Genomic DNA, 72089 nt, shown 5'->3' with positions numbered 1-72089 from the left:
AGAAACTTTTAAGTGACTAATGGAAGAGTAGCATTTATAGTTTGGATACACTGGACAAAGGTTTTATTTGTGTCCCACCAATAATGGAGTGGGGACAGCACAAGATTTCATCATACTACTCAGAATGGGGTACTATCTAAAATTTATGAATTGTTTATTTCTATAATTTTTCTTTTGGTATTTTTAGACCATGATTGACTGCAGATAACTGAAACCACCAAAATCAAAGATCAGGGTCAGAGGGAACTACTATATCTTTTAGTCTGTGGCTTGTTTTTCTCTTTGGTTATTGTGTAATTTTCCATACACAGTTTTTTCCAGGGGGTCATCAGGATCATCCTCAGGCTTGATGATTTACCAGAAGCAGGATATAGTCAAATATAACATCCATTTTCTTTATGTCACTGTGCTTATTTTGTTTCCTCATCTTTTTCTTTCTTTTCTTTTTTCGGTGGGAAGGGTATTGGGATCGAAGACAGAGCATTGTGCATGCCAAGCCTGTGCTCTACAACTGAGCTATACTCCCCAATTCTTTTTTTCATCTCCTTTAAGGAATTCTTCCTTACCATGGTGTCATCAAGATATTTTACTAATTCCATTCTCCTATAAAACTTACGTAGTTTTATTTTCATATTTAGGTCTCTGAGCCTCTTGGATTTTATTTTTGTCTATGGCATGATGTACAGATCTCAGTTTTTCTGGATGATTAATCATTTTTCTCAAACTATTAAATATTCCATTTTTCCACAAATTTATAATGCCAACTCATTCATATGCCATGTCACTATATTTATGTGTCTGTTTCTAGGCTATTTCATTCCATTTTTCTCTCTATAACTTTATTGTGCATCTTAATATTTGGTGGAGAAGAGTCCTTTCCTATTCCTTTTTCTCAAAAGTATATTCCTTGGCCTTAATTTTCCATATAAATTTTGGTCATTAAATTATTGTTATTATTTATTTAATTATTGGTGCATTATAATTATACATAATAGAAGGGTTTATTATGTCATATTTGTGCATGCCTTTAATATAATTTGCTCAGTCTCCCTCTTCCCTCCTCAGTACCTTCCCTTTCCCTCTCTTCCTCCCTCTGACTGATCTACTTGTTCTTCTCCACATGAATTTTAAGGTCGCTTTACTGTAAACATTAAGGTCCATAAGAAACATTGAGATTTGATTAGAACTGCATTTTATTTATAGATTAGAGACAGAAATGGCATCTTTACAAAAATTAATATGCTTCATCTCTCCTTTAACTAGGTATTTTACTGTCTTTGAAAAAAGTTTTATAAGTTTATTTATAAGGGTCTTTTGTTAGATATATTTCTGTGCGCCTGTTGCTCTCATAGATTTTTTTAAAAATTACATTTTGTTTTTGCTTGTGAATCGTGTATGGGAATGCTTGATTCTGGCTTATCATTTTAAGATCTATCCACTTTGGGGCTGGGAAGATAGCTCAGTAGGTAGAGTGCTTGCCTTGCAAGCACAAGGCCCTGGGTTCAATCCCCAGCACCGCAAAAAAAAAAAAAAAAAAAAAAAAAAAAAAAGATCTATCCACTTTGCTGACTTAAGTCCATTTATTTGCTTATAGATTTTTCCGGGGCTTTGTATGAATAAACTTTATATAAAACATACTTAGAAGTACATGAATCTTAACAGTACACATCAACAAATTATCAAAAAGTGTTTTTGTTTTGTTAATGTAATTTGAATCTTTTTTCTTCTTTTAGTCCTCATACCTCCAGAATTTTATGTCCTTTTATATAAAATAGAATTTTTGCTGAAACAATTTTACTTGAGCATTTCAGAGGCCCATACTCTAATTAACTGTGTTGGTGTGTAAATACTTTTGAACTCATCAAATTAAGAAAATTACATTTATTTGGAAATTCCAACAGAAGTTAATAATGATTTCAGTTAATTGACCACAGTTCAGGATTTGGTCTTCAGCATTTGGGGAAGGCTGATATGAAACTTGGCAACGAACAAATACTAATTACTTTACTGAGTCTCACATTGATATAGGTATATAGAGAAAAATTTATGCATCTTACGTTGTTGTATTATTCCAAGTGAGTAGGACACTCAAGTCTACCCTGGACACATCATTTCCAATATTGGGGCGTGTAGGAATTCAAACAAAGAAAATAAGTTGTTTCTTACTGTAGGAATGGAATCAACGCAAAGTAAGGTAAGAAGTCTCAAAAATAGAATCTTCAGCATTGAAAAGTACATTTATATTCTCTACCCTCTCTTCACACACCAAGCAGCTTGAGAGGTAGCAAGGTACAGGGGGAAAATATTGGCCTTTTTAGCCACTTGCTAGGGATTTGAACCCAGCTCTTTGCATATCAGCTTTGGGCAAGTTACTTTTCAGAATTTTATTTTCTCACTGGTGAGGTAGAAATCTTCACTATCACTTTCTTCTAAATCATTGTATAGTAAATGCAGCAGAATAGCAGATTTGCATTTATGAACATTTATGGGTAAAGAAGAAAGAGCCAATGGTCATGCCTAATTTGCCAGAATAAATTTTAGTATTAATCTGGTCCCAAATATAGTGATGGCAGTTACAACTTTATCATCATATATATTCATTTCCTATTGCTGCTGTAATAAGTTATGGCAAACATAGAGTGGTAGAACTGCATGAATTTATTATCTTACGGTTCTGACAGTCAACAGTTATAAAATCAAGGTGTTGTCAGGGCAGCAATCCCTATAGGGAGATGTAAGGAAGAATCTGTTTTTGCTTTTTCCCTGTTTCCAGAGACTGCCAGTGTTTCTTGGCTCATGCCTCCTTTCTCCATCCTCAGGTCTAACCGCACATTATCTTCAACTTCTCTAACTTGGATCTTCTGCTTTCATTATCATGTCTTTTTTTAGACTTTGCCCCCCTGCCTCCTTCTTATAAAGATCCATGTAATTATGTTAAATCCACCAGGATAATCCAGTATAATCTCCACATTTTGAGATCCTTAGCCCTATCACATCTGCAAAATCCCATTTACCTTGTAAGGTAACATACTCACAGGGATTAAGATTTGGATATTTTGGGAGGATCATTATTCTGTCAGCCACTCCAGGTTAATGAATTAGAATTACACATCTTTTGTGAGTTATTTTCATTGAACAAGGTATGCATTTCCAAAGTCATGAGGGTCTCAAAAAATGGCTTTGCTTGAATAGTACTGATACCACCGGTTATCAGTGATGAGTTCTGTTTCCTCAAATGTTGAATTTTGAACATTAGTGAAGCAGCCAAGGCAAGCATAGAAAGCAAGTTTTCAAAAATAGTAACACAGACTTCTCCTGGCCAGAAGGGGCCATACATAGCTGGTGTCCTGGTATTTCCCAGAAGTCAGAGCATCTTGCCCCTTTTATATATTTTAGGTTTTCCTTGTTCTCCTGCCCTCATCCCCCTTATCTAACTCCTTCCTGCGAATGTGACTGGGCCTAGGAGATGTAGGTGGGATGGCCAAAGGTGAGAAGCTGGTGGGTTGGAAGGACCAAGGTGGGCAGGAAGGGAGCAGCAGCCCAAGGGGCATTAATTAGAAGCTCCCTGTCTGCTCAGAGGGTCCTTCATTAACAACCTTCTGGGAGCGGCAGTATAGGCAGATAATGTTGGTGATCAAAGAGCTTTGGAGGCATTAATATTCCAATCTCCCAGGATGATCTCTAACTTCCAGGACCCAAACTTGCCTCTGTTTTTAAGATCCAACCTGATTACCCATCTACACTGACCCACCTGTCTTTAATTCTTGCTTCAGTACTTCCGAGGAAAATTTGTATTAACAGAGAGTAGAATTAGTTGGTAACATTAATAAATATTCACAAGTTTCCATATTGCAAAGAAAAAGAAGATTGACATTCTTGTTAAAATTCTCAATTTAACACATTTTAAATTCAGATTATTTGAAATGAGTTTGAGGCAAAATGCTTTCCACCTCTCCACGGCTTCAGGGGAGTGGGTAGGCACCATCATCTCTTTCTGAGTTTCCTTTTGTTAATTTTGAAGATTTGCATTTGTAAAGCTAGGCTTTGGAATTCATTAGCTAGTTTTAAAGAAAAAAGAAAAAACAGGTCTGGAGCCCAGTTATGTATTTACAGAAATGAGAAAGGACTGAAAAGGATTTTATTTATTGCTGATGAAATTCTATATTTTTGCCTTGTAAAATACTTTTAAAGATTCAGTGTGATCGTTTTTGGAAAGACCTGGCCCCTCCTTGGTGAAAGAGTGGTTTGAATCTCTTATCTGTACTTATCTCAATTCTGTACTTTGCTCCCTTTTGTCTTTTCATGGTAAACTCTGATAATTTCCTCTGATCTGTCTTTAAATATTCACATATTCTCCTCTTAATGTAGTGATTAAAGTTATCCCTTGAGTTTTTAATTTGGAGTACTCTTATTTTTTTCTCTAAAAGTTCGATTAGGTCCAATTATGGTCCATCATTTATTATAGATTCCTATTGCTTGGATATCCCTTCTAGTCATTTATTTATTCGTAGTGAACATAGTTGTTTTGTAATTTGTATTTGGTAACCCCAGTGTTTGAAGTACTTGTATGGACGTTTTTTATTGTCAACTGACCCTGCTCATTTACTTTACCAAATTGAAGGCTCCAGGTATCCAGGGCAAGTCAGGTGATCCAAATCTGAGTTGCAGAACTGACCTGCTTCCCATTCCCCCCTCTCCCTTAGGGAGTAGCTCTTTGAGGTCCCAGATTATAGGGAGAATCTGTCTCCTGTTTCTTTTCCTCTGTGTAGCTATAGTCACTGTCTCCTTTGCTTCTCAAGGAAGCTAAAGTGAATGTTAAAATTTTGGAATGGGCAAATACCCTTAAGGACAAAAATTGCTTCTCTGAACCTCTTTAGGTTTTCTGTTTCCCAGGAATGTTACCCTAGTCTTTCCATCTCCTGTCATTGCATTGTTTGAAAGTAGATGTTACTCTTCTTTCATCAAGATTTATTTTAGTTGTTTTTAGTCTGAAGATTTGTCTAAATAACCTGTCAGGCAACTGTTAGAACTAGGAAATTTTCTTTTTCTTTTTCTTTCTCTTTCTTTCTTTTTTATTTTTATTTTTTTATTTTTATTTTTTTCATACCAGGGATTGAACCCAGAGGTCTTAACCACTGAACCACATCCCCAGCCCATTTTTAAATTTTATTTAGAGACAGAGTCTCGCTGAGTTGCTTATGGCCTCACTTCAGTTGCTGAGACTGGCTTTGAACGCCTGATCTTCCTGTCTCCACCTCCCGAGCTGCTGGGATTCCAGGCATTCACCACTGTATCGGTTAGGACTAGGAAAATTTCTTATAACTCCTTTTTACATTTTCTTTGAGGTTAGTTTTAGGTTCAGAATTTCTCAATACCTCTTAGGTTTTATTTTCTTTATTTTATAAAGGAAGCATCCCATGTTCAGAAAAGTGAAGATACTTGCCCAAGGTCACATAGGAAGTAAGTGATAATTTTGGGAATTGAACCTAACTTTGTCTATCCCTTAAAACCTACATGCCTAGCAAGTTTAATATACTTTGTAATATTTTTTGTTCCTGGTTTCTGGAACTTCTCTCTTTTAGGAAGCAAGTAAATGACTTATTGTACTTTTCTTCCTTGCTTTTTATCTCTTAAGGTCAAAATCTTCTCCCTAGCTCTTGAGAATACTCAATTTCTATGCTTCTTTCACAAGGTTCCTATCCTATTTCTAACCCATCCTGATAAGTAAGACCCCCTTCTTCCACTCTTCCTGGACCTTTTAGAACTGAATCTGGGGACATTGAGTACTCTAGCTCTAACCACAGAAGTTTATTTCCATTTCAGCTACAGGATTTTCTACCTTAAAAGACCAGAATAAATTCCCAGCTGAATTTGGAAAGCACTAAATACAAAGGGCCCAGAAAGCAGTTATCTTAGGAGAGAGAAAGAGGGAGAATGACACAGATAGGGGTCAGAGAAAAAACTTAGTTATATAGTGTTGGGATAGTTTAGTAAATTGGAGTACTCTATTTTTTCTCTACAAGCTTGATTATGTGCAATTATGGTCCAGTATTTATTATAACTTCCTATTGCTTGGATATATCTTCTAGTAATTTATTTATTCGCAGTGAATGTAGGCACCTTGACAATAGTGACAAATACAGGAAGTTTGGAGAGACACAAGCACTTGAGCTGTATCTCAGATCACCTATTCAGTAACTGTAAAATATTTGGTAACTCAGTTCACTTCTCTGACCATGAACTTCTTCATCTATCACACTGAAATAATACCAGGTAGGTTCAATTGTGGTCTCAAAAGGCATTAATTTCCCAACTAATTTTCTTTCTATTTCACCTTGCCAGTCTTTAAAATTTTTTTTTTGTCAGTGGACCTTTATTTTATTTCTATGTGATGCTGAGGATTGAGCCCAGTGCCTCACACATGCTAGCAAGTGTTCCACTACTGAGCCACCACCCCAGCCCTTGTCAGCCTTTTATCATCAAGTAAGATTTAGATATCTGTTCGTTTATGTTTAACTGTTTGTTTCTGTATATCTTTGTCTTTTAATATATTTTATGTTTTAAAAGCACAGACCTGCTCCTTGTGAAGAATACAACAAAATTTTATAAGGCAAGAAATAAAAATTATCTATAATTTCATTACTCAGAGATAAATACTATTAAATAATTATTATGTTTCCTTCTGGTATATACAGTTTTGTATAGTTTACTGGGGCTGTGATCAGAAAGTTCCATAGACTGTGTGGCTTAAACAACAGAAATTTATTTTCTCACATTTCTTGAAACTAAAAGCTGAAGAAAGAGGTGGTAGCAGGATCGATTTCTTCTCTCACTTCTCTCTTTGGCATGTGGCTGCTCATTTTCTCCTCCTGGTGTCTTTACATGGTCTTCCTTGGAGATATGTGTCTTAAAATCCGCTTTTTTTTTTCAGTACTGGGGATCGAACTCAGTGCGAGGCAAGCACTCTACCAACTGAGCTATCTCCCCAGCCCTAAAATCCTCTTCTTATAAGGACACCAGGCATATTGGATTAGATCCCACTCAAATGATGTGATTTTAATTTAATTACCTCTTTAAAGGTCCTGTCTCCAAATACAGTCACTTTCTGAGGTGCTGGGAAATAAAGGGACACAATTTAGCTCATAACGCTGCTTTCTTCTCTAAAAATTATCTTGTGAGAATTCTCCCTTGCCAGTAACAATTCTTTGACAATTTTTCTGGCTACCCGATATCCCCTCATATATGTCCACAATTTACTTAACCACTTCCATGTTTTTGGACATTTTGGGTATTTCCATTTTTTTCTCTAATATAAATACTTCATTGTAGATTTTTTTTCAATTTCTACATTTTGTTTGTTCTTTTTAGTTACACATGTCAGTAAACATATACTGTCATATACATGACAGTTGACATATCGTACATACATGGAGTATAACTTCCCATTTGTATGGTTGTACATGATTCCATTAAGTTTTGTATGTGAATCTATATTTGCATATCTGACTGTTTTCTTGTGTAGATTGTTTGAAGAGAAAGTAATGGGTCAAATGATGTCACAATTCTAATTTTACAGTAATTACATGCTATAATTTTCCAGAAAGTTTGTGCTAATTTTCATTCATGATAGGAAAGCAAAAATTCAGGCACTCAAGTAAACTGCTGGTATGAGAAAGAAAAAATATTCTCATGGTTTCCATTTACATTCAGTTATGATTACTGTTATAGTTTCGATGTGAGGTGCCCCCCAGGAGCTCATGTCTGAGACAATGCAAGAGCATTCAGAGGTGAAATGATTGGGTTGTGAGAGTCTTAACCCAGTAAATGAATTAATCCCCTGATAGGGATTAACTGAGAGGTAACTGAAGATGGGTACGGTTGACTGAAAGAGGTGGGTCACTGGGGGAATACCTTTGGGTTATATATTTGTTAAGTTGAACTTAGTCTCTTTCTGCTTTTTGATCATCATGTGAGCTACTCCCCTCTGCCACACTCTTCTGCCTCACCTTGAGCCCCAAGTAATGGAGCCAAATTTCTATGAACTGAGACCTCTGAAACTGAGCCCACAAACTTTTTCTTCTCAAAATTGTTCTTGTTAGGTCTTTTAGTCACATAAGTGAAAAAGCTCACTAAAACAACTAGTATGGTGGAATATTTTATATAAAGTCATGCACAATGTAATGATGGTTCAGTCAATGACAGAACATGTATGCAGTGGTGGTCCCATAAGATTATATTGCCTAGAGACATTGCCATTTAGTTTGTGTAAGTACACTTTGTGATAGTCACACAACGAGTTGGCTAATGGCATTTCTCAAAACATGTCCTTATCATTAAGTAGTAAATGATTTATTATCTGGTTATATTTCTTTGTGAATTGATTTACTCATGCTCTTTGTTCATGTAGGTGAATCCATCATTTTAGATGATAGGATTATGATTCAGAGTGGGATTTAGTCCAAAGACAGAAATTTCAGAAAAAGCCAACTTCCAAAGTTTATTATGCATCAAGAATCCAAGGCCAATTGGTCTGATATTCTACTGTGGAGAAAGCTTAGCATATGGTGACATGTGAAGAAATAGGTAAAGGAAGAACTGTAATAAAGCTTGGCAGAGAAGGGGCTAACACTTTTGTAGTCAATGGAAATACACTGAAGGTATGATACTACCACTTAAAAGGATTATGCTGCTAAAAACGAAAGGTTATGAGTGCCTTGACTGAGACAAGGCTGAACTTTGTATCTATTTACATGTAGAAGTGTCCTAGGAGAAAGATCTTAGTGACATGATTCACATGACCTTAACTCTTATGGAGATTTTTGGAATTGTGAAACACTGGAGAATTTCTGATGGGGAGAACCCCTACATGTATGATCAGTGTCTAAAATCCTTTTGGCAGTATTCAAAGGTGATTCCTCAGGGTACTTATAATCAATAGCAAACCCTATGAATGTAGTGAACATAAATAAATTTTTAGTCATGGTGCCAGTTTTAACTTGACATCTGAGGATCCACACATGAGAATTCATAGATTCATTATGCCTGTAAGAATGTAGAAAAACCTTCAGGCAGAACTTGGTTCTCTTTCAAAAGAAATCTCATAGGGTAGGAAGACTTTCCCAGTGGGGTAGAAATTGCCATGGGTGATCAAGTTTTTTCAATCATATGAAAATTCATAGTGGACAGAATCACTATGAATGTATTGACTGTGAGAAGAACTTCAGAACATAATCAAACTTCTTTTAAATATGAGAGAGTTTATAATGAAGAACAACCTCTTCCTTGCAAAGCATATGGAAAGGCTTTCACATCCAGCTCAGACCTTACTAAGCATGAGAAAATTTACAGAGGAATAATCTTTGTGCAATAATGAGTGTGTAAAAGGGTTTCTGGAGACAGCAGTCCTTATAGAACATCAGAGAATTGATAGGCAATGGAAAAAGATCCTTTCAATATAATGAATATGGTAATGCTTTCATGTAGTGCTCAAATTTTATTTATCATTAGGGAGAATTTTGCAATGAGTACACAAAAAAGCTTCAAATGGAATCGATCCTTGTCCATCATCTGCAGATTCATAATAGAGAGAAACTTTGTACCTGTAATGAATAATCCTTCAATTAGATACTGAATCTTATCTATCATCACATGATCCATATAGGGAAGACCCTTTAGATATATAAAAAATATGACTATGCTTTCAGCAGAAGTTCATCCTTATTTGACATAAGTGAATCTAGGATGGAGAAAAAAATCTTTAGATGCAGTGAATGTAGAAAGGAGTTCAATCAAAAGTTTGATCTTGCTGAGCATCAGACAACACACAGTGGTAAGAATCTTGTTAATGTTATGAAGGTGATAATGTGTTGTAAGAAAATAAGATCTTGGTAAAAATGAAAAATATTCTTAAATTTAATTAAAATAGTTTTTGTTTATTGCATATAATTACATACCCACCAATGTGCCAGGCACTAAAGTATGGTACATACTTTGTTTAGTCATTTGATTCTTGTAACAATCATATAATTGTTTAACATACATATGAAGAAACTGAATAAATTAGGTAGAAGAATTTTCCCAAGATCACGTAACTATCACTAGAAGAGCTAGATTTGAGTACTAGATAGTTTAATTGTTCTGGGCTTCTAGTGGCAATGTGTAAATATTCAGGTTTTGTTAACCTTTATTCATCATAAGGAATTCATTCCAGAAATCAAAATTCACTCTTCAGAGAGTATGGGGAACCTTCAGTCAATTTTGGAACCTGGTGGATTTCCAGAGGCTCCACATTGGACTCCACTCACTATATGAATTAAGGGTTATAAAGAATTTATCATGACTATATCCTTTTGAATAGGGATTACTTAAAATTTCAAAGGTTTCACTATTAGCAACATTTTGTTCTCAAATGTTTCTCCTAACCACTTATGGTGGGAAGCAATATGCTATAGTATAGAGAGCACTGGAATTGGCTAGTACAGTTTCATCAGCAGGAACTAAGAGGGAGTTACTCAGTTCTAAAAAGATTGAGTAGAAATCGAGGACAAACTGATATAGTGGGAGCTTCATTAACAGAGCCAAATCATTCTAGGAATTATAGCCAGACAAACCAAAATACATAGAGCATCTACTCCATAGGAAATTGAGAGGCTAGTGTATATGGCAGATTTTTCACACTGGATGGGTATAAACAGGTTGCTTATCTATCACTCAGTATTCTGGGGAACTACTACTTGAAATTGCCCCAGGAATATTTGGTGCTGTAGCACTCAGTCAAAAATAAATGTGATTTCAGAACCCCTCCAAAATACTAATAAATTGATTTTTCTACCCTCTCACTTTAAGGAGGCAGCATGGTATATCAGAAAGAATCCAGGATCTACAACCAGATGTATCTGAATTTATTTGCCAGCTTAACTTCCTTCTTGTTCTGTGATCTTGGTTACATTAATAAATTTATGAGACTCAGCTTGTTCATTTTAAGTCAGGGTATCAAAAGAAATTTTTAAGTCAGGATATTGATACAATGCCAAAATCTAAGAATTTTACGTAAGGAATATAAAATGCCTGGTTCAGTGTCAGGCACATAGTCCACACATAAATGTTTTCTATTACTGTAGATTTTGTCAGGGCCTCAGCTCTCTAGCATTCAGAGCTACCCTACCACAGTGTATGAAGAATGTGTTACAACTCCGTTGCAGTAGTGATCCATTAGATCATATGGTATCTTTGTGTGAATTGTAAAATGGTATGTCTTCCTCAAAATACTTTATACCACATGCCAGAAAAGTGTTGTAATAAATACTTTCAGTGTCCTTAGTGTGAATGGTATTCAATAGAATCATGAGGTCCAAACCTTGTACAACATGCATAAATTTGATATGCTGCATAATGGCCCCTCAGAAATATCTGCATTTTAACTCCAGAAACTAAATATGTTGCCTGGAATGGTAAGAGGGACTTTTGCAGATAGCATTAAATTGAGGATGCTAGGCTGGGCATTGAGGTGCATGTCTGTAATCCCAGCAATTCAGGAGGCTGAAGCAGGATGATCACAGATTTGAGACCAGTCTTAGCAACTTGCAAGACCTAAGTAACTTAGCAAGACCCTGTCTCAAAATAAAATAAAATTATTTTGGTACCAATACCATGCCGTTTTTGTTACTATTGCTTTGTAGTAGAGTTGAAGATCTGGTATTGCAATACCCCCTGTTTCACTCTTCCTGCTAAGGATTGCTTTAGCTATTCTGGGTTTCTTATTCTTCCAGATGAATTTCATAATTGCTTGCTCTATTTCTGTAAGGTACGTCATTGGGATTTTAATTGGAATTGCATTGAATTTGTATAGCACTTTAGGTAGTATGGCCATTTTGACAATATTAATTCTTCCTATCCAAGAACATGGAAGATCTTTCCATCTTCTAAGGTGTTCTTTAATTTCTTTCTTTAGTGTTGTATAGTTCTCATTGTAGAGGTCTTTCACCTCTTTTGTGAGATTGATTCCCAAGTATTTTATTTTTTTTGAGGCTATTGTGAATGGGGTAGTTTTCCTAATTTCTCTTTCTGAAGACTCATCACTTATGTATAAAAATGCGTTGGATTTATGGGCATTGATCTTGTAACCTGCTACTTTACTGAATTCACTTATGAGTTCTAAGAGTTTTCTGGTGGAATTTCCAGGTTCCTCTAAATATATAATCATGTCATCAGCGAACAGGGATAGTTTGAGTTCTTCTTTCCCAATTCGTATCCCTTTAATTTCTTTGGTTTGTCTAATTGCTCTGGCTAGAGTCTCAAGAACGATGTTGAATAGAAGTGGTGAAAGAGGGCATCCCTGCCTTGTTCCAGTTTTTAGGGGGAATGCTTTCAGTTTTTCACCATTTAGAATGATATTAGCCATGGGCTTAGCATAAATGGCCTTTACAATGTTAAGGAATGTTCCCACTATCCCTATTTTTTCTAGTGTTTTGAGCATGAAGGGGTGCTGTATTTTATCAAATGCTTTTTCTGCATCTATTGAAATAATCATGTGATTCTTGACTTTAAGTCTATTAATATGGTGAATTACATTTATTGATTTCCTGATGTTGAACCAACCTTGCATCCCTGGGATGAAACCAACTTGATCATGGTGCACTATCTTTTTAATATGTTTTTGTATGCGATTTGCTAAAATTTTGTTGAGAATTTTTGCATCGATGTTCATTAAGGATATTGGTCTGAAATTTTCTTTCCTTGATGAGTCTCTGTCTGGTTTAGGTATCAGGGTGATATTGGCTTCATAGAATGAGTTTGGGAGGGTTCCCTCCTCTTCTATTTTATGGAATACTTTGAGAAGTATTGGAATGAGCTCTTCTTTAAAGGTTTTGTAGAACTCGGCTGAGAACCCATCTGGTCCCGAACTTTTCTTTGTTGGTAGGCTTTTGATGACTTCTTCTATTTCAGTACTTGAAATTGGTCTGGTACAGAAAAGAGGACACGGACACAAACCCAAATAAATACAATTTTCTCATACTAGACAAAGGTGCCAAAAATATGCAATGGAGAAAAGATAGCCTCTTCAACAAATGGTGCTGGGAGAATTGGAAATCCATATGCAACAGAATGAAACTAAACCCATATCTCTCACCCTGCACAAAACTAAACTCAAAATGGATTAAGGACCTCGGAATCAGACCAGAGACCCTGCAGATTATAGAAGAAAAAGTAGGTCCAAATCTTCACCTTGTTGGTCTAGGATCAGACTTCCTTAACAGGACTCCCATAGCACAAGAAATAAAAGCTAGAATCAACCACTGGGATAGATTCAAACTAATCAGCTTTCTCTCAGCAAAGGAAACTATCAGCAATGCGAAGAAAGAGCCTACAGAATGGGAGAATATCTTTGCCAATCATACTTCAGATGGAGCACTAATCTCCAGAATCTATAAAGAACTCAAAAAACTTTACTCCAAGAATTCAAATAATCCAGTCGACAAATGGGCTAAGGAAATGAATAGACACTTCACAGAAGAAGATCTACAAGCAATCAACAAACATATGGAAAAATGTTCAACATCTCTAGTAATAAGAGAAATGCAAATCAAAACCACCCTAAGATTCCATCTCACCCCAATTAGAATGGCGATTATCAAGAATATGAGCCACAACAGGTGTTGGCGAGGATGTGGGGAGAAAGGTACACTCATACATTGCTGGTGGGGCTGCAAATTAGTGCAGCCACTCTGGAAAGTAGTGTGGAGATTCCTTAGAAAACTTGGAATGGACCCGCCATTTGACCCAGCTATCCCACTCCTTGGCCTATACCCAAAGGACTTAAAATCAGCATACTACAGAGATACAGCCACATCAATGTTCATAGCTGCTCAATTCACAATAGCCAGACTGTGGAACCAACCTAGATGCCCTTCAATTGATGAGTGGATAAAGAAGCTGTGGTGTATATATACAATGGAATATTACTCAGCCATAAAGAATGATAAAATCATGGCATTTGCAGGCAAATGGATGAAATTGGAGAATATCATGCTAAGTGAGATAAGCCAATCTCAAAAAGCCAAAGGACGAATGATATCGCTAATAAGTGGAGGATGACACATAATGGGGGGGAGGGAAGGGTTAGTGTTAGGGTTAGAGTTAGGGTTAGGGAGGGGGGGCAAGTATGGAGGAAGGAAGTACTGTATAGAGGGTAAAGAGGGGTGGGAGGGGTGGGGGGAAGGGAAAAAATAACAGAATGAATCAAACAACATTACTCTATGTAAATTTATGATTACAGAAATGGTATGCCTTTACGCCATGTACAAACAGAGAAACAACATGTATCCCATTTGTTTACAATAAAAAAATAGAGAAACAAAATAAAATAAAATAAAATAAAATAAAATAAATAAATAAATAAATAAATAAATAAATAAATAAATAAATGGACTGGAGATGTAAGCTCAGTGGTAAAGCACCCTGGGTTCAATCCCCAGTACTCCCCCCAGAATGAAGGATACTGAGGTGCAGAGATTATACTACATGTTTAGGATGGGCCCTGTTGTAATCCCACGGGGCTATAAGTGAAAGATGAGGGTCAGAGTCATAGAAGATACAAAGGCAAAAACAGAAATCACAGAGAAAAGCAGATGCCATGCTGTTGGCTTTGAAGATGGAGAAAAGAGCCATGAATAAAGAAATGGAGGCACCCTCTAGAAGCTAGAAAATGTAAGGAAATGGATTCATCTCTGGAACCTTTAGAAGGTATACAACCTTTTGAACACAATTTAGACGTTTTAAAAATATTTTTAAATTGTAAATAGACAGGATACTTTTATTTATTTTTATTTTTATGTAGAGCTGAGGATCAAACCCAGTGCCTCACACATGCTAGGCAAGCACTCTACCATTGAGACACAACACTAGCCCCACAATTTAGACTTCTGACCACTAGATCTGTAAGAGAATAAATTTGTGTTACTTTAAGCAACAAAATTCATGGCACTTTCTTCCATTCTTCCATTTGAGAAAGGAGTTTTCAGTCTCTTCTCTACTTTCCTAGGGGATCTCCATGGTGGAGGAATGAAGAAGAAAAGTCGATCCATCATTTCTCCAAGTGCAGTGTGCCTTTTAACTGATTCATCTGGTGCAGCACTTTGTTACCAGATTTCCAGTTCTGCTCCTTAGTCAGATATGACTGTTTTCTGAGCTAAGTGAATTGAGACAAAACCAAAAATATAAATCAGAATGCCAATATACAGGGGTTTGTGTTTTCTGATGACAGAGTAACTCATCAATGGGCAATGTTGTATGCACATGGACAGAATATATCTCCTAGCATCAAAATTGTTGCTACAACATTATCTGATTATGTGTGACATTGCTTCAGTCAGTCAGACTATTGCAAAAAGTGTTTAGGAAATATTCAGCCTAGTTCCATGTCAATTCTTAGAGCAACTCTAATTATTATTGAGGCATTCAATTGTGGTAACCTACATTCCAGGAAGGGAAATTAATTTTATATCTTGTACTAATTCCAACTAATTGAAGTAACTTTTCATAGTATGCTATCTTGAGAATTATTATAAGGTTCAGGGGGACAAGCCTATGATTGATCACTGATATCTACTATAGGTAAGGGATTAGTATCAGGTTGGCCTTATTTGTTACATTCTCATGAAGATGCTTGTATTCATTCAGAAATATTTGTTAAGTGTCTTGTCTATACCCAGCACATTGACCAATATTTTGAATAAAGATATGAATAAGACATGCTCCTGATTCCAGAGGAGTTGATATTAGTAGGCAAGACATATAAACAAATATACACAGCAAAAAATTACAAATGCTTATTAAAAGTCTATATAGAATACATTAGAAGCACAAAGGAGGGAATAGTTCATTCTACCAGGCGAGAGAGTTTTCCAGAAATAAGTCAGTATTTACGATGTCTTGAAAGGTGTGTGATTGTTAGCATAAACTGTTAGACCTTAGAAGTAGATGAAAGTCATTCCAAGCAGTGGCAGTTTGAGCAAAGGCACATTATATGAAATGAGCTGGTATTTATGATATGCTTAAAAAGTGTGGTGTAGCTGGAATGTAGAGAGAGAGATATCATGAGAAAGAGATGAGACCAGATCATGGAGAGCATGAATACCATACTAAGAACAGTGAGGAAATATTTGGGAATTTTAATCAAGGGATTAGCCAGACTTGGGTTTGCATTTTAGAAAGAAACTATGGGTTGCTGTGTGATGTTTAGACTGGAGAAGATGGAACTGGGGTGCAGGGAGATGATAGGAGGTATCATCATCTTACAAAAGAGATGTTGAAATATGGGCTAAGACAATGGGTATAAAATGAAAATATATACATGTGAGAAATTAAGAACTTGGTCAACAGACTGGATATGGAAGGGCTGATGGAAGAAGGAATCTGGGATGATCCTGTTTTCTTTTTTCCTTCAATAGTTAAGAAGATGTGAAAGCCATTCCACGATCTAGAGAACTCAGAGTGAGGAGCACACTTGAGTGGAAAGAATGATGAGTTTAGTTTTGAACATGCAAAGTCTGGAGTGCCTTTGGCGTGACCAAGAGGAATTATCCAGTAGATGGTCAGGGATTAACTGTGCTGCTTTGAGGCAAGTAGGGTTGCACGAAGACATTTGGAAGTCATCAAGCATGGAAGTAGTTTAAATTAAAGTCTGATGAGATGCCATGGGAGAATGTGTAGAATGAGGTTAAAAAAAGAAAAAAAAACATTTTAAAAAACAGGACTCAGGGCAGAATCTCAGAAACCTAGGCATTTTAAGGGAAAGTGAACACAAGTAAGGTAAGAGGGGAACCCAGAATAGATAGGTGCATTCTAGTTGTGCCCTCTTGTGGCAGTCTGAGCATTTCCCAGAATAAATTTCCCCTCTTGTCTTCAGTCTTTGCTGACCCTTAATTCTGGTCTTACCCTACCTGTGAGACTTGGGCTACCAGGTCCTCTGGAGGCCACTTCTGACATACAGATCTCCCCTTTGATTATTGCCTCAATTTAAGAACAATTTGGAATCCACTCTCAAAGAATGAAAAAGAATAAAAAAGCAAATATGGTACTGGGGTTGAGGGACTTAGAGTTTCACATTTATATGCTCTGCTGCATCTTCTGATCTATTCTGTTGTCCTTATTCATTCCAGTGTATTCCAGTTGTCATCATATCCCTTCATTTCCTTTTTAATTAAACTGTATTTGTTTTGTTTTTATTATTGTAAATGCTATAGAATATAGAACATATATTCTATATTATACTAATATCTACATATGACTTAAAGACAAAATAACAAATAAAATAGTACTTTGCTTTGCCTTTTTCCACCACCAGTCTTGAATACTTGAAGTAGACAACGCTGAAATATTTTAGCTATTTATTTTATTTTTATCTCCTCCTAAGTAATAGCTCTACCATTATTTCTTGAGTTGCTTATTTCAGATATTAACTGTTGACTTCCTTTTATGGTAGGTGAAGATTTATCTCTCACTTTTCTCCCCTACTTGTCTTCTTTGGACTTTGAATATTGTTATAGCATAATTTTGGATAAGGATGATTTTATACTATTGTGATTGTGCAAACATTGTTCACTAAAGAGACAGTGAATTGTGACCTTATTTTTCTTACACTTACTGTATCTAATTCTGGAGTTAATAATTCCTTTTTGTCTGCATATTTTCCTGAATTTCTACCCTTAATAGACATACCTATCATATGTCTATTTTCTTATTTTTGCAATACATTCAAATAAGTCAGATTATCAGAAAATTTGTTTTCTGGAAGTCCTCTTTTTAGAGCCTTCTGGATGTTTTCCATCTCCAAATCCTGGAAGCTCTTAGGATTTCCACTTTATCCTTGTTATTCTAAAATTTTAAAACAATGTATAGGTATTTGTTTATCTGTTGTCTTATATAATTGGTAGGAGGATGCTTGAAATTTGTTTTTTGTGTATAAGCTCAGGAGAATTTTAATATTTCTTTGATAATTTTCAAGCTTCACGAAAACAGAAAATTTTGTCTGTTTTCTTTGTGTCCCCAGTGACTAGAATAGTTCTTGAGTCAGGATAGGTCTTATTTGTTGAACAGGTTATTATTTACATTTATTTATTTATTTATTTATTTATGCCAGGAATTCGGACACTTAATCACTGAGTTGTATCACCAACCATTTGTTAAAATTTTATTTAGAGACAGGGACTTACCAAGTTGCTTTGGACCTCACTTATTTGCTGAGGCTGGCTTTGAACTAGTGATCCTCCTACCTCAGCCTCCCGAGTCGCTAGGCTTACAGACATGCACCACTGCACCAGGCTGTTATTTACATTATAAATAATAAAAATAAAACAATGCCAGGAAAACAACCAGACAGAACAAGACATTGAACATTATAAATACCTAAGTGCTGCCCTGTGTACACTGTCCAATCACACATTCCCAACTCCACCTAGAAATAATAATACTCTGACTTGTATTAACAATCTTCTTGGGTTCCTCTACTTTTTTCCCCTAAATAATATATTATTTCATTTTGAAAAAAATGAAAAACAAGGACAAGCCTAGTTATATGAGAAAAAGGTGGTATGGCCCCTGTTAGATAGTCTCCAGGGAAAGCAGAGGTTCTGGGTTGTTTCCCTGAGAGTTGTAAAACCATTTCAGTTATAATTAATTATTAAATGAGATCATGAAATTTGGAGTTATACTAATGAAAGTCCTATGTCTAGTTTTTCTGTTATAGGTAAATTTTCCTCTTTTATTTCCATTTTTTAATTAAAAATCATAAATTTACATAGGGCAATGTTGTTTGATTCATTCTGTTATTTTTTTCTCTTCCCACCACCCCTCCCACCCCTCTTTTCCCTCTATACAGTCCTTCCTTCCTCCATTCTTACCACCCTCCTTATCCCTAACCCTAAACCTAACCCTAACCCTAACGCTAACACCTCCTACCCCCCATTATATGTCCTCATCTGCTTATCAGCGAGATCATTCGTCCTTTAGTTTTTTGAGATTGACTTATCTCACTTAGCATGATATCCTCCAATTTCATCCATTTGCCTGCAAATGCCATAATTTTGTCATTCTTCATGGCGGAGTAATATCCGATTGTATATATATGCCACAGTTTCTTTATCCATTCATCAACTGAAGGGCATCTAGGTTGGTTCCACAATCTGGCTATAGTGAATTAAGCAGCTATGAACATTGATGTGGCTGTATCTCTGTAGTATGCTGATTTTAAGTCCTTTGGGTATAGGCCAAGGAGTGGGATAGCTGGGTCCAATGGTGGTTCCATTCCAAGCTTTCTGAGGAATCTCCATACTGCTTTCCAGAGTGGCTGCACTAATTTGCAACCCCACCAGCAGTGTATGAGTGTACCTTTTTCCCCACATCCTCGCCAACACCTATTGTTGCTTGAGTTCTTGATAATCGCCATTCTAATTGGGGTGAGATTTCTGTTATTACTAGAGATGTTGAACATTTTTTCATATATCTGTTGATTGCTTGTACATCTTCTGTGAAGTGTCTGTTCATTTCCTTAGCCCATTTGTTGATTGGATTATTTGTATTCTTGGATTCTGGAAATTAGCGCTCTATCTGAAGTATGAGTGGCAAAGATATTCTCCCACTCTGTAGGTTCTCTCTTCACATTCCTGATAGTTTCCTTTGCTGAGAGAAAACTTTTTAGTTTGAATCTATCCCAGTTGTTGATTCTTGCTTTTATTTCTTGTGTTATGGGAGTTATATTAAGGAAGTCTGATCCTAAGCCAACAAGTTGAAGGTTTAGACCTACTTTTTCTTCTATAAGATGCAGGGTCTCTGGTCTGATTCCAAGGTCCTTGATCCATTTTGAGTTGAGTTTTGTGCAGGGTGAGAGATAGGGGTTTAATTTCATTCTATTGCATATGGTTTTCCAGTTTTCCCAGCACCATTTGTTGAAGAGGCTATCTTTTCTCCAAAATTTTCCTCTTTTTAAGCTTTCATTGAGATAAAATTGACAAATAAAGGCAGTATATGTTCAATGTATACAATATGATATTCCAATATATGTAAATATTATGAATTGATTTTCATAGTGAAACTAACATCTAGCTTACACAGTTACCTTGTTTGTATGTGTGGTGAGAACTCTTAAGATTGACTATTTTAGTGAATTTCAAGTACATAGTACATTAATTCTAACTGTAGGTCTTCAGATATTATTCATTTTATAACTATAGGTTTATACCCAGACCAACATCTCCTCATTTCCCCCACCTGCTGAACCACAGGTAACCAACCACACAGTCTTTGTAGGAGTTCAGCATTTCTTAGTTTCCACATACAAGTGAGATCATGCAGTATTTATCTTCCTGAATTATTTCATTTTTAAAGTATTATTAGTATATTGTAGTTATGCCTAATAGTTGGGTTCATTTGATTTATGTCATACATGCATAGAATTTAATTTGCTCCATTCCAGTTCCTAGTGCCTCCTCTTTTCCTCTACTCCCTCTCACTATTCCTCTTCCTCTACTCTACTAGTCTTATATTTGTTTCTAATTGGTACTTTATACATATACATAAAAGTGAAATTCACTGCGGTATATTTATACATGTACATTGTGTAATTTTGTCAAATTCATTCTGCATTTCCTCCTCTTGGCAGTCCCTCCCCCCTCCCCTTCAATCTCCTTGTACTCCAATCATCTTCCCTCTACATGATATCTGATCTCCTTTCCTTTTTTTTCCTCTTACTTTACTTCAGCTTTCACATATGAGAGAAAACATTCAACCCTTGACTTTCTGGGTCTGGTTTATATTAGTTTCCATCCATTTACCAACAAATGCCGTAATTTTATTCTTTTTTATGGCTAAGTAAAACTGCATTGCTTATGTATTCCACATTTTCTTAATTTCCTGAATTATTTCTTAAGCATGTATCCTTAGTGTAATATCCTCCAGGTTCATCCATATTGTTCCAAATGACAAGATTTACTTCTTTTTTTAAGGACTAGTACTATTCCATTGTGTGTATACACCACATTTTCTTTATCCATTCATTGGTTAATGGACACTTCAGTTATTTCTGTATCTTGGCTATTGGGAATAATACTACAGTGGACAAGGGAATTCAGATGTCTCATCAAGATAGTGATTTTACTTCCTTTGAATAAGTAACTAGAAGTGGAATTGTTGGATCACATTAGTTCTACTTTTAATTTTTTGAGGAACTTCCTTATTGTTTTCCTTAATGGCTGTGCCATTTTACATTTCTACCAAAAAATTTCTTTTTTTCCCACATTTCACATTTTTTCTCCACCTGTTATCTTTTGACTTTTTTTTTATAACAGCCCTCCTGCCTAAAAAGTGTAAAATGATATCTTATCAAGGTTATAATTTTCCATTTCACTGATGATTGGCGATTTTGAGCCTTTCATGTAGCTGTTGATCATATTCATGTCTTTTTAAAAAGTTTATTCAGGTTCATCACACAGTTTTTAATTGGATTTTTTGTTTTGTTATTGAGTTGTATGAGTTACTTATGTATTTTAAATATTAACTCATCAGGTTCATGGTTTATAGATATTTTCTTTCATTCTATTCATTGCATTTTCAAGTTGTTGATCGTTTCCCTTGCTATGTAGAAGCTTTTTAGTTTGTTGTAGTCCCACTTGTTTGATTTTGCTTTTGTTGCCTGTGCTTTTGATGATATACTCAGAAAGTCATTGCCAAATCCAGTGTCAAGGAGCTTTCCCTCAGTTCTCTTCTAGGACTTCTACAGCTTTGGGCTTTACGTTAGAATCTTTATACATTTTGAGTTGATTTTTGTGTACGATATAAGGATCCAATTTCATTTCATTTCTTTCTTTTTTTTTGCATGTGAATATCCAGTTAACCCATCACCATATATTGAAGACTCTATCCTTTCCCCATTGTGTATTCTTGGTATCTTTGTTGAAGTTTAGTTGAGCGTACATGCATGGATTTATTTATGGATTCTCTATTCTGTTCCTTGAGCCTGTGTGTCTCTTTTCATGCCAGTATCAAACTGTTTTGATTTCTTAAGCTTCATAATTAGAAATCAGGAAGTGTGATGGCTCTGGCTTTGATCTTCTTGCTCAAGATTGCTTTCTCTTTTTTGGTATCAATTAAGATTCATATCACATCTAAACCCCATTTGGGGTTTGAAGTCACTGCATGTGGCTTCTGCATAAATTTTAGGATTGTTTCCTTCCATATCTTTGAAATATACCATTGGAATTTTAACGGGGATTGCATAGAGTTTGTAGATTACTTTGAGTACTATGGACATTTTGATAGTATTGATTCTTTCAATCCATGAGCATGTGATACCTTTCTATTTATTTGTGTCTTCAGTTTCTTTAATCAGTGTGTTATAGTTTTCAGTTTCGTATCTTCCCTCATTAAATTTATTCCTAAGTATACTAATGAATAAATCACCCCAAATTAAAGTGTTCTCTAAATCCAGACAAGATTGATTCATTGACTGATCCATTTATTCATTTGTACAACTTTTCATTATTTATACATTTACACATTAATAGAAGAAATTTTTCTTTATCATTTGAGCAATGCTTTTCTTCTATTTCTTTAACTGCACTCACCCACCTATATTCAGTCCGTTGGCACTGTCTTTTAAATATCTTCTTTGTACCTTACTGCATCTTTCACTTTATGGGTCTATTTACTTTATGCCTTGATATAAATCTTGCACTTGATTTTCTAGTCCAGTAATTCAGGGCTTATAAGTGATGTCATTTTTTATTTTATTGTTTAATTGTATTTTTTAACTTAGAGCTCCACAAAGTTTGTTGGCTTTGCTCCACTTGACTTCAGGCATTTTAATTACTTTTTAATCAGGTTTTTACACATCTTGTCCAAAAGTTTTGTTTCAATTCTCTCTGATTGCTGAGGCATTTTGTCAATGTTTTCTTTTCTTAATGATCACATTGTGTACCCAACGTAGATTAGAAAAAGAACATTTTGGTGCATACCTTTAGAACTTCAACATATGTATGGGGTATGAAAGGCATTCTTATGCCAAAGAGGTCACCTGTAAATTCTGATCCTCAAACTGCTTTCTTTGCAGAGACGGTTGTCATCACTTTACAACACTGCTTGCCTAGGGGAAACTGAAAAATTCCAACATTCGAAACCAGCCACTTCAGACACAAATTGTATTCTGAAATAGTGTTCTTTCACTGAAGGAAAGCAAACACAGTATTTATGTTTCTATGTGAAGGCTCCAAAGTTAACATAAAGCTAGTTAGCAAAAAGAACCAGGAGTCTAGTGGAAGGGGCAATAAAATTTTCTTGTTTAGACTTGATCTTATTACCAGCATTTGTCTTAAATGTTAATCAAAACCAAATGTCACCTAGAAACCCATCGGTGGTAAATTTACATGATTTCAGTGGTTCTTCCTCTAGGAGTTGCAAGGGGTCAATAAATAACACTCATTTTCCTTGGCTAGCTTCAGAACCAATTGAAAATGAGAGATGCAGGAATCAAATGGAGATCAGAATATCATCTTTATTACTGCTAAACCTTGATCAGAGAAAATGGTTTAGTGTAGACTTCCTAAAATTGGACCACAAAATTAAGTAGAATTATTCAGTCACAAGCCATGCTGAGAAACTACAAACTCCAGGGCAAAAGTGAGCCCATTATTGCATGGCAAGGAGCCAGTCAGAATGCATGTTTTCTATAAGCATATAGACTCCTGGGAGAAAAGCAAAGGGCAAGAGCCTGAGCCAAACATATTCAGATGTTTCTTCCCAACATACTCATCATATAACTCATTCCTCCCCATGTGGACAAAAAAGCAGGAGTGCTCATCTATTTGAAGTTCTTCCACTTGGAAACATGAGAAGTAAGATTAAGTGTTCCCTCTAACACAGCTCAGTGATATATTCAGTATTGCCATTTGCTTGAACCTGTCTAGCTCTTCAGGACCAAAAATATCACAATTTTACTGTAACAAAAAAGGTATTTGGATATTTTAAGACTGAAGTGTAGTACAAATAGCTCAATTGCAGAATATCATATTAATGGCATATCAATGGCATATTTATGCCAAATGGCATATTTATGCCAAACTCCATCCAGACATGAAAAAATGTGTCTTAAAGGCAAATGTACCAAAGGATTCCATTCACCACTGTCTAACAAGTGGGGACAGTAAACATTGTACCTTTTGAACACATGTTCTTCCACTTAACACCTATTGGAATACTGAAATGAAGCTTCAAGGGAGAAATGTATTTACTTTATCTGGGTTCATATGAGATCTACATAATAGGAAAGTGTATGAGTGAGAGAGAGAGAGAGAGAGAGATACAGAAAAAGGGAGGACAGGAGGTGAAAGAGAAGAGAGCAAATGAGGATGAGATTGCATGCAGTGGATACTTGAGTATAAAATTCTGAAAGATCTAAGTCATGTATTTGTAAGATGGACAGAATATTGTGTAACAGTGGGGTAGTGGAGGTACATGGGCAAGGTATGTGTGATAATGGTGACAATGGGGACAGTGTGAGTCATGGTGAACAGGAAATCACTGATAATGAAGGCAGAGATAATATGACAGTGACAAGAATATGAAATATAGGAATGTGACAGTGGTAGTTATCATCACAATATATTCAATACCACGGAATATGAGAATTATGCATGTGTATACATAAGTTTGTGTGTGAAAGAATTGGGAGTGGGGAAAGGACACAATGATAGTGGGACACTGGGTTCACTATGCATGTGCAAATATGGATGGGGCATTTTGAGTAATACAGGGATGTAGACAACCAGTGGAGTGTAATGTGATGGTAGAAGATAGGGATGTGATGGAGATGGTAAGGTTAGTGTGTGTGTGTGTGTGTGTGTGTGTGTGTGTGTGTGTGTGTGTATGTGTGTCTAATACTAGAGGAAATGGGAAGTATGTGAGGACAGATGGATAGAGCGAGCGTGTGTGAGCACGGTGAATGAAAAGTGTATGATAATTTGAATTTTGGAAATCATGAGTGTTTGAATAGGGTTGTTGAATAAAGTGTACAAATGGAAAATGAACAGATTCTGAGTGGTGGTGAGGAATGTAAAAAGGTATGTATGTGGGAGCAGGATGGATATGAATATTGGTTATGAGTATGCAATATAGAGATAATTTAAGAACATGTAAAAGAGCTGGCGCATGCCTGTAATCCCAGTGGCTCAGGAGGCTGAGGCAGGAGGATCGAGAGTTTAACACCAGCCTCAGCAAAAACGAGGCACCAAGCAACTCAGTGAGACTCTGGCTCTAAATAAAATACAAAATAGGGCTAGAGATGTGGCTCAGTGGTCGAGTGCCCCTGAGTTTGATCACTGGTATCTTCCCTCCTTAAAAAAAAAAAAAGAATGTGTGAAAGGAGTTTGGGAGGTTGATGTGGACTTTTTAGTGGGAACATGGACTATGTTTATAATGGTGTATTTAGATATTGGGTGACAGTGTAGAGATTGAATAATTGTGGGTGTGATTGTGAGTGATGGGGATGGTATGCATGATAATGGAGGTTAATTAAAATCAGTTGTATTTGACAGTCTGTTATGGGTACCAATATGTTAGAGTCTAAGGACATTGTGTATATGATAGTATAGAATAAGACAGTGTGTGTGTGTGGAAATGAGAGTAACAGGCAGTGTACATGTTAGTGGAATTGTGACTAAAGTGTGATAGTTTAGAAAACTTGGGCAGTGTGTGGACATCACAGTTTATAATCATTATCATGATCATATTAACAAGAGGGAATCAGGTGGATGAGATAGTGTATGTGTATGTGTACACATGCACCTTTGTGTGAAAGAGAGTGAAATATCGAGGAAGATTTTGTGTTTTGGAATTGCATTTGGGTATTAGTTACTGAAAATGAGTTGCTTAAAATAATTAGGGATATCATTCTCTGTAGACCAGGACCTCTACAACTTTATCAATGTCTCAGGCCTTCATATTTTTTTATTTTTAGTTCTGTGATTCTTGGCATGTTGCACCCAACTTCGAAATGTCTCATGGTTGCAGAATGCCTTCTCCAACTCCAGCCATTGTTTCTATCTTCCAGGTAGGAAAAATGAGGAAGAGGAGATGGCAAAATACCTCGTCAGTAGAATTAGTCTTCTTTTAATGGAGCTTTTCCTCAAATCCTACCCAATGACTTCCATCTACATCTGATTAGATAGAACTGTGACATATGGTCACCACTGTCTGCAGTTAGAAGCATTGTAATAAAAACCAAGGTTTTGGATATAATCAGAAGAGATGGGGAGGTTGTAGCTATGGGAGAGCACTGGGATCAAAATCCCAGAGGTGATGGATACCCATGGGATGCAGGACACAGGGGCATCATAAGACTGGCATAATTTGAGATTCTGGGGATATAATGGTAACCAAAACCAGACATGATATCTGAGCCCTTGGGTAGCTTGCTGTCTTATTTAGAAGTCAGACATTAATCACAGAACCAAGTATTTGTGAGGCTATCACTGTGATAGGTGCTGTGGAGGGTAAGTCCAGGGTACTGTGAAGAGGTTTCAAGAAAGCTTGAATACAGTAGCAGAGCCCTGTAGTCCTAGCTACTCAGGAGACTGAGGCCAGAGGATCACAAGTTCAAGGCCAGCCTGGGCAACATACCAAGTTGCCTGCTCAATCAGTGAAATTTAAAAATAAAGAAAATTTGACCTAGTCAGGGAGATAAAGGAAGCTGGAAATGATGATGGAGATAAAATGAGAAGACAAATTCAGAATTGATTGGTTTAAGGGTGGGTGGGTGAAGTAGGGAGTATTCCTGGAAGAGGAAACAACATGAACTAAAAGCATTTATGCTGTTTTTAAAATTTATTTCATATCATTTAGAATATTTTCATAACATTTTATTAGTGCATTATCACTATACATAAAGGTGGGATTTATTGTGGTATATTCATACATGCATATAGAATAATTTGGTTGATGTTTTTCCCCTGTTTTTTCCCTTTCCCTCCCTTCTTCCCTTCACCTTGATCTCCACATATGAGGGAAAAATATTTGACCCTTGACTGAATCTGGCTTATTTCACTTAGTGTGATGTTGTCCCTTCTCTAGTTCCATCCATTTTCTTGAACATCACAGAATTCATCTTCTTTATGGCTGAGTAGAACTCCACTATGTATAAACACATTTTCTTTTTTTAAAAAACATTTTAGTTGTCAATGGGTGCTTCATTTTATTTATTTATTTATGTGTGGTGCTGAGGATCAAACCCAGGGTCTCACACATGCCAGGGAAGTGCTCTTCCACTGAGCCACAACTCCAGCCCAAGCCACAACTCCAGCCCCACATTTTCTTTATCCATTCATCCATTGACAAGCACCTAGGCTGATTTCATAACTTGGCTATTGTGAATTGTACTGCTGTAAACATTAGAACACATGTATTGCTATAACATAATGATTTCAGTTTCTTTGGATAAATACCTAGGAGTAGACTATCTAAGTCAAATGGTGGAAACATTCCTAGTCTTCTGAAGTACCCCCATACTGTTTTCCACAGTGTTTGTACTAATTTGTAGCCCCACCTAACAATGTATAAGTGCTTCTTTCTCCCCAAATCCTTGCCAGCATTTTTATTACTTAAATTCTTCATGATTGTCATTCTAACTGGAGTGCAATGAAATCTCAGTGTGGTTTTGATTTGCATTTCCCTGATTGCTAAAGGGAATATTTTATATTGGTATATCTTTACGTTCTTTAGTACTTATTTCCATTCAGTATACTTTCATCTCAAATACTGCCATTTTTATGTCTAGAGGTATGTTTTGGATTTGCTTTAAGTATACCTCATATGTTTACATAATGTGGCCATTCTTTCCTCTAGTTTTTTGGACATGTACAATATAATTATAATAAAATTTGATGTACTTATCTGCTGAATATAACATCTGTGTAAATTCTTGGTCAGGTCACATTGATTTTTCTACTCATGGTGGGTCACATTTTCCTGCTTCTTTGCATTCCTGGTTATTTTTTATTGAATGATAGGCATTAAGAATTTTACCTTTTGGTATAAAAGTTTGATATATGTTTGCCGTTTGGTACCAGATAATTTTGTATTCCTGCAAATCATCTTGAGATATACTTATTTGGAAGAAGTTAGATCTTTTTGAGTCTTGCTTTTAAGAGTTATTAGTCAGGACCACAGCAGAATTTTGCTTAAAGCTTAGAAGTCCTGACTGTTGAGGCAAGGCCCATCTGCATACCCCATGCCCCATGAATTATGAGATTTTTCTGTTCTAACTGGTGGGAACAGGCATGGTCCTCAGACATGTTTGAGCTTCTGGCATTTGTTCCCTGTAATGCTTTTTGACACTTGTTCCTGTTAATCCTCTCAGGTGGTTCTTGCCCCAGCTTCTGGTAATTTCCTTTTATGAATTCACTGATCAGTACTCTGTTTAATGGCAGTCCTTCAAAGATCTCCATGGTTCTCCCTGTGTAATTCTCTCTTTTGGGATACTCTGCTTTGTTAACTCTAACAAGCTTGGTCTTTCCAGTCCCTCATCTGTCACCTCACCCATGAATCCTTTGAATTCTGACTACTCAACTAAACTAGAACCTCTCAAGCAGTAAGGACTCATCTCATTTTCACCATTTCTTAGGGATCACTGTTTTTTTATTGCCTGATTCCAAAATCTTAAAAATCATTGTTTCATATTGCTGTCCATTTTTTTAGTGTTTTCGTGATTTTCTTTTAAACCTTTTTGACCTCTCTACTGCCATATATCAGATATAAGTAACAGTTGTATCAGTGACAGTTGTTTTTGTTGTTGTTATCAGATATGGAGGAAATTCTAAGATAAAAAATTTATTCAGGACTGGGTTGTGGCTCAGTGGTAGAGGACTTGCCTAGCATGTGTGGGATACTAGGTTCGATTCTCAGCATGACATGTAAATAAGTGAATAAAATAAAGGTCTATCAACATCTAAAAATATAAAAATATATATAAAAAGAAATTTATTCGGGATCAGGAATTCAGGGAAGAATTTGGATCACAAGGAATAAGTCCTCATATTCCAAGGGCTGCTCTTTATAACTCTGACCTTAAGAAACTTCTGAGGGCAAAGATAAGTTAGAAAGACAGATTAACTTCCCTTCAAAGGATAGATGTTTAAAGCCTGAGATAGAAACAAGGTTGGTTCTCTGCCAGGGAGATTCCAAGATGATAGTTAACTGTCAGAGGAATTCTGCTCTAATCTCAGACACTATCCTGCATGCCAGTGAAAGCAACATAGAAGGACAGGCAGCTCATGGTGTCGGTTATAAGACCATAGTTTTAGAGATTATAAGTCACCTCAAGAGACCATTATGGTGAGAAAACACGTGTGAGGAACATTCAAGAGCCCTTAATCAAGTTTCATATCTTTACCTTTCATCTGTGAGATAAACCCTGAATATAGTTATTATTGATGATCTATCAACCATAGCACAAACATTACTGAATATTAAATATGCAGTGAAGAGAAGCCATAGAAATGTAGTTGATGTAGAAAAGCTTTCAGGATTAAGTTGAACCTGAGAAATCATCAGGCATTTCTTGACTAAACAAAATGTGAAACTTCCCTCTTTTCATATCCCATGCAGGCACCCCCAATGTTGATAAGTGATTCCTTTAGATTCTTCTTCACAAGTCTTGGGAGAAGGAATCACATACTCCTCCCCTTCCTCAAGGGAGGGGGAAACACGCTCCCCCATGCCAAGGACTCACAACATTGTAAATTCTCCATTTCATTTGTGGAATGAATGAATAACAGTAGTGTGACTAGTCCGCAGATCCTACTTAAGCCCTGTAGGATTCTCTTCAGAATTCCTTAATTGCTTTCTTTACAGTGTGAATGTACTTGGTCCCTTTTTTAAAGCTATGTGGCTTTAACCAAAATTCTTAGGAAACTGTGAAAGCCCCATTCCATATTCAGCTAAATTTGTATTATTTTTCTTAATATTGCAATAGAAGCATACTTCTGTCAATAAAAACATCTAAATAATTCAGATTTTTAAAAAATAAACCCCCAGTCAGCATTCAGTATTCAAAGGTAGAACTTTGGGGGGACTGTAAATATACATTTCTGAATTGCTTTCCAGAAGAAAAGGAATATTTCTTCGATTCATAGATAGCAAAAGATATCCTACCATAAAAAAAATGGAGGAACTACAATAGAAAAGAAAGTAATGTTTTACATTTTTTCCCTAGATTGAGAATTCATAAGCAAGACTAAGAGGTAAGCCACCAATTAAAAAGTATACTTGCATGAAATGTGATAGATGTTAGTCTTATTAATATAAAAAGAACTTTCACAGCAGAACTACAGATGATTAAAAAGCACTGAGCATGATTCTGTTCATTAATTATAAAAAAATATAATTTAAATCAATTAAATATAATCTTGTCCTTCAAACTAGAAAATAATATTTTTAAAGCAAATGTTCATCGAAGATACATGAGACCTCTTCTGCATTGTTAGTGTTGACCAAAACCTTTCTGGAAAGCATTTTGGTGTTATTGAATAACAGCCTTAAAATAGTTCCTATCCCTTTGACCTAGTAATTCCCTTTCTAATAATATACTATACAGGAATAATTGGTGATATGCACAGAGGTTTGTGGGAAAAATCACAGTGATAATCTAGTGAACAAAAATAGAAACACCATTTTTGTTATTTAAGTAGGTAAGTTTATATTATGAATTATACACAGTTATTATAAAGAAGTAAGCACAGGCCTTTTAATGTCCTGAAAAATGTTTCAGAATATTATGGTAGAACACTGTGATGTATACAAAAGAATCTCAGATAATGTGTATTACTTACAATTGTGCATGTGTATATGTGATGATGGAATTAGAATAGATCATTTCCCTAATGTTTTTCAGATGATCTTTGTTTCATAAAATGAAATCTGGAAGTCTCATAAGCTGGAGCTTGTGATGATTTTTCTGAGTCTACCTACACACCTGTTATAATTGTTAATGCTCCATGATTCTCAAATTAAGTAGTTCATATGTTTTATATTGATGTTGAAAATTGAGAACATATGTGGTGCTAAATCATATTCCAAGTATCCGGGAGCATTCAGATATATCATAGGATTTTCCAGTGCAAATAAAATAGAGACTCTGTCATAAGATGCCATAAGCCCATATGGTAGGCTCATCTGATGAGATAGCAAGCAAACATACCCAAACACTGCACTGAGGTCCTACTTGCAGGCTTCCTCCCTTGTCTCTTCTGATAACCTGCTTATTAATGGAACATGTATTGTTATGATGTAACTGTTTAAGGTGTAATCTATTGAAGTATATGCCAAAATGCATTTGATATAATCTTAAAATGTTACTTTACCTGCTTTCTTTTTTTTTTTTTTTTCCCCTGTGGGTGGCATTGCAGTGAACTTTATTGATGGTATGTGACAACAAGGCTCCCTAAGCCCATCCCCTTCTTCAGTGGGTCTGGGATGGAAATTAGGAGGAGGGGAGATTCTCAGTGTGTTGAGGGACTGAGTTAGGGGGCAGGGATTCCCATCAGCTGAGGGCCTCTCTCTTCCTCTGTGTTCTTGCTGGGGCAGGTGGTACAGGAGCTCTTACTCCTTGGAGGCCATGTGGACCATAAGTTTACCACCATGTTACCAAATTCATTGTCGTACCAGAAAATGAGTTTGACAAAGTGGTCATTGAGGGCAATGACAGCCCCAGCATGAAAGGTGGAAGAGCGGGTATCACTGTTAAAGTCACAAGACACAACCTGGTCCTCCATGTAGCCCAGGATGCCCTTGAGTGGGCCCTCTGATGCCTGTTTCATCACCTTGATGTCATTGTATTTGGCAGCTCTCTCCAGGCCACAGGTCAGATTCACAACTGACATGTTGGGGTTGGGTATATGGAAAGCCATGCCAGTGAGCTTCCAATTCAGTTCAGGGATGACCTTGCCTATAGCCTCGGCAACTCCAGTGGATGCAGAGATGATATTCTGGGCAGCCCCACAGCCATCATGGCACAGTTTCCCAGAGGGGCCATCCACAGTCTTCTGAGGAGCAGTGATGGTGTGGACTGTGGTCATGAGTCCTTCCACAATGCCAGAGTTGTCATGGATGACCTTGGTCAGGGTCTAAGAGGGGGGGCTAAGCAGGGGCTAAGCAGTTGGTGGTGCAGGAGACATTGCTGACGATTTTGAGGAAATTGTCATACTTCTCATGGTTCATGCCCATCACAAATGTGGGGGCATCAGCAAAAAGGGCAGAGATGGTGACCCTTTGGTACCACCCTTCAAATGAGCCCAGCTTTCTCCATGGTAGTGAGGATACCAGTGAACTCCACAACATATTCAGCACCAACTTCACCCCATTTGATGTTGGTGGAATCTTGCTCCTGGAAGATGGAGATGGACTTTCCATTGATGACAGGTTTCCCATTCTCAGCCTTGACTGTGCCATGGAATTTACTATGAGTAGAATCACACTGGAATGTGTAAGCCATGTAGTTGAAGTCAATGAAGGGGTCATTGAAAGCAACAATATCCACTTTGCCAGAGTTGAAAACAGCCCTGGTGACCAGACGCCCAATACGGCCAAATCCGTTCACTCTAACCTTCACCATTGTGTCTCAGGGAAATGGCTGGCACTGCACAAGTTGAGAAGAAGGGGCTGTCTGTTGAATGGAGAGGAGCAGAGAGCCTGCCTGCTTTCATTGATGCAAATTGACACTAAAAACCCAGTAAAATTTCTTAAAATTATGCAAGTCTGACTAGAATCAGTTTTCTGTACATGAGACTGAGATCCATTAGTCCTTTAAAATAAGTAATACAAGTGCTGTTTGCTCATCATTATTTCCCCAACTCTTTTCAAATAGCACTAAGAAGGTATACTTTTAAAATCTCACTCCAGTCAGAATGACAATTATTAAGAATACAAGCAATAATAAATGTTGACGAGAATGTGAGGAAAAAGGCACACTCATACCTTGCTAGTGGGATTGCAAATTGATGCAACCACTCTGGAAAGCAGTATGGAGATTCCTCAGAAATCTTGGAATGGATCCGCCATTTTACCCAGCTATCCCACTCCTCAGTTTATACCCAAAGGACTTAAAATTAGCATACTACAGTGACACAGCCACATCAAAGTTTAGCAGCTCAATTCACAATAGCTAAATTATGGAGCCAACCTAGATGCCCTTCAACAGATGAATGGATAAGGAAAAGTGGTATATATACACAATGGAATATTACTCAGCCTTAAAGAGGAATGAAATCATAGCATTTGCAGGTAAATGGATGAAGCTGGAGAATATCATGCTAAGTGAAATAAGCCAAACCCCAAAACCAAAGTCCGAATGTTTTCTCTGATTAGCAGATGCTGATCCATAATGGGAGGTGGTGTAGGGAAGAATAAAGGAACTTTAGATTGGGCAGAGGGAATGAGGGGAGCAGGGAGTAGGGGTTGGAAAGAAGGTGGAATGAGGCCCACATTTTTACCCTATATACATGTTTGATTTCACTACCAGTGTGACTGCACCATGTATAGCCAAAGGAATGTCAAGCTATGCTCCATTTGTGTATGATGTGTCAAAATGCATTCTACTGTCATGTGTAACTAATTAGAACAAATTTAAAACAATAAAAATTTAAAATATTAACAAGCATTCTTCCACCTATATAAAGAAAATGAAGTCAAGTTGGCTGGTCCAGAAGATATGAAAGAAGGATTTAAGAATTCTGAAATATTAATTTTGAGGTATCATAATGTTTTATGTTAGGCCTCAATGTATAGTATCTGTGTGGAGGTTTTGACAAGGATGCATTGTTTCATACGATTATTCTATCATTTAGTTAGAAAGGAGTATTATAATCTTAGGCTATGATTTTGGTTTTATTTTTTCTTGAGTCATTGTTAAATTGTGATTTTTATATTATCCTTTTACTATTTATATTATATTTTTATATATTATATTAATATATTTTTAATATATTTATATTATATTTTTATATTATAATATTATACTATATTTATATAAATATAAATATATTTATATTATATAGTGAATATTTTACCTAGTAATGTTTTTCTTTATAGTACCATGCCTGATTTTAACACATTTTGGTATTTTTAATTTTCTTTGTACAGATTTAACAAATTTAAATGCTTCTGTAATTCTTCCTCTAAATTGTTTAAAATTTTTTGTTCTTTTTAGATATACATGACAGTAGTGTATTTTGACATATTATACATATATGGAATATAACTTATTCTAATTAGCATCCCATTCTTGCAGTTGTACATGATGTGGAGTTTCACTGGTTGTGTTAATACATCTTATTTTGTTTATTTTTGTCTGCTCTAACTTATTCCATTCCTTTATTTCCATCCTTGCTGTACCTTTACATTTAAGATACTTCCCTCGAGAATTATATGTAGTTGTTTAATAATGAAAAATGCATTGCATAAATTTCCTTCGATTATAGCATCCTAAAATATTCTGTAATTGTAGATTTGATTTCCTCTTTGAGGGAAAGCTCCATTTATTCCCTCTCCAGTGCTTTTTCTTTCTTTATTCAGTCTCAAATTTCTGCCATTTTTCATTTTCTTTCTGCCTATAGAAAGTCTTAACATTTCTTGCAGGGCATGTCTACTGGTGATGAATTTATTCAGCTCTTATTCATCTGAGAAAGTCTTTATTTCTCCTTCACTTTGAAAGATAGTTTTGCTATATATAGAAATCTAGGTTGCTGGGTTTTTTTTTTTTTAACACTTGAAATTTTTTACTACACGCTCATGCTTACATGGTTTCTGACAAAAAGTCTACTACAGTTCTTATCCTTAATCCACTACAAGTAAGATTTCTCATGTTTTCTGAACTTCCTGGTTGTGCAATTTGATGTCTGTCATTAATTCTTAGCCATTTATTTGCAGTTTGTTCTGCTCCATTCTCTCTGTCTTCTCCTTCTGATTTTACACTTATGCATATGTGACACTAGACATCCATCCTTTAAGATTTCAGGTTGATGATTTGCCCTGAAACTTTATTTCTCTGATAGGTACAAAAGAGTCATTGATTTTTAGTTTACTCAGATCATTCTTGTTCTTGTTCTTGTTCTCGTTCTCGTTCTTGTTCTTCTCCTTCTCCTTCTCCTTCTTCCTCCTTCTTTTCAAAGCTGTACTTTCAAGTCTCACATTGATTGTGTGAGGAAGAAAAGCACAGAGGAAGCAAGTAATCAGTGGATATTGTGGATTCCTTTGAAAAATGAGAATTCTAGGCCGTGTATTTGAAGAATGGGAAGAAACCCCAGATATGTCTGTATGATCCTCAAGTAATGGATCCTTGTGTCTCACTTCTTGAGTGGGGCCAAAGAAAGACAAGAGTACAAAATAGAAATATCTGTATGGTATCTATAGACATTCTGAGCCTTGGGCCTCTTCCCGTGTTTTCCCTAAGCTCAAGTTATCATGGGAGTATATGCAGGGCAAAGAAAGCTCACAGAGATTAAGAGGCCCCAGCATAATGATAGGAGCAACATGTTTCCCTTAGATATAAGTAGTACATGCTACTGACATAGAGAGTCAGCCCCAGAGGAGTTTCACAGTTAAAAATGAGGCTCAACTCAACAACTACCTGCTTGGACAGACATAGGTAAATCAGGTATGACATGAGTGCCAGCATGGATATATGATATTTAATAGAAGTTCCCCATCCTAGTGTTTTCCTTTTGGTTGTTGATGGACTTTATTTTTTAAATATTTTTTTAGTTGTAGATACACACATAACTTTATTTATTTTTATGTGGTGCTGAGGATCAAACCCAATGCCTCACACTTACTAGGCTCTACCACTGAGCCACAAACCCAACCCATTCTGATGTTTGACACTATTTAAGATCCCCAGAACTTAGATACAATAGCAAAGCAAAGGGTGAGAAGGACTCCATACTATGAAGATTAAGTTTCGACTACTCAGTAAAATGGGAACTTGAGACATAGAATTTATGTTGAGTTGCAGATTTAAAAAAAACCTTATATTTTCTACAAACTGAATTTGTCAGATAACACCGATACCTGATGAAAAATCAGCAGCTGTGTGATGCATGTCAAGCTTATCAATGTGGATTTTATCTCTTCAAAACATGGCGTATGTGGCTCTTATATTTGAAAAATCACAGTGGTCTTGCTTTAAGGCCAGTGGGACTTTACATAAGAAATGATTTTAAGCATTTTAGTGGATATTTAAGGAGAGAAAAAGAGAAATTCTGACAGTCATCATTCTTTTCTCTGAAGAATGAAGTGTCGTTGGTGAGGTGAGATTTTATTTCATTTCTTCTTTTTTCCTGTCCCTGTCCCTCTTATTTCAAACATTTTCTTTTCTCCTTATTTCATCTACTCCTTCCTTCCTCTTTTTATCCCTTCTTGTTTATGTTCCTTTCTTCTTTACCTACTCCATAACCCCTTGTCTTAGTCAGTTCAGGCAGCTGTAATAGAATGTTATAGGCTAGGTGACTTAAACAGAAATTTATTTGTCACAGTTTTGGGGAGTGGGAACGAAGTCTAAGACCAAAGTGATGGCAGATCTGGTGTCTGGAAATGGCCTTCTTTCTGATTTGCAGACAACCATCTTCTTATTGTATCCTGACAAGGTGGGGAACAGAAAGAAAGGAAGTTAACTCTTGTCTCTTCTTATAAAGTCACTAATCCCTGCCTTGAGTGATTCATCCTCATGGTCTAATTACTTCCCACAGGCCCAATCTCTGAATACTACTACATTGGGAATTTAGGATTTAATATCTGAATGTGGTAGGGATGCAAACATTTTGGCCATAGCACCCTAGTATCTCTTCCTGCATCCTCCCCACACTCCTCTCCTCCATCCTATATTGTCTTCTCCCTTCTATATTCTCCTTCCATATTCTCTTTCCTCTAGCTTTTCTTTTACTTCAATCTAGTATCCATTCTTTCTCTGCTTGTATTTTTCCTTACCTTTTTAATTCCACTTATTTCCAACTACTATTTTCAGTCATTGTTTCTTACATCCTTTTTTCTTTCTCTCCCTTTTCACCTCTCTTTACTGCCTGGCTCTCTCTAATTTTCCTTTAATCCCTCTCTCCAGGCTCCTTTGTGACAACTATATGATGAAAAGGTGAAAGAAGGAGAATAAAATGGAATCAAGTTATATTTTTTTAGTATTTTTAAACATTTTTGTAGTTGTAGATGGACAGCATGCCTTTTTAAAATTTGTTTATTTTTATGTGGTGCTGAAGATCAAAACCAGTGCGTCACACATGCTAGGCAAGCACTCTGCCATTGAGCAACAGCCCTAGCCACTCAAGTTGTATTTAAAATGATTGTGTCAACAGGACTAGATGATGGATTAGTTTGGAAAATAAAGCAGAGAGGTGGTCTGAGTAACCCACAGTAAAATAAGGACAAAAAGAAACTTTAAATATGATTTTTCAAAACTACTTATAAAAAAGCAACAATCATTCTGATTGGTGAAATAGCAAAGTCATTTCAGGAAAAAGAAGTGACACTTATTGAAATTATTACTCATTGTTCTTGATGTTTCAGTAGATCATATATGACGACAAAATAAATGCTATACATATTATAAAAGAACTGATCAAAGTATATTTTTCCATTTTTAGTATTATTCTGCACTAAGAAATCAATAGTTTAAAAAAGAAAAGAAATACACTAAAATTAGGGACATCTGCTTTAAGAGAATAAGGGTAAATGGAGTAGGTGTATTTTCCCCTATTCATTTGTAGTCATAATATATAAAAAAAAAATGTAAGATGACCTTGGAAGTTGATTTGAAGATGGAATATTTTCTAGGGAACTTTGAACCCAAGGAAAGACATGGAGATGATTTCCCTGGGCTTTTTCTTTTTTTTCTGCATATATCCCAGACCAGATGCTAGTGAAACTGCAGAATGAAAACACTAAAAGGCATAGACAAAAACTAATTTTCAGCCTAAGTCTGCTTTCTTTCTCTGTCTAAAGAACCAGACAACTTACCAATACCAAATTTTTGTATACAATTATCACTGTACTCTAGCTAAGCACCAGAGGAGAGATTGCAGCCACAGCCCTACCTGTAAAAGCCAACTAGAGGCCCTAGACTTCCTCCATTACCAAGCTATAATGAGATCTTCAATTTCCTGCCTGAGTGGTGTTAGAGAAGGTTGAATGGGGAGTGGAAATAGCTTGGTGTCAGTAGAAACTGCCACCCCTTGGGTGACAATGAAGTAAAGTACTCTTCCCCTAACCAGTGGTGTGGCATCAAGAAAAAAGCCTAAAAATGACTCACGATTTTTGTCAGCATTCAAGAGTAATAATGACATCTATCCACCAGTGGTCTCAATGGAGAAATAATTGGGCACCCAAGTCTCTCCCAGTTAGAGTAAAAGCCTAGTGTGGAGCAGAAACTCTTAGCGCAGTAACAAGGAGCCCCTCTCCCCCAGGTGTCAATGGAGGCTGAGTGGAGAATGTGGACTTCACCCATACGCAGTAAAAGAAAAGATTCAAATAAGATGCAGATCTTCATAACATAATAAGTAAAATATCTAGGATTTAATTGAAAATTACTTGCATTGTGGGCACTGTAATGATCACAACATAAATTAGAAAAAACAATATACATCAACATCAAGATGACACAGATGATGGAAATATTTTTAAATATTTCTGACAAATGGTTTTAAATAATCATCCTAAAAATGTTTCAGTGAGCAAAAGTGACATGCATAGGACAAATAAAATAGAAAGCCTCAGCAAGAAAATAAAAAATCTAAAAAAGAAATAGAAAATATAAGAAGAATAGGAAATTTAAGAACTGAAAAATCCAATAAATTAACTTTTAAAAAGAAAAACCTGCCATAGATGAGCTCAATGTCAGAATAAAGATAACAGAAGAATGAATCAGTGAATTTGAAGATAGAACAATAGAAATTATCCAGTCTGAACAACAGAGAAAAAAATAGTCTCTAAAACAAAAATAAATAAAAGATTAAAAGCCTCACTTGTAATATATTACACTAGATTTAACATTTGTCAGTATAGATGCAGAAGAAAAAATACAAAAAATAAAGTAAAAAGAGACTGAAGAAGTGTTCAAAGATATAAAGGCTATGAAAATTTTCCAAGTTTTGGGGAAAATTCCCACAGCTTCAAGAAGGTGAGCAAATTCCAAACAGGATACAAAGAAACTCACACCAAGACACTTCATTTTCAAACTTCTGAATGCTAATGACAGAAAAAATACTTTGAAAACCATCAGAGAGAGAGAGAGAGAGAGAGAGAGAGAGAGAGAGAGAGAGGGAGAGAGAGAAACCGGTATGGAAAACTAAACCAGTGACAGCAGCTCTCATTGAGATCATGAAATTTTTCAAATACTGAAAGGAATGAATAGTCAACTCAGAATTATATACCCAATGAAAATATCCTTCAACAGTGAAAAGGAAATCAAGACATTTGCAGAAGGGAATCAAAGGTTGTCACCAACCTATCAATCCTAAATTAATGGTTAAAGGGAGGCCTCAACCAAGAAATGGGAATGGATGTGTGGCTCAGTGGTTGAGTGTGTTTATTAGCATGTGCAAGGTACTGGGTTTTATCCCCAGAATGAAAAAGAGAGAGAGAGGGAGAGAGAAGGAGGAGGAGGAGGAGGAGACAAATGGAGAATTGTAATACCATTTGTACACAATCAGAACATATGAGGAAACAACTCTCATGAATTTTATTAAGTGGGTGTTACCGTCATTCCAAAACCAAAGTACAAGAAAGAATCTTACCCATTAATGTCTCATGAAGATAGATACAAAAATCTTCAACAAAATATTAGAAAACCAAATACAGCAATATAGAAAAAGATACTCTATGACCAATTGGAATTTATTCCATATATCATTCAACATTCATAAATCAATGTACTTTATCATATCAGCAGACAAAAGAATAAAAGTCATATATTGATTGATACATTAAATCATTGTAGAAAATCCAACAACTCATTTATAATAAAAACTGTTAACAACCCAGCAGTAGAGAGTAGCTTCTTCAAAACCACAACAACCTAATTAAATCTTCAATGCACATCAAAATTGATGGTGAGAGACTAAACAATTTCTCCTGTGATCAGGAATAAGGGAACAATGCCATCACTGCTATTTGAAATAGTATTAGGAAGCCTAGCCAGCCCAGTAAAGAAAGTAAAGAAAAGCCATACAGATAAGAAATAAGAAATAAAATTATTTTCAGATTGTCATGATAGTGTGTGTAGAGGTTTCCAAAAACCAACCAAAAAACCAAACAAAACAAAAAACCCACCTTCCTAGAACTATAGAGCTATTAAGTGAGTTCAGCAAGGTCCTAGGATACAAGATCAACATACTATTATCAGTTTTATTTCTGGAATCTAGCAATGTACCTGTGAAAACTCAAATCAAAAATGAAATATTATTTAAAATAATTAAAAAATGAAACACTTGTAAATTTAAGAAAAAACATGTATAGGAGTTATATACTAAAAATATACAAACTTTAATGTAGAAATTAAAGAAGACCAATGTAAACAGAAATACTGTGTCATGGCTTGAAAGAATCAACATAGAAAAAGTATTAATTCTTCTAAATTGATAAACAATTGAGTGCAATTCTTATCACAATCCCAGCAAGATGTTTTGTAGAATAAAACAAGATTATTCCAAAATATATAGAAAGTCAAAATAGAATAATAGATAATTTTAAATGAAAGAAGACTAAAACTTGAGAAGTCATTCTACCTAATTTCAAAACTATTGAATACAGTAATCAGAACTACGGTATTGATAGATGAATAAACACAGAATATTAGCAGTGGGATAAAATGAAGAACTCAGAAATACACTTACAAAAAGATCACCAATTGATTTTTGACAAAAATGCAAAAAGGAATTCAGTACAAAGAATGAATTGTATTGTAGTGATTTGAGTATCCATAACTTTGTCTTCCCCTACCCCAAGAAAATAAATGAACCTAAGCCTGTAAACCTTAATCAAAACTTAAAACTAGGGGGCTGGAATGTTGCTGAGTGGTAGAACTCTTAAGTGGCCTCTGCAAGGTCCTGTGTTTAATCCTCTAGACCAGAAACAACAACAACTTAAAATTAAATGGTTGGCAGACTTTGATGTCAAAGTTAAAGCTTTTAAAAGATAACAGGAGAAAAATCTTCAGATTCTAGAATTTGTGTAAGAGTTCTTAGAAGTGACATAAAACCCAGAGTCCTTAAAAGGAAAAAAAAATCAATTAAGTGGACTTCCTCAAAATTCAAATTTTTGCTTTGCAGAAGACTATTAAGAAGATAAAAATACAACCTATAAACTGGAAGAAAATATTAGCAAATCATGTATCTGACAAAGGACTCATATGCAATATATAAATTCTCAAGATTAAACATTTTTAGAAAGCAAGAAAGTAAGTAAACAATCCAATTAGAAAATGGGCAAAAGACATGAGACATTTCATCAAAGAAGATGTATGTATGGCAAATAAGCACATGAAAAGATATTGAACCCAAGTGTTAAGGAAATGCAAATTAAAACCACAATGTGATATTACTACACACACCTATGGCTAAATAATAACTAACATCTGGGCATGGTGGCACACACCTGTAATCCCAACGATTCGGGAGGCCTAGGCAGGAGGATTGCAAATTCAAAGCCGTTCTCAGCAATTTAGGCCCTAAGCAACTCATTGAGACCCTGTCTCAAAGTAAGAAAATAAATAAAAAGGGATATGGATGTGGCTCAGTAGTTAAGCATTCCTGGGTACAATCCCTGGTAAACCACCCCCCCCCCCCAAAAAAAAAGAAAAAAAAACTAACAGATATTGTCAAGGATTTGGAGAAGCTGGATCACTCACATATTGTTGATGGAGTTTAAAATGGTAATTCACTCTAAGAAAGTTCGGTAGTTTCTTTTAAAAATAACATGCACTTACTGTAAGACCCAGCAATTGCATCCTTGGACATTTGTTGCAGAGAAATGGGAACCTGTGTTCACACATGAACACAACTTGTACACAAATGTTTATAGCAGCTTTATTCATTATAGTCACAAACTGTAAATGACCTGTATGTCTTTCAGTGGTTAAACCGACTACAGCACATCTCTATACCACAGATAGTACTCAAGTAAAAAGAAACAGTTGAAACACACAACAAAATTGGATGTATCTCACAGGCATTGTTCTGGGTGTGAAAAAAGTGAATCTCAAAATGTGACATATTATATGATTCCATTTTTATAACCTTGAAATGATAAAATTACAGAAATGGAAAGCATATTAGCAGCTGCCAAAGTTTGGTGGTGAGAGAAAGATGAGTATGACATTGAATGGGGAGCAGGAAATCTTCATGGTGATGTAATAATTCTGTGTCTTGATTGCTGGGGTGATCTATAGAGGCATCCTTGTATGGTATGATAAAATGGCATAGGTGTATACCTGTTGTGCCAGTGTTATTGTACTGGATTTGTCCTATAGCTATGTAAATGTAAACATTGGGGGAAGTGGGTGGAGGAAGATCTGCCTGTACTGTCTTTCCAATATCCTATGTATCTCCATTTCAAAATAGAAAGAGTTTTAAAACTTTAAAAAGCAGCAGGATTAATAAAATATTGCTAAAAGCAGCTAGGCACCAGCTGTACTTGAGAAATCATGCTGCTGCCATTGAACACTGGACTCTGGATGCTGGCCTCGTTACCACTGCCAATCTTAGAAATTGCATTTTCTTGTAACTACTGCTCCCGTCACCGCAACTAGGACAATAAATTCCATCATTGCATGTTTTAATCACTCAGAATAAGTTAGGTGGGCATTGTGATTGTGCAGTGAAAAGGTTGAGTCAGCAGGTCTGGAATGTTTCAAACTCTGTGCATTCCAAAAAAAAAAAAAAAAAAATGAAATGTACAAAGAAAGGTCTTGCTCTTGAGCAGCTCTTGGGAGGTCACCTCTAAGCTCTTGGAAAATATTCTGCAGGATTAGAGTTTCTTTGTTTGCCCAGGACCTTGAGCCACACCAGATAGTGTATACTAACAAAGTTTTATGGTAGGAACTTTGGGCCTTGGGGTATTAGTTTGAACTCTGGATAGTCTGGAGACTGAATAACTAAGATCAGTCACACAGGTGCTCCAGGCCTAGCTGACTGACCCCCAATAAAAACCCTAGGCACTGAGGCCTGGGTGAACATCCCTGATTGACAGTGTTCCTTACATTTTTTCACATTGTTGGGAGAATTAAGAACCAAGCACACAACGCCTCTGGGAGAGGTCAACTGACAACTCATGCCTGGTCTGGCCTGTATGCACCTTTTACCTTTGTTGATTTTCATCTATATTCCTTCATTATAATAAAGTGCCATATATTTATCACTTTTTCTGAGCTCTGTGAGTCTTTCTAATAAATCATTGATTTTGAGAGTCAACTTTGGAAGCTTGTCGCACTGGTAAATCCTAAATCACATTCTCTTTGGTGCCAAGGGGATGTGAGTATTTGACTCTTGTGGCATTTGCTGTAGCAACTGTTGTGTAATGTAAATTATATACGTTTGTATTAGCTTACTGAAATTTAAAAAATATATTTGGCCCCAAGAGGTTTCAGTAAGATCTGTAGGACTGTATAAAGAATTCCTAAGGTCGGGCATGGTGGCATTCTCCTCTAATCCTAGTGACTCCCGAGGCAGAGGCAGGAGGATTGCAAGTTTCAAGTCAGCCCAGGCAATGTAGTGAGACCCTGTTTCAAAATAAGAAGTAAAATGTGGATTGGGGAAATAGCCCAGTAGCAGAGTGCTTATGTAGCATGTGTGAAACTCTGGGTTCAATCCCCAGTACTGCAAAAAAATAAAAACAAATAAAAGAGGGGAGGTGCTAGGGACATAGCTTAGTGTCACAGTACCCTTGAGTCCTATCCTCAGTACCCCCCCCCAAAAAAAACCCTTCTAAAAATCAACAAGAAAAAAAAAAGACAGACTATCAAATAAAAAATAGATAAAAGACTTGCACACACACTTTGCTAAAGAAATCTGATATATCCATTACTGTATAACATGGGGTTCTGCCACATTACTTCTCAGAAATATAAACTAAAATCACAAGAATGTCAATAAATACGCATCAGACTAGGAAAAATTTGGAAAGGTCTTATAATATGAAGGACTATAGAGTTTGTCAACCTTACTTTTGGGCATGTGATATCATAGAAATAAAATAAAGTAAGCATTAAAATGAGATATGTATACAGGTATCTTGATGTCAGTGTTGTTTGTAGATGCCCCTCCTCCTCAAAACCCTGTAACTAAAATGAATGTGAGTAGAAATATGCATGCATTCTGATTCATACCTATTGTGGAATATTATGCAGCCATTTAAAAGAATGAGTCAGAGGTACACTGTTGTTAAATGAGATAAATCAGATGCATAAAAGTTTATGAAATATCAATTCTTCCAAAACAATAAAACATGACTATTTGAGGATGGATGGAAAAGTGGTCTTAATGTATGTCCGGCAGGTGAAGGTAGAAATGAAAGAAGAATGGAAGAAGTTAGCAGAGGAATTCAATTTAAAATATTAATGGCATTTCTATAATCCTTTTGATGTAAGAATATTATGTGTGTATGCATAAAGTGGTATATAAAAAGGTGGCAGAAAATCTTAGTAACTTTCTCAAGGTGGTCAGATTTAGTGATGTTTTACATAATATCTAAAATATTTAATGTTTGAAGTTTAATTATGAATGCATTAATTCTATGATGACAATGTAGTATTTGTATAATGAAAAATAAGTTAATTTATCACAGGAAAAATGTCTCGGGTTTCTTGCTTTAGCAGCACAGTGGATAGCATGATTCATTCATTCATCAAATGAATATTTATTGAGCATATAAAATGTGTCAGGCATTGTTGTAGGTGCTGGGGATGCAAAAATGAATAAAATAGACAACAATCTCTCTCTCTAAGCAGCTTATATTCTACGTTAGAGAGAAGGGTACAGGTAGAGGAGATGGTGGGGAGGAAGATATATACAAAGGAGTCAGTTTAAGACCTGTTAATTTTGAGTATACGAGAGGCATCCAATTGGAGAAGTGAGGCAGGAAGTAGGATTACAGATCTAGAATTCATAGGCCAAGTCAAGACTGGAGATAACAGATATGGAAGCAGATAGCATATAAAATGGCATTTCAGATCTCCTTTCCTGAGTCTGATCACGTCCCACTGCAGACACTTTACAGAGGAAGTGCTGAGGAAAAACAGGCAGCTGACAGGGAAGGTTGCTATGCAACAGATGAGGAAAGTCATCCAGCCAGGCAGAATTGATGTTGGCCCTTGGGGACCAAATGCTGCAGTCCTTCCTAGCATTAGCTTCCTTTCATATGCAGGCTCCTGGCAGGAGCTGATGCCAGAACAAATGGGAAGCGCACAAAGATCTGCCTTGGATTCTGGCAAAGGTTCAGTTCAGTTTGAGTCACCTCACAGGTGTCTACGTTTTGTTTTGTTTTTTTGTTTTGTTTTGTTTTTTGCCTTTTTGAGTGTCTCCAGCCATCCTGGAAGCAGAGCAGCCTGCGTGTCCTTGAGCAGGACCCCAATGACTGTGCTTCCCACTCTGCATATTGAGAAACCAGGCTCAGAGAAGTCAAGTGACCCAAAGGGTTCACATTGCCAGGGACAGAGAAGCCAGGCACTCCACCTCTGGAATGCTGAAGCCCGGCCCAGCTTCTTTCTGCAAGACCACAGCTGCCCTAGGCCTCAGGCCTGCAAGAAAGCAGGCGGACATGGATTCTGAAGCAGGGTTTGCCATGGCACAGACACACAGGCGCCTGTCTTGTGTGTTCCAGCGGGCACCAGGAAGACCTTGGGGGCACTGTGATGGTGTCACTCACAGGAAGGAGTCTTGACAGTGGGAACAGAGCAGACCCCAAGGATCAAGTCCCACACTGGAATGGACACACATAGAGCAGGCAGGGTTCTGGGTCCTGAATGCTTAGGCCTCTTAGAACCCAACCCTTGCTTGTTTGGGGCAGATGCAGGGTGGGAGTGCTGTGTTGCTCAAATGGAGGAGGGACGTGTGCCTTGGTCCCCAGGCCAGCATAAGCAGAACAGCGGCTTTGCATTTGGGAAGACCCAGACCCAGATTTTGCATTTTCTGTTTACTGGCTCTGCGGCCTTGTGTGGTTCCTGCACTGTGTGCCTCAGCTTCCCTAGTCTGTAAAATGGGGAGGCTCCCATCCACCTTCCAGGGCTGCTATGTCAGGAAAACAAGCCAGAGCACTGCACTGATACTGCTGTGAAGTACAAGCTGTGCTTTTCTCTGCCCACTCCCCTTCCCCTCACAAAATGTTTTCATGGCTGGAGCTGCAGAAAGGCAGGAGGGAAGCTAATGTTCTGAGTCTGGGAGCTAGTGAGGGGGAACATGTAAAATCACGTGGCGGGCATATACTTTACCACCTCTTTTAACAATGTGTCCTCTGGCCTTTCCCTTTCCAGGGTTGCAAAGTAAATGAACTCCATGGGAGGCCTAGCACTTGTTGCAATTAGAGACCCCCCACGGAGACACCCTCTATAGAGACCTAAGCGGTGCTATGCAGAGGGTTAGAGAAGCACTCGGACCTGACCCTGGGGCCTTGAATAGGGGAGGGGCAGAATAGAGACGCATTGCGGAAAAGGTAGGGGGCCGGTGTGTGGGGCAAGGGGTGGGACCGAGAGGCACAGCGCATCTGTTGGGGGAGGGGATGTAGAGGAAGGGGAGGAACTGCTGTACACTGTCGACCTGGTTGGTGGTGGGGTGGTGTGTTGGCAAGGGGGCGGGGCCTTCTCCCAGTGCACATGCGCGTCGTAGTCTCCTGGACGAAGCTTTTGTTGGGAAAGCGGGCGGGACTCTTATTTGGTCGGTTAGCTGTTGCGCATGCGCGCGGCGTACTGAGGCGGTGGGTGGTATATTAGGCGAAGAGGCGGGGTCGTCTAAGCTGCCGCGCTGGCATTTTCTCCTGGACAAGGAGACAGTGCGGCTGCTGAGAGCCCAGCACAGCTATCCCGCTCCTCAGAGTCGTGAAGAAGGGAGGCAACGAGGGGGTTGGGGTTGGGGCCTGAGGCAAGGTGAGATTAGCCCCCAGAGAGGGCGTCTGCCCCCTGGTGCGGGCCCCCCATTTTTTATCCCGACCCCTTTACCCTGGATTCTGAACCCCTCTCCACTGCCTGAACCCCCGTTCACATCCCCCACCCGTTCCTTCCTGATTTAGAACCCCGTTCGCTCTCTGAACCCCTGTCCAATCCCTGCCATCGTTCCTCACAGAATCCTCACAGATTTCTCCATCGCGGTCCGTACGGTTATTCGATTCCTTCTGATTCGAAACCCTCCATTCAACTTCCCAAGCGCGAATCCCAGCCCAACCCGAAAACCGATTGGAAGCTTCTCCCTGTCAAGCTTCTCGAGATTTAGAATCTCCATCGGGACGCCCGCTCACTTTTCCCGCTCCGTTCCTCCTCACATCCAGCCCCTCCTCCGCCCCCACAATCAAACCACGCACACGCACACCCCCCATTTCGGCCCTCGGTGTTTGCCCTCAGTGGCATAACGCCCCGCTCCTCTCCCACAACCCCCAGGCTCCGCTCTCGCCCGAGGGACAGGAGCCATGGCTCAGAAAATGGACTGTGGCGCGGGCCTCCTCGGCTTCCAGGTGAGATCTCCGCTCCCCACCCCACCATTTCCCGGGCAGACACTCCCCCCGCCCTCGGGCCCCGCGGGTCGCCCACACGCCAGGGTCCGATTTTGCCCTCTTTTCGTGCCTAGATTCCGTCGTCTTTCAAATTCCTAGCGTTTATCGAAGGGGGGTGGGGTGGCCCTTTTCAGCCATCAGTCCCTGCTCAGAGAAGGGGGAGACCCTGTTAGTAGTCAGGGCAATCTGCCCAGAGAATGCGGGTTGGGTAAGGAACCATTTTTTTTCCACAGTCCTGACGCGTGTGGAGCAGTCTGTCGCCCCCTCCCCCACCCTCCCTTTCTCCCGCATTCCCCTCCCCGCATGACCCCCCTCGTCCTCCTCAACTCCTCGCTCCGCCTCGCGGCCTGAGCGCCCTCGGCAAGCCCCACTGGCGTTTCCCTGAGCCCACTCCTCGGTCGGCGCCCCCGCCCCACTCGGGTTCGCGCCGGCTCTACACGCTGCCCCGCCCCCTCATCTTGCCTCTGCCCCCGCCCCCCTGCACCCGTCCCACGTTTTTGCACCCGCCCCGCCCCACTTCGACCCTTGTCTGCCCCCTAGGTGTGTCCCAGTCCCCCTGGTTTTGCACCAGCCACCTCCTGCAGCTCCCCTGCTGCACTGTGCCCCCTCCTCCTGCTCCTGAGGCCGAGATTGAATTTTCCCCCGTGTTTTGCAGGCTGAGGCCTCTGTGGAAGACAGCGCCTTGCTTATGCAGACCTTGATGGAGGCGATCCAGATATCGGAGGCTCCACCTACCAACCAGGCCACAGCAGCTGCCAGCATGCCGAATGCTAGTCCCCAGAGTTCACAGCCCCCAACTGCCAATGAGATGGCTGACATTCAGGTCTCAGCAGCTGCAGCTAGGCCTAAGACAGCCTTTAAAGCCCAGAATGCCACCACAAAAGGCCCAAATGGTGTCTATGATTTCTCTCAGGCACATAATGCCAACGAGATGCCCAACACCCACCCTAAGGCAGCCTTTAAGTCTCAGAATGCCACCCCAAAAGGCCCTAATGCTGCCTATGATTTTTCCCAGGCAGCAACCACAGGTGAATTAGCTACTAATAAGTCTGAGATGGCCTTTAAGGCCCAGAATACCACTAGTAAGGTGGGCCCAAACCCTACCTACAATTTCTCTCAGTCTTCTAATGCCAGTGAGATGGCCAGCAACCGGCCCAAGACAGCCTTCAAGGCTTGGAATGATACCACTAAGGCTCCTATAGCTGATACCCAGAACCAGAATGTAAACCAGTCCAAAATGGCCGCCCCACCAACTGACATAGAGACAAACCCAAGTATCCCTGAACCTGATGGTGCAGCTGCGCAGACATCTGCAGATGGTTCCCAGGCCCAGAATCTGGAGTCCCGGACTATAATTCGGGGAAAAAGGACTCGAAAGGTGAGATGCCTGCTAGCTTCACTTTGCTTTGGGTGCTCTTCTCTGAGGTTTTTTTATTTTTATTTTTTTAATGGACAAAAGTGTATGTAATTGCCTATACTTGGCTAAACTGAAAGGGATGTTAAGGTGAATATTTCTGTCCTCATGAGTGTTCATAGACTAATGGGAGATAATACGTGGACATTTTGATAGCAGCCACTGTTAGGTCATTTAACCTTTTTAGAGCAGCCACTATGTTAGGTCTTGAGCTAGGCCCACTCACATGGGTTATCTCATTAAATCTTAAAAGTACCTCTCACTAGTTAGGGATCATACTCTAGTGTTATAGAGGAGGAAATTAAGTCCCAGAAAGATGAATTGACTTGAGTGATTCATTCAGAATGATACAAGCAGAGCCAGGAAGAGTAAGCCTCAAGCCTCCAACCTTGGATTGTTTTTGGCTGGTGTAGAGATGAAATTCTTACCTGGAAGACCATGAAAGACAAGCCCCAGACTCAAGGTGACCAATGGCCAGTGGGTCAGGTTGTCAGTATAGGTGAGGGTTTAGGGGATCTTCCTGGAATAGATAGGGTGAGGTTATATGACCAACCAGTCACCCCGACTTTTCTTCTCTTTGATGATGCAGATTAATAACTTGAATGTGGAAGAGAACAGCAGTGGGGATCAGAGGCGAGCCCCTCTGGCTGCAGGGACCTGGAGGTCTGCACCAGTTCCAGTGACCACTCAGAACCCACCTGGTGCACCCCCTAATGTGCTGTGGCAGACCCCATTGGCTTGGCAGAATCCATCTGGCTGGCAAAACCAGACAGCCAGGCAGACCCCACCAGCACGTCAGAGCCCCCCAGCTAGGCAGACCCCACCAGCCTGGCAAAACCCAGTTGCTTGGCAGAATCCAGTAATCTGGCCAAACCCAGTGATCTGGCAGAACCCTGTGATCTGGCCAAATCCCATTGTCTGGCCTGGCCCAGTTGTCTGGCCAAACCCACTGGCCTGGCAGAATCCACCTGGATGGCAGACCCCACCTGGATGGCAGACCCCACCCGGCTGGCAGGGCCCTCCAGACTGGCAAGGCCCTCCTGACTGGCCACTACCACCTGATTGGCCACTGCCACCTGATTGGCCACTTCCTACTGACTGGCCACTGCCACCTGACTGGATCCCTGCCGACTGGCCAATTCCACCTGACTGGCAGAACCTGCGACCCTCACCTAACCTGCGACCCTCCCCCAACTCGCGTGCCTCACAGAACCCGGGTGCCCCGCAACCACGAGACGTGGCCCTTCTTCAGGAAAGAGTAAGAGCTATATCTCCCCATTCACTTCTTTCTTGCTCTTTTTTGTTGTTGTTGTCCTCCTCCCATTTATAATCAACCAAATTTTCTGCAAATACCTTTTAACTTTGATGATTTTCTTTACTCTGCTCAGGCAAATAAGTTGGTCAAGTACCTGATGCTTAAAGACTACACAAAGGTGCCCATCAAGCGCTCAGGTAGGCATCGAATACCCCCTCCCAAAGATCTGCCCTCTCCTCCTTCCTATGCTTTATGGACATCCCTTTGCTTATGTGTCCCCTCAACTTCATAGCTGGTTTTTCATTTTCCACCTTTGAGGACATTAGCTGTGCTACCCTAAGCAAGCCTGGCAAAGGGGCTACTGCTCTGTGGCCCCTGCTCAGCCCAGGTGCTCCCTTTTCTTTCTTACAGAAATGCTGAGAGATATCATCCGAGAATACACTGATGTTTACCCAGAAATCATTGAACGGGCATGCTTTGTCCTGGAGAAGGTGAGAAGGCAGCTCTGAGGGACAGGAATGATGGGGAAAGTCTGAATTTCAAAGATTCTTGGGGTTCTTACGGGAATTTAGGGCAGCCTCACAGGGAGGTGAGTGCCAGCGTCTGGGTAGCTTATACTAAATTTTAATAATTTCATAGTCTTGTTTTCTTTCCCCTATAGAAATTTGGGATTCAGCTGAAGGAAATTGACAAAGAAGAACATCTGTATATTCTCATCAGTACCCCTGAGTCCCTGGCTGGCATACTGGGAACGTAAGATGGGAGAGGAGGTGGAACATGGCCTTTCTCAGTGATGCTTTTTTTCCCGGGAATTTCAAATAGGTCAGGGTCCAGGATTCAGGGTCACATAGCAGGTCATGGGCAGAGCTGGGGTATAACTCTCCCCTCACTAATAAATATTGGGGAAGCTAGATGACCTGTTGGGGGTCTCTTTGCTGAAAATGTTCTTTTTGTATTCCTTTAGGACCAAAGACACACCCAAGCTGGGTCTCCTCTTAGTGATTCTGGGTGTCATCTTCATGAATGGCAACCGTGCCAGTGAGGGTGAGTGGCTGGACTTGCAGCTGGGGGTTGGCTACAGCCTGATTTTCATGCTCATTTTCCGTGCCTTGTCTCCTCTTGCCTCCCATTGCAGCTGTCCTCTGGGAGGCACTACGCAAGATGGGACTGCGTCCTGGGTATGATCGGGCTGTCTCATCTCTTGCCTGTTTGAATCATCCTTTGGCAACAGAGGATGGTCCCAGGACTGCATTAACCTGGTGGTCTGGGGGGTTTGGTTTGGGAAGGAACAGAGCCCAACGTTATCACCTGGGTGGATGGGGAAATAGTCCTGAACTCTCTGCCTTTTTTTCTCATCTCTGACCTTGTGCTGGGAAGCTCTTCGCTTTTCTTTGGGCAAAGTCAAGTAGTTTCTGATTATAGTTTTCTTTCTTTTCTTTCTTTTTTTAAACTATCAGGGTGAGACATCCCCTCCTTGGAGATCTGAGAAAACTTCTTACTTACGAGTTTGTAAAGCAAAAGTAAGTAATGCCTAAGGGGTCTTTCTGAGTGTCATGATTCAGATCTTGTGCTGGTTTGCCTCAGAAAGCCCCTCCAAACTCATTTCTTAACTATACTTTTACATGAGCTCACAGAATCTGTAATCAGGAGTTTACTCCTTGAGGTTGAATTTTCTACAGCTCAGTTGTCTTACAAGTAAAACCTGTCCTCTGTCCCCATGGTAGACATTTCTAAGCCTGAGGCAGGCAGAGACTTTCGTACTGCTGTGTAATCATGGCAGTGGGCCTATCTGTGGCTCATTGACAAGATTACAAGAACCTGGAGCTAAAGCTTTGGCAGAGGGGTGAGATTAGTGTCCTTTATGTGACCCTAAACAAGCCTCCCCTGCACCTCTGAGTGATTGCCTACTATAGAACCATGGCACAGGAATTCAGAGGTCTGACGATTAAAGGGTAAATAACCTGATTTTGTTTAGGAAAGTCTGGTAATAGGAGAGTTGCTACCTGAAATCAGGAGTTTCAAAATCAGGTTATTATGCATTGGTGAACTACCACTGGGTAAGTAGACAACAGACATTTTTTGCTCTCTCAGATACCTGGACTACAGACGAGTGCCCAACAGCAACCCTCCTGAGTATGAGTTCCTCTGGGGCCTGCGTTCCTACCATGAGACTAGCAAGATGAAAGTCTTGAGATTCATTGCAGAGGTAATGGAGGAACTGCTCCAGAATTGATAGGTTAAGGGATGAGTTATCAGTGACTGGGAAAGGCCCAGAACAGGAATGAGATCCTAGGTATGTTGTTGTTATGTAAGCAATAAAGCAAAATTGGGTGGTTAATATATATTGGATGCCAAATATATAACTAATACCATTATGAATTTTGTATTGTTTTCTCTTTTTGTCAGTTTTTTAAATATATGTTTATTTTTTCCAAGCTTTATTAAGGCATAATTGGCAAAAATTGTATATATTTATGGGTTGCCTGATTTTTTTTAGTATTAAGTTTTTTCATTTTTTTAAGTTGACTAATAAAAATTGTACATATTTGTGAGATACAATGTCATGTTTTTATGTTTTATGTATGTATAAATTGTAGAATGGTTAAATGAATCTAACTAGTCTAGTTAACTATCACCTCACATACTTACCATTTTTTGTGGTAAGCATGTTTAAAACCAGCTCTTAGCAATTTGCATATATATATATATAATTATTAACTATAGTCGTCATGTTATACAGAGCTCCAGAAATTATTCATCCTATCTAACAAAATTCACACCACTTAACCAATATCTCCCCATTCTCCACCCCACCCCATACCCTAGGCAACCGTGATTCTATTTTACTTGTATGATTTTGACTTTTTTTAAGATTTGGCATATGAGTAACATTATATAGTATACATCTTTACATATCTAGTTTATTTACTTAGCATAATGTCCTCCAGCTTTATCCATGTTGTCAAAAATAGCCGGATTTCTTTCTTTATAAAGGTGAAATAATATTCCATCATGTATATAGACCACTTTCTCCTTATTCATTCATCTGTTGATGGACGATTAGGTTAACTCTATATTTTAGTTATTTGTAAATAGCTTTTCTTTGGTTTTCTTTATGTCAGGTTCAGAAGAGAGACCCTCGTGACTGGACTGCACAGTTCATGGAGGCTGCAGATGAGGCTTTGGATGCTCTGGATGCTGCTGCAGCTGAGGCTGAGGCGCGGGCTGAAGCAAGAACACGCATGGGAATTGGAGATGAAGCTGTATCTGGACCCTGGAGCTGGGATGACATTGAGTTTGAGCTGCTGACCTGGGATGAGGAAGGAGATTTTGGAGATCCCTGGTCCAGAATCCCTTTTACCTTCTGGGCCAGATACCACCAGAATGCCCGCTCCAGATTTCCTCAGACCTTTGCTGGCCCGATTATTGGCCCCAGTGGTACAGCCAGTGCCAACTTCGCTGCCAACTTTGGTGCCATTGGTTTCTTCTGGGTCGAGTGAGATTTCAGGTAGGTGTATCACTTTAGATTGGGAATTTGCAGACTGCAGAGGATATAGGGTTGATGGGTTGTATTTTTTTGCGTGACCTAAGTTTCGTAGGAAAGCCTTGTTGGGGAGATCATGAAAGTATACGAAAGCACTGTTTGATATTTGTTATTTGATATATTTAATTTATTGTTTATTACTTTTTCTTTCTTGTGTTCACAGATATTGCTCATCAGTTGCAATAGTCTTTCCCCTGAGTGAGGCTGAAGCCTCAGATTCCTTCTAAACACAAGCTATCTAGAGAGCCACATCCTGTTGACTGAAAGTGGCATGCAAGATAAATTTATTTGCTGTTCCTGTCTGTTGCTTTTTTTTTCCTTGTGTGCTGTCAAGTTTTGGTATCAGAAATAAACGTTGAAATTGCAAAGTGAATTAGATGTGCTCCATTTTTCTTTTTTCTGTTTTCCATATTCAGGGAGAGATCAACATATTTAATAGGAGGGGACATCAGCTCTAACTTGAAGGGCAGAATCAGCTTTCAACAGGAGGAAATGCGGGAGGATCCAGCTAATGGAGTGGGAACCAAAGGAAGGATCATTGTACACAAGAGACCCAAGAGTAGTATAGTTTATTCAATAAATATCACAAAACGTGGAGATATGCTGCTACGTGTCCTGGAGTGATATTGAGAGAAAAGAAATAATGAGGGAGAGCTCCAGGTAATGACAAGGTTCAGAGTAGGAGTTGAAGGGGAGAGATGAGTCAGTAGGTTGGTTATACTGTCCATGTGGGAAGTGAAATATCTCCAGGATGGAGACGAGTAGGAGTAAGAACACTATGAGTCACGTGCCAAAATCAGAAAAAAAAAAAATACCATAGCCACATTACCCAGGCCTCCTCCCAATCTCTGGGAATGCAGCCCAGCAGCCTATCCCTCTAGGAAACCCTTACCATTCCTCACCCCCACAGGACCAGGCTTCATCATAGAGACTGGGTTTTATGAACAGTGAAGGAGGCCTCACAATGGCCTCTTCTTTCCTGCAGGGAGAAAGGGGAGGCTTTGTGCAGAGAACAAGGATTAAGAAAGTAAGACAAAGCTACATGCAGGGTTATATGACCTTTCACTGTGACTGTGAACAGGGACCTGGCTTGATTACTGAAGGTCTGTACTAGAAGCAAGACTCTCCCACTGAGAATGAAATTATGCATAGACCACAACTTCCTTAAAAGCTTGGTGGTATCTGGGCATGCAGACAAGGGCATGGGCAGGAGCTCCTAGTGTAGGAAATGAGCAAAGGCAAGTTGACCCATTGAAAAAAACTCAGTAATGGGCAAGGACAATACTTAGGGCTTTCTCAGGCTTCCAGATGATTTCCATTCTGTGAAGGCTCCTGATTAATAGGCATGAGCCAGCAGTCAGTATATGACCCTAGTCCCTCCCCTGTCTCGTGTCTTCACTGTTAGACCTCTTTTTCAGTCAGGTCTATGTCCTGATCCTCTTCTCTGGAAGGCCTGAGGGATTCAGCCGGAGGCCTTTAAAGCACAAATTGTCCTAGTCTTGTTTCTGGTGACTCAGGCCTGTGCTGTGGTTCCTGCATTTCTGGGGTTTTCCTCTCAGTGATATGAAGCACCTGAAGTCCTTGGAATTGAGACAGCCTTTCTGTGGGGGAGGGTGCATTCACCACCTGCTATGTCCACAGCAGGCTTGAATGTGGAGTCTCCCCCACTTACCTCAGGCTTCCCTCAGTATGTATTCATATCTTTCACATTCATGTAGTTGGATTCCACTTTGCGGCCTCAGAAAAGAACAAATCATGCATCTGTAAGCCAACAAGGTGAGCACAAGTCTTTCCTGAAGTTGCATTCCTGCCCATCATCACCACCCACATCCCAATCTATACTGTGTGCAGACTGTCTGCCTGTAGGGAGGAGAATTCAGATGAGCTGTGTGATATATATTAAGATGTCAGGCCTAAGAGGTGCCAATGGAATATCCTCCCAGTTCTGCCCTGAACTATCCAAGGTGTCTGGGCTTCAGTTTTTCATTTGTACATGGGGAAAGAGATGAGAGTGCATCTCTCTGGTCTCCTTCAACTCATATGGCCTGTGAGACAGTGATCTAATCTATGCAAGACTGATGGAGCTCTGTGGATCCTCAAAGCTATGCTAGGTGCAGAAGAGATAAGAGTCCTGGGTCACTGCCTTGGGTGATCAGACCCAGGAAAAGTTCATTGAAGAGGACAATATGGTTACAGCAATACCAGAGCCATGTAAGTCACTAGGGAATTCTAGGGAAACTGAAAAAGGAGCATGTATCCTTGCAACCTGGGGCTAGCAGAGGAGGCCTAATGCCTGTGGAAGACCCCTTAGATCAATCCCTGTGGACTATACCCCACTGTGGTCTTCAGCAGTAAAAGAACAGACTTCTGCTATATTCATGCCCCAGACTAGATTTAAGTCTGTTGCTTCCCTGTTCACGAAATTCTGTTGTGATTTGTACAATTGACAAAATATGAATAAGGACTTTAGATTAGATACCAATATTTTACCAATTTTAGTGATCTTATTTTTCTGTAAAAGAAATATTTAAAATTTGTGTGTGTGTGTGTGTGTGTGTGCATGTGCGCGCACGCACGTGTATAGAGAGAGAGAGAGAGATTCCTTATAATAGGGAGATCATCCTGGGTGGGCCTGACTAGTCAAGTGAAACTTTTACAGGGGCTCTAGTTTTATTGGCAAGAGATGTTTGAAAAGTGAGAAATTTTATGCATGGAATTTTTCCATTCCTGAATTTGAAGATGGAGGGAGCTACAAGGCAAAGAATATATGTGGCCTCTGTGAGCTAAGAGAGGCCTCTAGTTGATAAACAACAAAGAAACCATGACTTCAGACCTACAGCTGCAGGCACAGGAGTTACAGCAATTTTAATTAAATTGGAAATAGATTCTTCTCCAAAGACTCCAGAGAGGAATACAGCCCTACCAACCCATTGATTTCAGTCTTGCCTGGACAGAGAACCCAACCAAGCCATGCCTGACCTACACTAACCAAAGGGTAATAAATGGATGTTGTTTTAGCTACCCGGTTTGTGGTCATTTGTTATGCATTAATAGAAAACCAATACTTAGCCTTTGTGAGATGGCATGCCCGGATGTTTGTCTACCCCTATTGAGACAGAGTAAATCAGATTATTCCCCCTGGAATTGCCAAGGGGCAGACATGTAACCTACTCTTAGTCAATCACATGCTCTCTCCTTGGACTTTGAAACTTCAATGATTGACACAAGAGTGAAAAAAAATGGTTTATATGATTTTACCCCCAGGGCAGCATCCTGATCAGACTGTTCCTGTCTCTGTTTTGTTCCTATTCAGTTCTCAAGTTACTTTCTTTGGTCTTTCTCCAATTCTGTGAGCTTCTGACATCTTTCTAATAAAATTTATTTACATTGGCAAGAAAAAGAGAGTCCTAGGTTCCAATTCCACATTTTTTCAATGGTGTGACTTTAAGCAAGTATCTTCCCCTCTCTGAGTGACGGTTTATTCATCCATAAAACTCGAAGAGGGAATAAAGTATTTTGGAATAACTGAATTTTTATGCATTCTCCTATATTTCCCAGCCATCTCTACTGTTGTGCTGGAGTCATGAATATTTTTGGCCAGTGTCTGGGCACTTGAAGGACAAGACACCTACGAGTCCCTATATTGTCAAAATAATGTGTCCAGCAGAGTCCTGGGAAGTTCCCTGAATGGTTGGTTGAATGTCCTAGTGGAGATGAGACAGTAAGATGAGAACAGGGATGGAGTTGGATGGCCTTTGAATTTGGGGCTTGGCCCCAACTTTCTCTATTTCTGCCATAGCACCAAGCTACAAATGACTCATATACATAGGGAGTTAATTAACTTTGGTTTTGTGTGGAGAGGGACAAGTGAAAGAGATGGAGAGATTGGACTGGAGGACCAAAGGGGACCAGACAAATGAGTGTAGGTTGAGATCACATTGAAGAAAAACCTCAAAGATGAGCCTGAATAGCTTAGACTCTCTTCTTGGAACCTTAGCCATGCATGTGATGCCAATTTTTCACTCACTAGTTTTAGTATCCATTGACGAGTCTTCCTGATTCAATTTCTATCGTGCATGTTGTATAGAGATAACTTCCTATTTCCATCATTCTTAAGTGATCTAATTTATATAAACTCACATAAGCTTATAATTAGAAATCATTCTTTTCAAAATGAAAAGAATAGTTTTATCTAAAAAGGAATTTTGTCAAATATTTTATAATTTGAGGAACAACTCATTCTTTTCTTTAAAATTAGTTTTTAAATTTTGATAAACATGTCTTAATAGAACATTCTAAAGGGGTTCAGTTTGATATTTCCACACATGAATACAGCATGCACTGATCAAATCCAACCTCCCTTAATTTGTTGCCCACCCTACCCTTCCCAATCTCTATTAATCACTATATTGTATTCACATCAACTTTTTTTTAACCTTCCATCATTCTTTTCTTTCCAGCTTTATTGAGGCACAATGTATAACACAGTGTTTTGATATATGTATACATTGTGAAATAATTGTCACAAGCTAATTTATATATCTATTTGCTCACATAGTTTTTGTGTGTGAGTGCGTGTGTGTGTGTGTGTGTGTGTGTGGTAAGAAAATCTAAGATATAATCTCAGCATATTTCGAGTATATGACCTAGTATTGTTGACTATAGGTAGGTACTATGCTATATATTAGATCTCCAGAATTCATTTATCCTGCCTAACTTTGCACTTTTTGACCAATATCTCCCCATCCTCCTCTCCCCCCACCACCACACTTCTGGCAACCACCATTCTAAACCTATGAATTTGACTTTTTTAGATTCTACATATAAATGAGACCATCCAGTATTTGTCTTTGTGTCTGATTTATTTTGCTCAGCATAGTATCATTGAAGTCCATACATGTTGTTGCAAATGGCAGGATTTCCTGATTTTTAAATAGTATTGAATAATATTCAGTTGAGTACACATATCACATTTTCTTTACCCATCCATCTTTTGATATACATGTAGGTTGATCTGAGTTATTTTGAATAGTGCTGTAATGAACATGGGAATGCAGATATCTCTTAGATATACTGATTTCATTCCTTTGTAAATATATTCAAAAGTCAGATTGCTAGATCATATGGTAGTTCTATTTTTAATTTTTTGAGGACTATCCATACCATTTTCAGAAAAAAATGTTCAACATTAGCATACATCAGGGAAATGCAAATTAAAAATCACAATCACACCTGCTCAAATGGCTACTATCAAGAAAAATAACTTGCGTTGATGAGGATATGGAGAAAAGGAAACCATTGTACATGTTGGGGTGAATGTAAATTAGTATATCCATATAAATGTAAATTTAAACTGGCCTATGTCTATAAAAAGAAATCCTACCTAGAATCTGGCAGTAGTTGCACTGCACCCATGGATCGTTTGGGGAAAATGTGCATCTTTATAGTGTTATTCCTTCCACTCTATGAGAATGGCCTGCCCCCACATTTATTTAGGTCTTCTCATATTTCTTTCATCAGCATTTTTGGCATACAGATACTGTATGTATTTTGCAGTTTAGACCTTTTCTTTGTAATAGCTATAAATGGTATTGTTTTAAAAAATATTTTTAGTTATAGATGGGCACAATACCTTTATTTTGTTTATTTAGTGTTTTTATGTGGTACTGGGGATTGAACCCAGGGCCTCATGCATGCTATGCAAATGTTCTACCACTGAGCCAAAACCCCAGCCCAATAGTATTGCTTTTAATTCCCATTTCCACATACTTGTTAGTAAATAGACAAGTGATGGATTTTTGTGCTAAAATTAACAAGGTGCGGTGGTGCAGACCTGTAATCCCAGTGGCTTTGGAGGCTGAAGCAGGAGGATCACAAGTTCAAAGCCAGCCTCAGCAACTTAGTGAAGCCATAAGCAACTTAGTGAGATACTGTCTCTAAATAAAATTAAAATGGGCTGGGGATGTGGCTTAGTGGTTAAGTGTCCCTGGGTTCAATCTCTGGTACCAAAATAAATAAATAAACAAACAAATAAATAAAATTTTAAAGATGAACTTGCTAACGTCATTTATTAGCTCTATGAGACATTTTTTTTGGTAGAATTCTTGTGATTTTTCTCCTAGACAATCAGATTATCTGTAAATAAGGACAGTTTTGTTTCTTCATTACCCATCTGTACGCTTTTTGTATTGGGAGGGACATGGTTCTTGTTGCACTAGCTAGAATTTCCAGTACTATGTTAAATGAGAATAATGAGAACAGATAACCTTATATATTGTTGATAAAGTGGAAATACTTCAGAATTTCACCATTTTAAGTATAACCTTAACTATAGGTGTTTTGTGGATCCTCCTTATGAATCTGAGGAAGTGTCCCCCTATTCCTAGTTTGCTGAGAGTTTTTATTATTGTTGTTGAGTCTTGTTGCACTTTTTTTATATCAGTAGATACAATAGTATGATTTTTCTTTTTTAGCCTTTTTGTGAGTTTTTTACTGTGGCAAAATACACATAACATAAACTTTAGCATCTTCACTATTTTTAATAGTTCAATGGTGCTAATATATCCACTTTGTTGTGCAGCCTGTCCCCAGAACTTGTTCATCTTGCAAAACTAAAATTCTATATCCAATAAACAACTCCTCATTTACCCTTCTCTAATGCATGGAAACTATAATTTATTTTCTGTATCCATGAATTTCACTATTCTAGATACCTCATAAGTTGTATTTTACAGTATTTTTATTCCTGGAACTGGATTTTTTCACTTAGCACAATGTCCTCCAAGTTCATTCATGTTATTGAATGGCATGATTTTGTTCTTTGTAAAGCGGAATATTAGTCATTATTTAAAAAGTAGGATATTAATTCATTGTATTTTTAAGACTGCACAATACTCTTTCATGAATGTACCACATTTTTATCCATTTATCTGTCACTCATATTTGGATTTCTTCAACCTCTTAACCACTGTTGCAAATAGTGGTACAATGAACATGTATGTGTAAATATCTCTTTGAGACCCTGATTTCCTTTAGGATATATAACCAGGAGTGAGAATGCTGAATCACATGGTAGTTTTATTTTTAATTCTTTGAGGAGACACCAAACCATTTTCCATAGTGGTTGTACCATTTTTTTTTATTGTAAACAAATGGGGTACAACTTGTTTCTCTGGTTGTACATGAAGTAGAGGCATACCATTTGTGTAATCATAAATTTACATAGGGTAATGGGGTTTGATTTATTCTTTATTTTTTCCTCCCCCCCACCCCTCCCACCCCTCTTTTCCCTCCTTCCTCAATTCTTGCTCCCTCCCGCCCCCCATTATGCATCATCATCCGCTTATCAGCAAGATATTTAATCCTTTGGTTTTTTGAGATTGGCTCATCTCACCTAGCATGATATTCTCCAATTTCATCCATTTGCCTACAAATGCCATAATTTTATTATTCTTTATGGTTGAGTAATATTCCATTGTATATATATACCACAGTTTCTTTATCCATTCATCAATTGAAGGACATCTAGGTTGGTTCCACAATCTGGCTATTGTGAATTGAGCAGCTATGAACATTGATGTGGCTGTATCTCTGTAGTATGCTGATTTTAAGTCTTTTGGGTATAGGCCGAGGAGTGGGATAGCTGGGTCAAATGGTAGGTCCATTCCAAGTTTTCTAAGGAATCTCCACACTGCTTTCCAGAGTGGCTGCACTAATTTGCAGTCCTACCAGCAATATATGAGTGTACCTTTTTCCCCACATCCTCTCCAACACCTATTGTTGCTTGTATTCTTGATAATCGCCATTCTAATTGGGGTGAGATGGAATCTTAGTGTAGTTTTGATTTGCATTTCTCTTATTACTAGAGATGTTGAACATTTTTTCATATGTTTATTGATTGCTTGTACATCTTCTTCTGTGAAGTGTCTGTTCATATCCTTAGCCCATTTGTTGATTAGGTTATTTGTATTCTTGGTGTAGAGTTTTTTGAGTTCTTTATAGATTCTGGAGATTAGTGCTCTATCTGAAGTATGATTGGCAAAGATATTCTCCCACTTTGTAGGCTCTTTCTTCACATTACTGATAGTTTCCTTTGCTGAGAGAAAGCTTTTTAGTTTGAATCTATCCCAGTTATTGATTCTTGCTTTTATTTCTTGTGCTATGGGAGTCCTGTTGAGGAAGTCTGGTCCTAGCCCGACATGTTGAAGATCGGGACCTACTTTTTCTTCTATAATCTGCAGAGTCTCTGGTCTGATTCCAAGGTCCTTAATCCACTTTGAGTTGAGTTTTGTGCAGGGTGAGAGATATGGGTTTAGTTTCATTCTGTTGCATATGGATTTCCAATTCTCCCAGCACCATTTGTTGAAGAGGCTATCTTTTCTCCATTGCATATTTTTGGCACCTTTGTCTAGTATTAGAAAGTTGTATTTATTTGGGTTTGTGTCCATTTGGGTTTGTACCATTGATCTACCTGTCTATTTTGGTACCAGTACCATGCCGTCTTTGTTACTATTGCTTTGTAATAAAGTTGAAGTTCGGGTATTGCGATACCCCCTGCTTCATTTTTCCTGCGAAGGATTGCTTTAGCTATTCTGGGTTTCTTATTCTTCCAGATGAATTTCATGATTGCTTGCTCTATTTCTGTAAGGTACGTCATTGGGATTTTAATTGGGATGGCATTGAATCTGTATAGCACTTTTGGTAGTATGGCCATTTTGACAATATTAATTCGGCCTATCCAAGAACATGGGAGATCTTTCTATCTTCTAAGGTTTTCTTTAATATCTTTCTTTAGTGTTCTGTAGTTCTCATTGTAGAGATCTTTCACCTGTTTTGTGAGATTGATTCCCAAGTATTTTATTTTTTTCGATGCTATGGTGAATGGGGTAGTTTTCATAATTTCTCTTTCTGAGGATTCATCACTTATGTATAAAAATGCATTGGATTTATGAGCATTGATCTTGTAACCTGCCACTTTACTGAATTCACTTATGAGTTCTAACAGTTTTCTGGTGGAATTTCCTGGTTCCTCTAAGTATATAATCATATCATCCGCAAATAGGGATAGTTTGAGTTCTTCTTTTCCTATTCGTATTCCTTTAATTTCCTTGGTCTGTCTAATTGCTCTGGCTAGAGCCTCAAGAACGATATTGAATAGGAGTGGTGAAAGAGGGCATCCCTGTCTTGTTCCAGTTTTTAGGGGGAATGCTTTCAGTTTTTCACCGTTTAGAATATTAGCCATGGGCTTAGCATAGATGGCCTTTACAATGTTAAGGAATGTTCCCTATTTTTTATAGTGTTTTGAGCATGAAGAGGTGTTGTATTTTATCAAATGCTTTTTCTGCATCTATTGAAATAATCATGTGATTCTTGACTTTAAGTCTATTGATATGGTGAATTACATTTATTGATTTCCGGATGTTGAACCAACCTTGCATCCCTGGGATAAAACCCACTTGATCGTGTTGCACTATCTTTTTAATATATTTTTGTATGCGATTTGCTAAAATTTTATTGAGAATTTTTGCGTCAATGTTCATTAATGATATCGGTCTGAAATTTTCTTTCCTCGATTTGTCTCTGTCTGGCTTGGGTATCAGGGTAATATTGGTTTCATAGAATGAGTTTTGGAGGGTACCCTCCTCTTCTATTTCATGGAATACTTTGAGAAGTATTGGAATGAGCTCTTCTTTAAAGATTTTGTAGAACTCGGCTGAGAACCCATCTGGTCCTGGACTTTTCTTTGTTGGTAGGCTTTTGATGACCTCTTCTACTTCATTACTTGAAATTGTTCTATTTAAATTGTGTATGTCTTCCTCGTTCAATTTAGGCAATTCATATGTCTCTAGAAACCTATTGATGTCTTCGAAATTTTCTATTTGGTTAGAATATAGATTTTCAAAATAGCTTCTAATTATGTTTTGTATTTCAATCGTGTCTGTTGTGATATTTCCTTGTTCATTCCGAATTTTGGTGATTTGGGTTTTCTCTCGTCTTCTCTTTGTTAGAGTGGCTAAGGGTTTATCAATTTTGTTTATTTTTTCAAAGAACCAACTATTTGTTTTGTCAATTTTTTGTATAGTTTCTTTTGTTTCAATTTCGTTGATTTCAGCTCTGAGTTTAACTATTTCCTGTCTTCTACTACTTTTGGTTTTGGTCTGTTCTTCTTTTTCTAGGGCTTTGAGCTGTAGTGTTAGGTTGTTTATTTGTTGATTTTTACTGCTTTTATTGAATGCGCTCCATGAAATAAATTTTCCTCTAAGTACTGCTTTCATAGTGTCCCAAAGATTTTGATATGATGTTTCTTTGTTCTCATTTACCTCTAAGAATTTTTTAATTTCCTTCCTAATATCTTCTGTTATCCATTCATCATGTAATAGCATATTGTTTAATCTCCAGGTGTTGGAGTAGCTTCTGTTTTTTACTCTTTCATTTATTTCTAACTTCAATCCATTATGATCTGAAAGAATACAAGGTAGTGTCTCTATCTTCTTGTATTTGCTTACATTAGCTTTGTGGCGTAATATATGGTCTATTTTAGAGAAGGATCCATGTGCTGCTGAGAAGAAAGTGTATTCGCTCTTGGTTGGATGGCATATTCTATAAATGTCCGTTAAGTCTAAATTATTGATTGTGTTATTGAGATCTATGGTTTCTTTGTTCAATTTTTGTTTGGAAGATCTGTCCAGTGGTGAGAGAGGCGTGTTAAAATCACCTAGTATTATTGTGTTATGGTCTATTTGGTTTCTGAAATTGAGAAGGATTTGTTTGACATACATGGATGAGCCACTGTTTGGGGCATAGATGTTTATGATTGTTATGTCTTGCTGATTTATGTTTCCCTTAAGCAGTATGTAATGTCCTTCTTTATCCCTTCTGACTAGTTTTGACTTGAGGTCCACATTATCTGAAATGAGGATGGATACCCCAGCTTTTTTGCTGAGTCCATGTGCATGGTATGTTTTCCCCCATCCTTTCACCTTTAGTCTATGGGTATCTCTTTCTACGAGGTGAGTCTCTTGCAGGCAACATATTGTTGGATCTTTCTTTTTGATCCAATCTGCCAGTCTATGTCTTTTGATTGATGAGTTCAGGCCATTAATATTCAGGGTTATTATTGAGATATGATTAGTATTCCCGGTCATTTGGTTCATTTTATTTATTTATTTATTTATTTATTTTGAGACGACTTGGTTCTTCCTTTATTTGACAATTCCTTTAGGATAGTTCCTCCCATTGCTGATTTGTTTCTTTGTTTTTCATCTCTTCCTCGTGGAATATTTTGCTGAGAATGTTCTGTAATGCTGGCTTTCTTTTTGTAAATTCTTTTAGCTTTTGTTTATCATGGAAGGATTTTATTTCATCATCAAATTTGCTGGATATAAGATTCTTGGTTGGCATCCATTTTCTTTCAGGGCTTGAAAAATGTTGTTCCAGGCCCTTCTAGCTTTTAGGGTCTGGATTGAAAAATCTGCTGATATCCGTATTGGTTTCCCCCTGAATGTAATTTGATTCCTCTCTCTTGCGGCCTTTAAAATTCTGTCTTTATTTTGTATGTTGGGCATTTTCATTATAATGTGCCTTGGTGTGGGTCTGTTGTAATTTTGTATATTTGGAGTCCTATAAGCCTCTTGAACTTGATCTTCCATTTCATTCTTCAGATTTGGGAAATTTTCTGATAGTATTTCATTGAATAGATTGTTCATTCCTTTGGTCTGTTTCTCTAAGCCTTCCTCAATTCCAATAATTCTTAAATTTGACCTCTTCATGATATCCCATAGTTCTTGGAGATTCTGTTCATGATTTCTTACCATCTTCTCTGTTTGTTCAACTTTCTTTTCAAGGTTAAATATTTTATCTTCAATGTCTGATGTTCTGTCTTCCAGGTGTTCTATTCTATTGGTTATGCTTTCTATGGAGTTCTTAATTTGGTTTATTGTTTCCTTCATTTCAAGTATTTCTGTTTGTTTTTTTTTCAATATCTCTAACTCTTTATTGAAATGATCTTTTGCTTCCTGTATTTGCTCTTTTAACTGTCGATTGGTGCGATCATTCAGTGCCTGCATTTGCTCTTGCATCTCGTCATTTGCTTCCCTGAGCATTTTAATTATGTACATTCTGAACTCCCTTTCTGTCATTTCTTCTGCCATGCTGTCGTTGGGTTTCATTGATGTAACATCTAGATTTGTTTGCAGCATTTTCTTTCCTTGTTTTCTCATACTGTTCAGGTATCAGTTGACCGCTGTGATATTGCAGATTTCCTCTAATGTCTTATAATATCCCTGAAGATTTCTATTATATTCCGTCTTAGTCTTCAGTAGCCTGAAGTCTTGGAGGAAGTTGATAATGCAGTGCTCCACAAGGGAGCTGACTCCCTAGGGGTGGTGGCCTTCCGGTGGGGTATATTCCCTGCTAGTGGGCAGAGGTACCTTCACTTGCTGATGAATGGTCATCCAAAAGGGAAGTAGGATGTGGGCTGATGCAAGACCAGTTTGGGCCTGTGTCTCTGATTTTACAGTCCTTTTGGGAGAACCTCACCCGACAGGGAGGAGTCACCCGGTGGGGAGGTCTCGCTGGTCGGTTTTCCTCCCAGAGGTTCCGTTCAATTCACAACTACCGCCTGGGCTGGGCAGCCTTCTTCTGCAATGTTCCCAGGGACCCGGACCTACCTCCTGGGCCTGGAAGCCTCACCCTTCGCAAACGAATCTCCTTTGGCTGCCTCTCCTCAGAGAAGCTGCCTGCAGTCCTGGAGCCTTCGCTCCGCCCCTCAGTTTGTCTGTGGGGCTCTTCCACCAAGAAGCCGTCTAGGACCCTGCTCTGCACTTTTCGCCTGGCTATGCGGCCCCTCCTCTGAGCAGCCACCTGGAGCCCCTTACAGTCGCTCCGAGTCCCAGTGACCCGCCACACGCCTTTTCCTCCGGAAGCCACCTATTGTTCCGTGCGGTCGCTCTAAGTCCAAGTGACCCACCACGCACCTCTTTCTCCACCAGGCAGTCACCCAGAGATCTGGTGCCTCACGAGTCCCAAGAACTCACTGTGCACCTTCTTGTCCCGACTGCCACCCGTAGCCCTGGTGCAGTCACTTCGAGCCCAAGCACCCCGCCGCGCTCCTCCTCCTTCTCCAGACAACCCCCCTGTGTTCAGGAGTGGATGCTCTGGGACCAAACCACTCACCACGCTGTTCCACCGGATAGCCGCCCAGAGCCCTGGCGCAGCTGCTCCAATTCCAAGCGACGTGCCAAGCCCGTATTTCTCCTTCTCCTCTGGGCAGCCCCCTGTGTTCAGGGATGGTCGCTTTCAGTCCAAACAGCTCACCGAGCACCTTTTCCTTTGGGCAGCCTCCCAGAGCCCGGGTGGGTTGCGCCGAGTCCAAGCGCTGTGGTGAACAGCCACCTCTCCAATGCTCACAGTTGTCTGCGATCACTGCTCCGGCGGGGGGAGGGGCATCTCGACGGCAGCTCTACTTCAGAAAGTTCCCTGCTTTCAGGGCTACCACCCCTTCCGGGGCGCCTGCCCAGTGGGAAACACTCACCCGGCTGCTTTGAGTTGGTCCCAAGTCTCTCAATATCTCCTCTTCTTGTGTCCTGAGTCCACGCTGCTCCTCCGGATAGCCGCCCGGAGCCCTGGCGCAGCTGCTCCAAGTCCAAGCGACATGCCGAGCCCGTATTTCTCCTTCTCCTCTGGGCAGCCCCCTGTGTTCAGGGGTGGTCACTTTCAGTCCAAACAGCTCACCAAGCACCTACTCCTTTGGGCAGCCTCCCAGAGCCTGGGTGGGTTGCGCTGAGTCCAAACGCTGTGGTGAACAGCCACCTCTCCAATGCTCCCAGTTGTCTGCGATCACTGCTCTGGCGGGGGGAAGGGCACCTCGCCGGCAGCTCTACTTCGCAAAGATCCCTGCTTTCGGGGCTACCGCCCCGTCCGGGACGCCTGCCCAGTGGGAGGCACTCACCCGGCTGCTTTGAGTTGGTCCCAAGTCTCTCTATATCTCCTCTTCTTGAGTCCTGAGTCCTGGAGCAACACGAAACGCAGCCACCCTCTAGTCCGCCATCTTGAATCCCCCCCAGAATTTATCTTTAAATGAGAAAAAAATACATAGAGTTTTTTTTTTTTTTTTTTTTTTTTTAGTTGTAGATGTAGTTTATTTATGTGGTGCCAAGAATCGAACACAGTACCTCATACATGTGGGGCAAGTTCTCTACCACTGAGCTACAATCCCAGCCCACATGGAGTTTTTTAAAAAGTCTTTTAACAAGCTACCTTGGGAGCTTAATTCAAAAATAGAAGTCAATATACTAAAACAGATATTTCAACGTAGCTCCAAAAATCTTTATAAATACAGTGATTTAGAAGGATGATCCTGGTCCAGAAGTGTTATTCCTTGTGTATCTACTTTACATGTGCATGCCTTAGTTGTCAAAATCATCTCAGCAATTTCCTCCTGGGTAGTGGTCATAGCCACCCTGGCTTCTGCCACTATAGTGTTGGGACCATCTGTGTCCATATTCATAACTTCCAGGTCGACTGTCGTACCTGCCACTCCCATAGTCCTGGTCCCCATCACCTCTAGAATACCTGCCCCCACCCCCTTTGGTGCCCTAGGCAGACTTGCCTGGATTGTCCACATGGATCTGTTGACCATCCAGGGACTCTCCATTCATAGCTTTCATGGCACCTGTGGCATGTTCTGGGTTGGTGATGGTGATGATGAAGCCAAATCTCTGGGATCGCCGAGCCTTCTGGACTTTGACAACAACCACCTCAGAAATAGGCCCAAAGCTGCTGAAGTGGTCTTTCAGCGCCTGCTCATCAGTATTGAGGATGTGTCCTCCTACAGAGAGCTTCCCTTTTTCACATGGCAGTGAATTTGAGTCCTGAAAATTTGAAAAGTAAAAAGTCCGAGAGATAGCAAGCTCTGAAGAGCAGGGAGAATAGGGTGAGTTATGGGATTTCTTTATGTATTCTGTTAATCCTTTATTAGATATATGATTTGCAAATATCTTCTTGCATTTGATAAGTTGTCCTTTCACTCTGCTTATTTTGTTCTTTGTTGCACAAAAGTGTTTATGTTTGATGTAGTACCATTTGACTATTCTTGATTTTGTTACCTGTACTTGTAGTGTCATAACCAAAAATTAATTGCCAAACACAATGCCATGACATTTTTCTCCTATCTTTTCTTCTAGGAATTTTATACCTTTGAGTCTTACTTTTAAATACATTTGAGATCATTTTTGTTTGTGGTGTATAAGGGTTCAATCTCATTTACTTGCATATGAATATCCAGTTTCCCCAACACCATTTGTTGAAGAAACTGTCTTTTCTCCAGTGAGCAAACTTACCACACTTGTTAAAGTTGAGTTAGCCAAGTATATGAAGATTTAACTCAGACTCTCTATTTCATTAGTCTATATGTCTATCTTTATGCCTGTACCATACTGTTCTGATTATTATAGCTTTGTTATAAGTTTTGGAATCAGGAAGGGTGAGTTTCCATCTTTATTCTTCTTTTCCCAATTGTTTTGGCTACTCAGAGTCCTTTGGAATTCTACATGTAATTTAGTTTTTTCTATTTCTGCAAAAATGCTGTTGGGATTACATTGCATCTATAAATAACTTTGAGTAATATTGATATCCTCACAATAATCAGTATTGACTTTTAATCCACACAGAAAATCTTTCCATTTGTTTATGTCTTCTTTAATATTTTAGCAATTATTTTTAGATTTCTTTCATCTCCTTGTTTAGGTCTATTCCTAAATATTTTACTTCTTATTTAATTATATTGTAAATGGAATTGTTTCTTAATTTCTTTTTTGAATTGTTTATTGCTATTGTATAAAAATGCAACTGATTTTTGTGGGTTGATTACATATCCTGTAATTTTGCTGAGTAGATAGCGATCTGTCTAGAACAGTCATTCTTGTCTTATTCCTGATCTTAAAGGGAAGTAGTTGGCTCATAAAATTAGCTTGTAAGTGTTTCTATTCTTATATATCTGTAAGAGATTGTGTAAAAACATTATTAATTGTTTAAATATTTGCTTATATTCTCATGTGAAGCCATCTGGGCCTGTATTTTCTTTTTCAGGAGTCTTTAAGTAATACATAATTTTCTTCAATCACTATGTATCTCTTTTAAATTTTTTTTTGTAGATGGACAGTATGCCTTTATTTTTATGTGTTGCAAAGGATTGAACCCAGTGCCTTACATGTGCTAGGCAGGTGCTCTGCCACTGAGCTACAGACAGCCCTAGCCCTATATCTCTTTATTCCTGGTTGAATTTTGGTATCTCTTATTCTTCCAAGATTTTGTCCAGTTCTAATTTATACATTTTTATGAGCACTTGGTTATTTGTTGCATTTTCTGTAATCATTTTTACAGTTGAAGTGTAAAAAGGTGATATTTCTTATTTCATTCTTAATATCTATTATTTATCTTTTAATTTTGTCAACTTTAGTAAAGTTTCATCATTTATTGATAGTTCAAAAGCAGTAGATTTTGATGCACTGATTTTCTAGATCTTTTCCAGTTTTTAATATTATTGTTTATTATTGTAGAAAACAATAATAAAGATTCTTATCTTTATTATTTCCTGTCTTCTACTTGTTTTATGTTTACTTTCTTCTTTTTCTAGTTGCTTGAGATAAAAAATTAGATCATTGATTTTAAGCCTTTACTGTTTTTGAAAATATTTATTTATTTATTTATTTATTTATTTATTTATTTTATTTATTTATTTATATGTGGTGCTGAGGATTGAACCCAGCGCCTCACATGTGCTAGGCAAGCCCTCTATTACTGAGCTATAACTCCAGCTCAATCTTTTCCTCTTTTTAATGCAAACATTTAGAGTTATATACAACTTCCCATTCTTCACTGTTTTATTGTGTTGCACATACATTGATTCTTTTAACTTCATTTTCATTCAGTTCTATGTATATTTTAAAACTTCTGTTGAGAATTTTTTGATCCACTGACTATGCAGAAGTATGTTGTTTAATTTTAAATAATTATCTCATGTTGGTTTATTGTATTGTTTACTTCTTCCACATCCTTGTAGATGTTTTGTCTTATAGTTGTATCTATTGCTGAGAGTGCACTCTTGAAGTCCCCTAGTATAATTTTGCATTTCTCTATTTCTCCTTTATGCTCTAACAGTTTTTTGAGGCTTCATTTGTTTGAAGCATATGCATTTAGGATCTTAATTTCTTCCTGGTGATGGACACTTTATCATTAAGTAGTATTCCACCACATCACTAGTAATTTCCTTTGTTTTCTTTTCTATTTTATCTGATAGTAACATCAATATGCTTGCTTTCTTTTTATAAATTTATGCATTATATGTCACTTTTCATTCTTTACTTTCACCCTAAATATATCTTTGAATTTCAAGTAAGTTTCCTTTTTTCTTTATAAGTCATTTGGTTTTATTTTTTACTTTTTAATAAATTGTATTATATTTAATGTATACACCATGATGTTATGGGACACATATAGCTAGCAAAATGGTTACTAGTGAAACAAATTAACATATACATAATGTCAAATAGTTTCCCATTTTTCTGGGTGTTAGTGACAAAAATGGCTAAAATCTGTTAATTTAACAAAAATTTCAAATACAGTATTAATAGTTATAGTTCTCATTGTATATTAAGTCTGCAGACATGTTCCTTCCTCATATTTTTCACTTTGCATCCCATGGCCTACATACATGGCCTAATTTCCCCATCCCTGACCCTGTCTTTTGTATTTTTTAAAATTCTCTCTATATATACATTTGACTTTGATAAAATTACACATATCAGTAATGCATTATTTTTCTTCCTGTTCTTGGCTTATTTCACTTAGCACAGGGTCTCCAAGGTTCAGTCACAGTTGTAGCAAATGGCAGGTTCTCTTTTTTTAAGACTGAATAATACTCATATACTTTATCCATTTGTCTATTGACAGTCACTAAATTTGTTTTCACATTTCTGCTATTGTAAATAATGCTGCAAGGAACATAGGAGTACAAACATATTTACAGGGTGGCAATTTCATTTCCTTTGGGTATATAACCAGAAGACATTTTGCTGGGTCATAAGGTCATT

General features: G+C 38.3%; 1 protein-coding gene and 1 pseudogene across 3 annotated transcripts; one reads left to right on the top strand and one right to left on the bottom strand.

Moving 5' to 3' along the window:
- The first annotated feature begins 30251 nt into the window (after positions 1 to 30251).
- On the top strand, positions 30252 to 54373 carry MAGED1 (MAGE family member D1). 2 transcript variants are annotated; one of them, XM_079124206.1, is made up of 13 exons: positions 30252 to 30281; positions 47675 to 47748; positions 48443 to 49165; positions 49791 to 50459; positions 50590 to 50653; positions 50868 to 50947; positions 51118 to 51209; positions 51421 to 51500; positions 51592 to 51634; positions 51914 to 51976; positions 52548 to 52662; positions 53579 to 53964; positions 54164 to 54373. In XM_079124206.1, the coding sequence occupies exons 2-12, from the start codon at positions 47704 to 47706 to the stop codon at positions 53954 to 53956; spliced, it is 2352 nt and encodes a 783-aa protein (XP_078980332.1). In that variant the 5' UTR covers positions 30252 to 30281; positions 47675 to 47703; the 3' UTR covers positions 53957 to 53964; positions 54164 to 54373. The 2 variants fall into 2 exon arrangements, with proteins under 2 accessions (XP_078980332.1, XP_078980333.1); XM_079124207.1 differs by lacking the exon at positions 30252 to 30281 and adding an exon at positions 46979 to 47167.
- Positions 31639 to 32950, bottom strand: LOC306650587 (glyceraldehyde-3-phosphate dehydrogenase-like; annotated as a pseudogene). The gene has a single exon. The product of its transcript is annotated as a glyceraldehyde-3-phosphate dehydrogenase-like (transcript).
- Positions 54374 to 72089: the final 17716 nt, after the last annotated feature.

This window comes from Sciurus vulgaris (assembly GCF_902686455.1).
Source record: "Sciurus vulgaris genome assembly, chromosome: X".
In the NCBI taxonomy this organism is placed as follows: Eukaryota; Metazoa; Chordata; class Mammalia; order Rodentia; family Sciuridae; genus Sciurus; species Sciurus vulgaris.
The sequence above is the reverse complement of the archived record's forward strand: the minus strand, read 5'-3'. Positions and strand labels throughout refer to the sequence as shown.

Coding starts and splice junctions, on each gene's coding strand:
- MAGED1 (XM_079124206.1), top strand. CDS start 47,704: ATGGCTCAGAAAATGGACTGTGGCGCGGGCCTCCTCGGCTTCCAG. Junction 47,749..48,442: donor CGGGCCTCCTCGGCTTCCAG/GTGAGATCTCCG, acceptor CGTGTTTTGCAG/GCTGAGGCCTCTGTGGAAGA. Junction 51,977..52,547: donor TACGAGTTTGTAAAGCAAAA/GTAAGTAATGCC, acceptor TTGCTCTCTCAG/ATACCTGGACTACAGACGAG.